Source organism: Pogona vitticeps, chromosome 10 (assembly GCF_051106095.1).
Source record: "Pogona vitticeps strain Pit_001003342236 chromosome 10, PviZW2.1, whole genome shotgun sequence".
Taxonomy (NCBI): Eukaryota; Metazoa; Chordata; class Lepidosauria; order Squamata; family Agamidae; genus Pogona; species Pogona vitticeps.
Genome location: NC_135792.1, coordinates 17,122,052 through 17,194,140, shown reverse-complemented (window position 1 = coordinate 17,194,140; position 72,089 = coordinate 17,122,052).

The following is a 72,089-nucleotide window of genomic DNA, read 5'->3' as shown; positions in this document are numbered from 1 at the left end:
ATCCAACAACTTATGAATCATTTCAGTAAGGCCTGGCAAGATTTTGGATTAACAATCAGCCTGAAGAAAACACAAGTCATGGGCCATGGCGTGGACTCACCACCCTCTATTACCATCTCTATTCAAGAATTTGTTTTCATGTACCTTGGCTCAACGATCTCTGACACTCTCTTCCTAGATGTCGAGTTGGATAAACGCATTGGCAAAGCAGCCACCATGTTCTCTAGACTTCCAAAGAGAATGTGGCTTAATAAGAAGCTGACGGCATGTACTAATATCCAGGTCTATAGAGCCTGTGTCCTGAGTACACTCCTGTATTGCAGTGAGACCTGGACCCTTTGTGCACGGCAGGAGAGGAAACTGAACATGTTCCATATGCGTTGTCTCCAATGCATTTTTGGTATCACCTGGCAGGACAACGTTCCAAATAGAGTAGTCCTAGAATGAGCTGGAATTTTTAGCATGTATATTACTGAAACAGCAACATCTATGTTGGCTCAGGCATGTCGTGAGAATGGTTGACAGTTGGATTCCAAAATATCTCCTGTATGGAAAATTAGTGCAGGGAGATCGCCCCAGAGGAAGACCACAGCTGCGATACAAGGAGATCTGCAAACGGGATCTGAAGGCCTTAGGAATGGACCTCAACAGATGGGAAACTGAACGTTCAGCCTGGAGGCAGGAGGTGCACATGACCTCTCCCATTTTGAAGAGACCCTTGTTCAGCAGGCCAAGGCAAAGAGGCAGTCCCAAAAGCAGCAAAATCAGGGAGCTGGACAGGGGACAGATTGGATTTGTCTTCAGTGTGGAAGGGATTGTTGTCACTCTCGAATTGGCCTCCTCAGCCATAGTAGATGCTGTTCCAAATCCTATATTCAGAGCATGTTACCATAGTCACTCAAGATTGAAGGATGCCTAATGTAATGCATTCTAATGTATCTTCAGATAGTAAGAAATTAAAAAAAATAATATACATATATATATATGTCTGCCCTCATGTTGGCTGCCTTTATTTTAAGTCTGGGTATCCCCCCTCAAGTGATATAGTGCACAGTTTTGAAATGGATTAAACTTTTTCCCAAGAGGACTGACACACCAACCTAAAAACTATGTACCTACCAAATGACTTTAACCAAATTCAAAAACCCAGTCCCTCACCCCATTTATTTCAGTAATGTAACCGTGCTCTAAAACAGTGGTTCTTAACCTTGGGTTACTCAGGTGTTTTTGGACTGCAACTCCCAGAAGCCTTCACCAGCAGCTGTGCTAGCTGGGGTTTCTGGGAGTTGCAGTTCAAAAACACCTGAGTAACCCAAGGTTAAGAACCACTGGTCTAAAATCTGAGGCATTCCAGAAAATATCTCATGAGATTTCTCGGGGGGGGGGGGAATCTCACTGTGAGAAGCAAAGGGATTTCTTTCTGAGAGTGAGGGGTGGTGAGGTTAAACATGTTTACTCTGCAGCCACAACTTCAATATTTGTAGCACCCATGGTTCAATGCAACTTATAAACCTGCAGCCTTGTTTTCCATTTAACAGACAGACGGCAAGTCATGGAATGAGATGGCTATGCTAAATGTAATGGATGCTGTCAAGTTTCTAAGAAGTTGTTTCTGGCTGCTTGGAGAACAATATGCTCGTCACATTGCTCCCCCATCTGCCTCATTTTCTCTCCTGTCCAATATCCTTCCTCTTTCCCCCCTTTTCCAAATGTCCGTCCTTTTACCGCTCATTCACTGTAGGCATTTTGTCTGCCGCAAAAATTGAGGCTGACAGGGAAGGTCGTTGTGACCAATTGTAAGTCTCAGCATACAAATGTGCCTTTTAGCGGTTGGCTCTGTGCAAACAGTGACCGTGTCATATTATTGATAAATCCTTGGAAAGGCACTAATGTATCTTCATTTCAGGAGAAGGTTGGAGAGGAAGAGAAGGGAGGGGGGGAAACCCAACCTCAAAACAAAACAAGCACCCATCAAGGTTGCTCCGCAAAAATAAGTGAGTGTGTGGAATGCTGAAGTGTTCAAGAGAGCAAAGACAGGGAAAGTCGCAGCTCTCCTAAAGATTAAAAGATAATAATGCTTCTATTAGAATCAGTTGGCTACACTGTATTGATCTCATCAGGGAGGGCACTGCAGGTCTAATATGAACAGGCCAGTTTTTTGGAATTAATCATGGGAGGGTGGGTATTATGGTTCGTAGGGTTTCTCATTCAGCTGGCATTGTTTGCAATATTTATGGCTTAGATCGGTGGCCGTTATTAAGTGCAAATGTGCCACAGAGCGCTGGGCCCGACTGAATTTCCAGCACAGAGCCATTCTTCAAAAGTAAATCTTATCTAAACTATGCACCAAAAGCCAATTACTTTTTGATTTACATTTTAATTTCTCATTCCTTTCTCCCATACCTACCTGCCCTCCATAACGGCATAGATGGTTTTCTCAATCTTTGTTTTGAATCAAGAGCATCAGGGTGGACTTATCCTTTCCCCTGACTTTTATATCAGAGCATGGGATGGATCAGGAATATATATGGTCAAATTCATAGCTTAGAAAAATTGGCTTGCTGAACTCCAGCTCCCAGAATCCCCTAGCCAGCAAAAAAGAAAAAGGAATGTTTCCAAGCTGTGGCCAAATCCAAGCTGCAATTTCTCTACAGGAAAAGCCAATGAAGTTAGGAAAACGATACAATCTCCTGGGCAGTTTATTGACCATCTGCTGAGCCACAAGATAAAATTGCATCATTAGGGATTCATTTTGGGAAGTAAAGTAGGCATTTTGCTGTATCATTATCATCCCCCTGGGTCAGTCACAGTTAATTGTCAAGGAATTGCTGCTCAGTTTCTGATTTTTGCTACTCTTTTTATTCACTCAGTTGATGCCAAGATCTATTAGCTTCCCCTCAAAGTCCCTCCAGCAGAATTTGTTGGCCGCACAAGCAATGCTTAAAGCTCAGCTTTTCTGTTCAGAATTACAGAATTGAAAATGGGAAGTTTTGGATGGATCCGATAGAAGGGAGAAAGCTACCGTTTGTTTAATCACACTGCAGTTCATTCTTCCCAGTAAGTGCCCAGTTTGGCTCTTACAATCTCAGGAATGTGAGATAAGGTCCTAGAATGGATGGTAACCAGCCCAAAATTAACCATGAAGCAAAATAAACACATGCCTAAGGTGTCAACAAGCGAAGGGGGGGGGCATAGAGGAGTTTTTCAGTACTGGACTTTTCACAGACCATGGTGTAAATGGCATACCCTCCTTAACAAATCTCATTCAGTCATCCAAATCCCTTGGCTGTCTCCCTCCGTACCTCCCTCTCTCAATGTAAAGGTACAGGTTCCCTTTGACAATTTTTGTCCAGTCGTGGTTGGCTCTAGGGGATGGTGCTCATCCCCGTTTCCAAGCCGTAGAGCCAGCATTTGTCCGAAGGCAATCTTCCGTGGTCACGTGGCCAGTGCAACTAGACACGGAATGCCATGACCTTCCCACCATGGTGGTACCTATTTATCTACTTGCATTTGCATGCTTTCCAACTGCTAGGTTGGCAGGACCTGGGACTAGCAACGGGAGCTCACTCCATTGTTTGGATTCGATCTTATAACTGCAGGTCTTCTGACCCTGCAGCACAGAGGATTCTGTGGTTTAACCCACAGCACCACCACATCCCTCTCTCAAGAGCCCCAAGGAAACCATATCCCTCACAAAACCAATTGATCATGAACCAGTAAAGACTAAAAAGAGTAAAGAGTCACCTAGCAAGAAAACCCATGTTTTGAGTGAAATGATCAAACCATTATCACCAGCACTTGTTAGTTTTTTTCTTTATTTTTTACTCCTCTTGGGTGGGAATAAGGTATAAAGAGGGCTGTGGCCTGTGTACTATATGTGCAAATGAAAGAAATAACAGCCACTGTTAAAAATGCCCCCAATGGGGTTTTAAGATCTTATTTGAGCTTTTCAGTTTACAGATTCTGAGCATTTTTTATTCAGTCAGTTATTCATTTATTTGTTTCAGTTCTGCTTGTGTTTATGTTGTTCATGTATTTTATATAATTTGGGGTATTTGGGGATACTGTATTTTATGAGTTTTATTAAGGTGCTTAGTGGTCATCATTTTAAAGATATGAGTCTTGGCCTTATTCATTTTTATTTGTTTAATTATTTGTTTGCTAAGGGACCCTTTTCCTTCTAGTCTGTGTTGCTGCAGCATGTGGGGGGTTTTCTCCACTAATCCCATGGAGATTAAATGGCGGGGGGAAGTGGAGGATGAAATTTATCTCCGGTCTTCTGATTTGACCCTCCTGCTGTTGAGTGCCAGGTTGGTCCAGAATTAGCTGCAGTGTATTTATGTGGAGGCTTAGGGGGCTGATGTGGCTTGTGCGACGGAGACCCGGGTGGGAGCAGAGGGAGGAATAGTATTCTCCAAGTTATGCCCACCTGGATATTCCATTCAGCATCAGCTATAAAAGTAGTTAGATGATGGCAAGAGAGGAGATGGAGGAGGGACCCATTGGCTGCTAATCTCAGTGCAGTAACTAAACTGACCAAGAAATATTCGAATGCTATTACATTAGTGAAAATGACCTTTAATGTTAGGATAATGGGTGAGGCAGTAGATCAACAGGCAGAGCTCTTTTAGTTGTCTGCACCCACCCCAATCCTGGTCAGCAAAGCCCTCAGTTTGGTAATCTCACCAGTGAACACTTTGCAGCCTTCTTTAGGCCGAAAACCGAGGCCGTCCGACAGGACCGAGATCCCTCTGGCAGTGCAGTTGATTGCACCATCTTCTCTGGTTTTCTTGGACCAGTTTCTGACAATAAGGAACTGGAGGATGTGGCCAGGGCTCTGGGGCCTTGCAAAGTCACCACCTCTATTCTCGATCCTTGCCCAGCTTGGCTTTTGAAAGCAGCCAGGTTGTGTGTGTTACAGTGAATTGGTCCGTAAGCATTTATAAATGCTTCACTGAGAGAGGGCTTTATTCCCCCCTACTCCCCCCCCTGCCCTGTGTGAAGGAAACCATCATATGGCTCATTCTAAAATATTCTAGCTTAGCAACTGACAATCTAAATAACTTCTGGCCCATCGCCATTATACCTTTTATGGGCAAGCTGATTGAGTGGGTGATGGCAGAGCAGCTCCAGAGGTTCCTGGGGTAGGAGAAGTGCCTGGATCCACCTCAGTCCAGGTGGATGCTGTGCCATGGCACAAAGATAGCACTGGTTGACCTGCAAGAGGACCTGCTCTGGGAGGCCTATGAGGTGGATTCAGACAGTTGTCCTTCTCCAGGAACCTCTGGAGCTGCTCTGCCACCACCCGCTCAATCAGTTTGCACATAAAGGGGATAATGGCGATGGGTAAGAAGTTATTTAGATTGTTATTTAGATTGGTTCTACTTGATCTCTCGGCAATCTTTCATACCATGATGTTCTCTTGGACAGACTGTTGGGAATAGGGGTCAGAGGGCTAACACTTAGCTGGTTCTGATCCTTTCTTGATGGCTGGGTCCAAAGAGCTCAGCTTCAGAATGAATTGTCAGCCCCTTGGACCCAGAATTGTAGGGGGCCACAGGACTCATGTATTTCCCCAATGCTCTTTAATATCTACAAGAGGCCTCTGGGAGAGGCCATCTGGAGATCTGGAGGGTGTTTTTGTCAACATGCTGATGATATGCATCTCTCTCCTTTACATCTTCAGCAGTAGACGCTGTCTGGGCCCTGGAGCACCACTTGGCCTTGAATTCAAGGACAGAATGGTTTTACCTTGTGATTAGAAGTGTGCAATTTTCTTCCAGCCCAATTGGTATCCAAATATTTGCCACTTCAAGTTGATTTGAAGGTGTCCTCAACTGATTTGTTCGTGGGTTTCTGCAGCTATTTACAGGCATTCGTAAGTTTCCAAATTAGCTGGAAAAAAACTCTGTGAGTGTGAAAGATAACCTGGGCTGGAGGCAATGGAAGAGTGATGGACCTTCAGGGCCTACACAAGGCTCCTACCAGGTCCCTTCTTTCCCTTACCACTTCTGGAGCGATGCTCAAGGAAAATGTTTGCTGGAATGGTGAACTATGTCCCCTTGTCCCTTGGCTATGCCCACTCACTGTCTGGGCCAGAGCTTTGTACATTTGGCACCCAGCCATTCTGGAACAAACAGAAGTGCCCATAGCAATTATTTTTAAATACTTTGGTAAAGGAAGGCCAGTAGCAGGCATTTAAAACATAAAGTAGAGAGCAGCAGTGGTGCAAACAAAGTCCCTAGCATTCCTTTGACCTATCCATTCAAAGAGTACACAAGAAGCCCACACAAGAATCACCTCCTGCCTCCAGACACATACACACTCAATGCTAATTGCAACAAAAACTCAGTTCAACAACCTAAAACTAAAAACAAAACAAGATGTGCTTCATGTGGAACAAAGCAGAAACATATCAATGAACATGTATTGCAATGACACAGTCTGGAAGTAGACTGATCAATCTGTTCCAAACACTCTGGGGTGAACTTCTGACTAAATAAGCACAGAAGAGTCTGGTGCATATTTGCAGGATGTGTTAGCTTTGTTCAGGTATTTTTGCTTATTGTGCAGGCCTGCCTTTTCTTCATATGATGTTGTATGCGGCACCCTGTTCTTCAACTACAAATTTGTTATCAATGAAACTCATACAGCAACTTGGTTCATCAATAAGAATGGACTTCTTGCACTTACCTGTGGGAAGAACATTTCTTCATTTTGCCATCCATCTGCCTTTGATTTACTATAACTATAGATTTTAAGATGATACTTTGGGGGGAAATACAGAATCTCATTGCTTCCATATGCACATAGGTACCAGCTGGGTAATGTTCTGATGGGAGCAATGGCCATTGAGTTGGAAGAGGTGGGAGCAATGGCCATTGATTTGGAAGAGGTGTGCCAGTGTCATTACTCTTTTAACCATTCAGGTCTCAAACAACATGTAAGTGATTTTGGAAATCTCCATAGAGCAGACAATCACAGAAGAAATGTGCATCTGTTCCAATTTGCATCTGTTCTCTAGGCAGCTGTGCACTTCTAGAATTAGACAAAGTGACAGACAGGGAAATGGACTTCTGTAAAAAAAAAAAAAACACCTAGATGTTGGAAGCATCTAATTGCAAATCTCTGGTTAAATGTAATTATATCCCATTTCCAAGAAGTAAAGTGTAACAATATTCCTTTATTATTATCACTTAAGAGAGAGTGTCATTCCTTTTGTAATGTAATTGTAACTTCTAGTTATATTACTAGCTATAGGAGCATGATGAGGAATGTACACACAGTTTAAAAGCTGTCCCATGCTTTGCATCATACCACTATGTTGTGCATGTTAAGGTGACAATGTGATGGGCCATAAAAAACTGGGGAGGGTGTTTCCTATAGGCCAGTGACTTGTAATGTTTCGGTAACAGCATCAGGCTCTCACATTACAAACATGGAAACGAAAGTGGGTGCTGACATTAGCATCATCCCTGCCACCTCTTCCCACCGATGTGTTGCCTAGAAGGCTTTCCAGAAGACCAGGTAACATTTTTGGAGCTAGAGGCAGAGTTGTAACTCACCATTTTTGTAGCTGGGCCAAGCATCACCATCTTCCACCCACTTCATTGTGAAAGATGGATGTAATGTAAGCCCCTATGAAAAAGGAGAAGAAGGATGTAGTGTCCTCTTAAAAAAAGAGAAAGTGAAGAGAGCCAGTAGGGGGTGTGCTTCCTGATACTCAACAATATACCCTCTAGATCAGTGGTCCCCAACCTTGGGCCTCCAGATGTTCTTGGACTACCACTCCCAGAAGCCTTCACCACCAACTCTGCTGGCCAGGATTTCTGGGAGTCGAAGTCCAAGAACATCTGGAGGCCCAAGGTTGGGGACCACTGCTCTAGATTTTATTGTCCTCTAAATTTTGGTGCCCCAGGGTAAACCCCTGGTTGCATCACCCTCATTGCTCACAAGGAAAAAATGTAGGACCCAATGAGATCTGCCTCCATCCTACAAGGCATTGTAAGGTCTCCACCATGCTACATTGAACATTCTCAGTACTAGGGGAGATGGGCCAATGTTTTGACTCAGGAAAGAGTCAGAACATAGAGTCTTTCCATGTTCCTAGCTTCCCATGTAACATATACATACTGTCCAATAGTGCCCTCCATATACATCTCGATGTTCAACGGTTTCCTCCTGCCACTGGGAATGTTGCTTATTTACAATTCTGGGCTGAGCAATATTGAATTGCTAAAAAAGTTACAAATAATGTAAGCTTTCACATTCACTAGAATTCCCCAGAATTCTTTCTCTTGAAAAGATCACATAAAACGTTGGATCCTAGCAGAAAGTCCAAAAAATAAGGCGGATGGCAATATTCATGGAGTAAAACTGCCAGGAAAGAAAAAAATGAGTTTTAGGTTATATGACAAAGGTATACATTGGTGGGTTCTCCCTTTGCAAACAAAGTTCTGACTTATCTACTGCAGATCTACAGAGAACACACATCTCTGTGCAAGACGAAAAACAGTGTCAAATGTTTACTGATTTATCAGCTGTAACCAAAAATACATTGGGCAATCATTAGAAGACCAGATGCCATAACTCATCTGCAATTCAGGGGGTGATATTGAAATGGTATCAATCAGTAAAATATGGAAATTCATTTAGATTAAAAAGTCAATTAAAATTAAACTGAGAATCATATCTTGTGGTCAGGAAAGCTTCTTCCCATGCCAATGGAATTTCTACATGGATTGTTTCCTTTAAAAAAAAAAAACTGATCTAACACTTGAAGTTTTGCCACAAGTAAAACTGTTAGCAAAAGTGTGTGTGGTTTTTGTGCATTTTAGAATACACTAGGGTTTGTACACAAGTGTACCTTATAAATGGTTTTTTAGTAAGTACCACTTAGACTGTACAATGCCACCTTCATATACTTACAGACCTTTAACTTTGCTTAGAAATGAGGCTGAGTGACTAAGAGTCTGGCAGAAATTCTCCTTCAGCCTGTCTGCCTCTCTCTTTTAAACTTTCCCACAATTATCTTTAAGGCTCTTTTTCTGATAAAAAAAGAAGACCATCATCTGCTACTTAGTGTCATCCACTTATAAGTGGATTAATCAGTTAGACATTTACAAGGAGTAAGAGCTGAAAGGTTGTGGGACCTTTGAAATGAAAGAGCTGCAACCATTTTTCATTCTTTCCAGAGTATAAGCATGAGATGCTTTTAGAGTTTCATGCACTGGAAGCAAAGAGGGAGATGCTGTTTTTCCCAGCTTCAAATGCCATTCGCCTTCTCTATCAGTGTTTTTTAACCCATACATAAATGCCTGCCAAGAGAAACACATACACATACACTTCACAGTTTTCAAACCCACTTTATTTGTTTGTTTGTTTGTTTGTTTGTTTATTTATTTATTTGTTCATTTGTTTGTTTATTTATTTAAATGGCATGCCAGAAACACCCATGCATATCACATATGACTAGAGATGGGGACGAATATAAAAACGGATCCGTTTTTCTGACGAATATAGGCAATTCGTCATACTGTATATCCATTGATTCGTATTTGTAAAATTTTAAATGAGGACGACTATGGCTTGATGAATGTTTTCTCGGTTTTATTCGTTGATCCGTTCATATTCATCTCTATTCGTTACCCCTTTTGGAAGTTTCTCTGAACTTGCTGCTGCAAATTCGAAGTTCTGTCGAATCAGGAGAGAGATCCTGGATTGGCATATCTGGCAGCCAATAGCACTGCTGAATGGTGTATTTATTTTTACAGATGCTTCATATAAGCTTTTCCCATCTGGCTGTTCCCCACTTCTGTCCATGCTTTCCAGAGTGAGAACAGTTGCTGCTTGCTGGCTTGCTGGTGCTCTTGCAGTTTTGCTTTTGCGGCAGCAAAGCAAAGAGTTATATTTTTCTTTTTCATCATCATTCATCAATCATCATCAACTTTACTGGGAATTTGGGGAGGGATTTCAGGTAGCTTAGGCTACTTCTTCAGAAAGACTTAATTTTATTTCAAATTCAAATCAATCAAACCTTTCTTCCCTGGAGGCGTGTGTTTGTGTGTGTTTGTGTGTGTGTGTGTGTGTGTGTGTGTGTGTGTGTGTGTGTGTATTGTCCAATGGGGGGGACACCTGTCATTGTGTGACTGTGGAATCTCTTTTCCATTATATTCAGTTTTCAAAAGTTCATTTTAGGGAGGCTTGTGTCTCTCAGGGAATTTGCTGGGTGGCTGGATCCATTATTCCTTTTTCTTATTTGTGTGTGTGTGTATGTGTGTGTGTGTGTGTGTCTGTCTGTCTCTCTGTCTCTGACTGAGACTTAGCTGGCAGGGCTTTTCTTTTTGGACTTTTTTGGCTTCTCTGCCACAGTGGGTCGGGGGGGGATTTTCCTAATTATATTATACTGACCCGGGGGGGGGGGCTTTGTTTAGGCAGGCAGGTCACATTTTAGTAAAAGAATTACATGACCATCATTCTAAATATGAAATTTATACACACTCTCTGACCCTCTATTAGTTTCCTTCCTCAATCACCATTGATTTGTTTGTTTAGTTGGTTTGTTAGGCAGGCAGGAGAAAATGAAGGGATTTCTTCAGGGGCAATCCAAGGGGAAGAAGGCTGTGAAGCTACACAGGCTAGGTAGCAGCACCATCATCACGACCACCACGTGCACAACCACGTCTATGATAACCAGTGCCACTGTCCCTCCTCCGGTGGCCTTGCAGGCACGCACAGAAACAAATCTTCCAGAGGTGCCAAAAGAACTGCTGCTCCTCTTCCTAGAGGAATCTGAGGAGTTATTGGTTTCCGAAGATCCCCAGTCCGATTTGGAACCGATAACAGCAGGGCAGGCTTCACAATTCCCCCCCCCCCACCATTGTCCCCACAGTCATCTTTTCCCTCCTCCCAGAGCAGCAGGGTTCTTCCCAGGCCAGCAGTTGGGGGCAGGCAGTGGGTCCTCGTTTGGGCAAATATGGTAGAGGGGCCATGTGGGATCATTTCACGGCACTCAGCGATGACCCATGGCTGGCATGTTGAAATACTGTACCTGCCTTGGGGCGGTCTGGAGGAGGTCAGACCCCGAGCATCTGTCCTCCACCGCCCTCTGCCAACATCTGGAGAGGGACCACCCAAGGCTCCTGTCCAGGGAAGGCACTTTGTCCGCTCCGCCTGGGAGAGGGAAAAGAGCAGCTCCAGGGGAGGCAGAGGGGAGGCAGAAGGAGGCGCCTCCTTTCAAAAGGGCAGCCACAAGGGTTTCTGGGGCCGGGAGCATGCGGCAGGCCATGTTCCACGAAGTGCACCTATTGGATCCGCCATGACACTCAGCGGCAGGTGGCCACTTGTCTCATCGCCAAGACGATTCCACTGTCCATTATGGAATACAAACCTTCCACTGGTTTCTGCATTTTTTTTTTATTTATTTATTTTTTGCCCCCTGGTACTGTTACCGGCCAAACCTGGGTTGTAAGATTCTCTGACAAGGAATCAGGCATAGACACAACAGATGAACCAAAGGCCCAATTTTATTTGAATAGCAGCAAAGAAAAGGTCAGCTGGGACTTCTCTTTTTAAATTTATTTTTATTTTAACTATAACATAAACATAAAATACATAAACCAAAATACAAATTAACTGTGTTCCCCACCATCATAGATGGGACCTATTGCAATAATCTTCTTCTTCCTCCATCTATATTCTTCTTCTTCCTTTATTGTCCTCTTCTCCAGAACGGCATTGATTCTTGATTTGGAACTTTCCCTTTTCCTCTTGTTAGCACATATTCCAAAAATCTGCCCCATATTTCATGAAGATTATTCTTTTTCAACTCTCCTTTCTTAACCTTTAAATTACAAGTTAGCTTATCATTTATAGCAATGTTCCATTATACCGTTCTTCCATTCGTCCATTCAAAATTCAGATTTTGATTTCCATTGCCTAGCTATTATTAGTCCAGATGCTGTTAATAAATTGGTAATCAATTCTTTAGTCATCTTATGGGATGGCATGCATATGTATGGTATGGAAGACTCAAAAACACTCTCATTTTGAAGAGCATATTATTAGAAAGGCTTTAGGGATGGTATGGCAGAAATTTCAAGCACAAATTTACGAGAAAACTCCAATGTGGGTAGTATCAATAGAAGCATTTTCATTAAAAACCCTGAACCAGAAAGGAAGGTTAACTACATATGAAAATCTGTTAACAAAAGAGTTGGAGATAAGGGATAAACAAGAGCTCGAAAAAATGGGTATAGCGGTGGACTGGTGGTCAATGGCAAAATTAGAATCAAGATATAAAAAAGACAGGGCTGTGGGTTTTTTTAAGGGCAAAGTCCAGGTAGACAGACTGGTTGTATACGGATGAAGCAATAATTAAGAAAATGTATACCTTTCTACTAGAATATGAATTAGAGGATGAGAGGGTGAAAGAAAAAATGATAAAATGGGCAAAAATTTTTGGGTACAATGTAGACCTTGATAACTGGACTAAGATGTGGAAAGAAAGCTATAAGATATTGAAACCAGCAAATCTAAGAGAAAACATACTCAAAATGTTTTACCGATGGCACTATACACCTGTAAGATTAGCAAAAATGTCAGAGGGTAACAGTAACATATGTTGGAAATGCAGAAAAAATGTAGGAACTTACTATCATATGTGGTGGACATGTGAAAAGGTCAAAATCTATTGGACACAGGTATGGGATCTAGCAAAAGAAATTATACAGCAGAAGTTAGAGCTAAAACCTGAAATGGCATTATTGAATGTCATTTCAGGAGTAAATGATAACAAATTGAAGCATTGTCTTATGTATATACTCACAGCAGCTAGATTACTCTGGGCCCAGAAATGGAAAACGGAAGAGGTTCCGACGATGGAAGAGCTGCTAAAGAAGCTATGGGACATGGGAGAGCTGGACACTCTATCAGAAGCACTACTGGAACAGCCAAGAGACTATGTAAAGCAAAGCTGGGGACTAATATATTCTTGGGCCCAGAAGAAGACAGGAGTTTAGGGTGAAATCTATGATATATGTATGAATTAATTAATACGTATATACTGTAAACGGATATAGGGAGAATAGAGGGGCTAACGAGGCTGGAATCTTTGACTCCAAAGGGGGGTGGGGGTACTTCAAATAGAGGGGTTAGTTAGGTTTTTCTTTCCTATATATGTAGCATGGTTATTTTTTTTCTTTTCTTTTTTTGTCTCTCTGCTTTTGTCTTTTGTCTTTTTTCTATTTTCTTTTTTCCGCTCTCTCTTAGTGTATTATGGCTGGCTGTATGTTAGAGATTATTAATCAATAAAAATGTAATTAAAAAAAAATTCTTTAGTCATCTTATCATATTCCACATTCTCAAATAACAAAGCAATCTCAGGATTAAATTCTATATATTTTTCACATCTGTCATTTAGTACTTTAAAGATTAGTTTCCAAAATCTTTGTACTTTTGCACATTCCCACCACATATGAAAATATGTACCAATTTCCATTTTTTTAGAGTTTTTGTAATCAAAAGGGAATTATTTGCTTTAATTGTAATTGTAACAAACCTTGGAAATGTATTATTGCTATGCTTATGCATCAATCTGTCTTTGTTCTATAAATCTGTATTTTTTTTAATAAAAAGATCAATTATAAAATCTTTTGGTCTCTTGAACATCAAAGCCTGTTGCAGCCCTTCCCAGAGGGGGAGGCAAAGCCACAGAACACTACGGAGTCCTGCTTTATTGACCTTAGTAGATTTTAGGACTACAAAGCTCATGTGTAACTTCTTGCTGAACTTAATTAAGTGTAAGCAAGTATCTTTTTAGGGCAGACTTGTGAGAAGGGGTTTGTTGTACGCCCTGGCTGAAGTCATTAGGACTCTACCCAGCTATTTAGGGGTACTCAGGCTCCCAATTGCTCTCTGTCCACTGACCAAGTTCTCCTTTACAGGAAGCTGGGTCGTAGCACAACTGCCATATGCCCAGTGCTTTATCAATCAGCTGCATCGAGTTACACAACCTTATACAAACGCCAGCCATTATCTAAGAAGTAAGGAACTGTTTCTCTTCTTAACAGCTGCTATAAATGTATTTGGGATTCAGCTGTCCCAGAAGAGTTAATTCAACAAGTGAGGAGAGGAAAAAATCAAGTGGTCTTAAATGACTTTGACACAATCTGGATGCTATGTGTCACATTTATTCCACAAGAGAATGGTGAAGTTTTTGAGCACACATGGTGCTGCTTGGAAGGGTATGCTGTGTTGATATTTGTCCATATTTGTGGGCCCTTTCCGGGGTATGTTTCTCAGTTTTGTAATGTGTTTGCATCCATTGTAAGGTAAAGAAGGAGAATCTTCCCCTTGTATCACATTTCTTTGGGTGGATACTATCATAGGGAGATGGAGTTTTTGACACTCTTTGCTTTTTAAAAAAAATGCTGATTGCTTGACTGTTCTCGTTTATGTGGTGTGATCTAAGATGCATGAAGTTTAATTATTTAAAAATTACAAAAGGAAATACTTCTTTGAAAAGAAAAAGCTTTAACAAATTCTGAAAACAGACATTTTGCACATGATGTGGAAAACAGGACAAAAATGTCTGTCTTAATTTGGCATTGGATAAGCAACAAGTTTATCTCAAAGAAAATCTTGGGAACAGCCAAATTTTTTAAAAAAATCTTTCGTGCTATATATTCATGGTCCTAGAAAGAATACAAGTAGTTAACCCACATCTGTGATGAAGTAAAGAGGAATAATAATAATAATAATAATTTAGTGTCATTGTAAGTATATACACATACAACGAAATTCACAGACACCCAGAGACCAGACACATGCACACACATAAAATTTCCCAAACACTCCCCACCCACTAGAAGTCCCCCACTAAAAATACAAACATCTACACCACAGGCCAAGTAACACAGTCCAACTAATTATTCACTGCTGGTGGTCTTTAAGCTCATTATTAATTGTAATTATAGCTCTGGGATAAAAACTATTGAGAAAACATGTGGTCCGAGTCTTAATTGTTCTATATCTTCTGCCAGATGGCAACAGTTCAAAAAAGTTATAAGCAGGATGGGAAGAGTCTCTCAGGATGCTGTGTGATTTCCTTAGACAGCGAGATGTGAAGATGTCATCCAGGGTTGGTAGCTGGAGCCCGATGATATTCTGGGCAATTTTAATTGTTCTCTGTAGAGCTTTTTTGTCTGCTACAGAGCTACTCCCAAACCATGCCAGAATGCCATAGGTTAGGACACTCTCAATGGTGCTACGATAGTATGACAGAAGTAAATGCTGAGATAAATTTAACTTGCCGAGCATTCTCAGGAAATACAGCCTCTTCTGTGCCTTCTTCATTAGCATGTTGGCATTTATAGTCCATGAGAGGTCCTCTGAGATGTAAGTACCCAGAAATTTAAAACTACCAACTCTCTCCACTTCCTCACCGTTTATGTACAGTAGTAAATGTACATTTCTCTTCCTCCTAAAATCAATTATGAGTTCTTTAGTTTTTTTGATGTTAAGTGTGAGATGATTTTCTTTACACCAAATTATCAAACTTTGTACTTCCTTTCTATAAGCAGACTCATTGTTCTTATTTATGAGCCCCACCACTGTCGTATCATCCGCAAATTTAATAATTGCATTGGTGTTATACAGTGGGGTGCAATCATGTGTGTACAGGGAATAGAGGAAGGGACTTAGCACACAGCCCTGGGGAGCTCCTGTACTTAGTACCAGGGTAGAAGAATGGTGAGATCCCATCCTTACTGACTGTGGCCTATCTGTCAGAAAATCCTTTATCCACATGCAGATCTCCTGAGGTAATCCCAGGTTGATCATTTTAAAAAAGAGGTAGCCCTTTCCCAGTTATGCCCTCCAGGATATTTGATTCAGCATCATAGCAAGTCAGAGGGGCAGGAAGGGGACATTGCTGTACAGTGGACCCTCTACTTATGGAATTAATCCATATTGAAATGGTGGCTGCAGGTCGAAAAGTCTGTAGGTCGAGTCTCCATTGACCTACAATGCATTGAAAACCGATTAATGCCGTAACCGGCCATTTTTGTTCCATTTTGGTTTTTTTTCTGCTCTGTAGGTTGATTCTCTGGCTGCAAGTCGAACCTAAATTTTGCAGCCAGAGAAGTCTGTAACTCGAAAGGTCTGTAAGTCGAGCCATCTGTAAGTCAAGGGTCCACTGTAGTCCATAGAAACCCCATTAACATGAGCAAGATCTCTGTCCTGTCCTGTCTGGCCTGGGTCTGGAGTGTCTTGACCTCATGCTGGACCACTGGGGTAAAATGGAAGTGATGTTGATGCACCTCCCTCTCCATGACCTAAAACATTCCCTACGAAGACTGATGAAATACATTTTTGATATTGTGTTGAGGTGCTCCAGACATCTGCCTCTGGGAGACTTTGCCATACGTGCAAAGACCTTGTTGATTGGATCAAGTTATTGCATTTTATTATATTGAACACTGAGGAATTTTATTATGTGATTTTATTATATGTTGTGAACCATTCAGAGAGTGTTCAAACTAGTGGGGTGGTATAGCAGTGGAATGAATGAATGAATGAATGAATGAATGAATGAATGAATGAATGAATGAATGAATGAATGAATGAATAAGCAAGCAAGTAAGCAAGCAAGCCTTTCATAGTTCTGAGGGGTTTCCCTAAGTACACAGGCTAAAGCTATAATCCAGTCATTGGTAAAACTACCAGGAGGAATAGGTGTATTCAGATATTTCTGTTTGTTCATTTGATTTGATGAAAATAAGGGTGTGCAAAGGAACAAGCTGGTCTTTAGCTAAAAACCCATTTCCTATTCTGATCACATCAACCAAATATATTAATGGGATATCTATTGAACCTCCAGTGCACTTCTCCTCCCATTGCTACCCAGTTGGCCACAGTCTGCTTTAAATGGGTATCAGTATATAGAGTGAGGCTAGGGCTGCTGCCTTAACATGTCATAAGGAAAGAGCTATGAATCTGAGCAGACTGGTTTCCCGTTGATGTGGGAAGGTGACAAATGGCAAGGCATAGAATCGGCTAATGAGTAATTGAGATAATTGAAGGAGTTTGGAAACAGGCCAGGAAAATTTATTGCTACTATACTGAAGGCAAAGCTAAAGACAGTTTGGGGGGGGGGGAGAGGAGAACATGATGCTGTTGCAGCAAGATTTTTCTGTTTACATGTAATACTTCAGTCGTGATGATTGAAAAATGCCACCTCCAAAAAGCCATCGACCTTAGATTTATGTGCCTTGAAATGGCCATAATAAAAAAAGGTACCAGCGGAATCTGTGATTCTAAGGCTAGGCCTGTGTTTGTCAGCCCTAGAGTTGATTACACTCATTTTCTGTTCTAGCCAGAGGCACATTTTTATGGGATCCTCCTCAGTAGATTTTCTCTGACACAATCTGCTCCTGCTTATTGAAGTTGCTGAGCACAGTTACAGCAATGGAATTAAGGAAACTGAATTATGATTGTAAAATTTGCTTATCATTTATGGTATCTGTTTCCCTCAACGTCTCTACTAGTGTCAAACAAAGAAACCCGAAGTCAGATATTTAGACTTTGGGGTCATTTTCAAGCAGGGGTCATAGCTAGCGGAACATCCCCTAAATAACCATCGCTACCCCATTTTTCTCCCTCAGTCTTCACTTACACTATACTAAGAACCTTTAGAACATCTACTAATGCTTGTTCCCTCATAATACACTTTGCTGTCCCTTTCATTCATTTATTAGTGGAATTTATCTCCTGCAACCTCAAGGCAATGCACATGACTCTTGGCTTCCCCACATTACCTTCACAATAACCTTGTACATTATGCCTGTTTGAGAATGAGTGACTAGTTCAAGGTCACTCAGCCAGTCTCATGGCGCACTGTGGAGTTGGACGTACAGCTTCAAACTCCCAATCCAACGCTCTTCATTTTTATATCACGTCAGACTTTTGCTCCCCCCTCACACATTGTTATTGTTGTGACTGTCCCACTCAATAGTACAAACAAACGGAGGCAAAAAGTTTATATTCATTTCAAGGTCTTCCTTCTTTTGCCTTCTTCCAAAATTATTTATTGTAAAGGGGTGAAGTATATCCAACTACAGAGCATTGGTGTGAGGGAGACTAAAAGGCAGATGGTCTTCTTGACCTACCTCCTTTTCCCTCTTCCAGTCTCTGTGGATCAACACAATGGTATCAAGGAGGCCTTCAGTAACTTCCAGGTAAGCTTGGAGAAGACATCTGAGGGGAGGGATCGAAAAGCAGTCCTCTCTTATTTTCTACCCTCAGAAAGAGAGAGACCTGGGCTCTCCTAGAACCATTCAGTGCCTCACAGGAACCACAGGATTTTAACCTTAGTTGTTTGACCATCATATTAGGCATAGAAGAATCTGTCAGTTTCAGTTCATTGAGGGTCAGATTAGATGAGACACCAGCTTCACATTGAGCGCCTGGCAGTATGTTTTACCTCCAGGTACATAGTTTCTTAAAAGCCCCATGCCTGAGCTACCAGACCTCCAAATGAAGGTGATGTTTACTTCCCAATCATGAAACAAAGGCAAGCGAACATGCCATCTCTGGAAGTGAAGAAATCTTGAGTGAGGATGAACAAAGACAGCTCCTCATTAGAGCTGAGCATCCGTTTTGTTAAAAATGTTCAAATTGACGCAAAATGAAGTTTGCATGTTATTGAAGCAGATGCTGGGCTATTTAAGAAACCCTCAGTCACACTGGAAACAGCACTCAGGAACCTGTTGGTTAGGGTATATACCTCCTTGTCGTTTAGTCGTGTCCGACTCTTTGTGACCCCATGGACCAGAGCATGTCAGGCCCTCCTATCTTCCACTGCCTCCCGGAGTTGGGTCAAATTCATGTTGGTAGCTTTGATGACATTGTCCAACCATCTCATTCTCTGTCGTCCCTTTCTCCTCTTGCCTTCACACTTTCCCAACATCAGGGTCTTTTCCAGGGAGTCTTCTCTTCTCATGAGATGGCCAAAGTATTGGAGCCTCAGCTTCAGGATCTAGGATATATGCCTACCAATCGCTTTATCTTGCTGCAGTGTTTTTGAGATTAAAAACACTGACATTTGAACAAAAATACTTTGAGCCAGTTGCTGTAGCAAAAGAAGGAAGTGCCAAAGCAAAGAGAAATTGGCAATTGGAGCCCCAATGAAATTCAAAATCTGTCCTGGAAATAATACCTGTTGGGACCTGGGAAGGGATCAAACTGACCTCACTGGACTTCATTTATTCCCCTTTTGCCCAACTGAGAAATGTGTAGATATCCAGACATAAAAGGAGAGCATGCTATGTTGTTTCTCAGACTGCCTGTAGAATTTTCTTGATTTGCTATTAAGTAGTTACACTGAGTCTTTCAAAAGCCGTAGGACCCCTGTATGCGCAGGAGATTGGTTCCAAGTGCAGATGCTGAAAAACACAGATTATAGTGAACACTATTTTAACAGCAAACCCTATACATAGCATGATCTCTGGCTTCCTCTAGTGGCCATGATTTTTCTTATTAATAGTTTTAATATTTTTAGACCATGGATAAATGAATCAGCGGATACTGATCCTGTGGATATATGGGCCCTATTGTACTTAGTATTGGGTATGTATGTGAATAAGAATACGAATCTCCCAACTTCTTATTCTGCCAAAATAAGGGGGGCGGGAATCCATTTTTTTTCCTCCCTGAGATTTCACTCTTTCCAAAACAATGATATCTCTCTAAAATCTCATGAGGCATCTTCTCTCTCTCTCTCTCTCTCTCTCTCTCTCTCTCTCTCTCTCTATCTATCTATCTATCTATCTATCTATCTATCTATCTATCTATCTATCTATCTATCTATCTATCTATCTATCTATCTATCTATCTATCTCTCACACACACACACACAGAGAGAGAGAGAGAGACAGACAGACAGACAGACAGACAGACAGACAGACGGATGGATGGACAAAGAGAGAAGTGCCATTTAGGAGTTACAGTCAGCTGTCCAGTTTCCCAAACTGTTTTTTTCCTGTGTGTCTCTCCCCATTTTAATCTTTGTTCCAAGGGAGCAAAAGTGGGAAAGAATGGCAAGGAAAGGGGAAAAGCAGAGAAAGATGAAGAATAAAGAATAAAATGCCTCCTCTTTGCTCCTGAGTCATTTCCAGCTCCCAGAAAAATTCAAGATCGGCAGGGGAATGAGGCAGCAGACAACCACCCTTGATGCCACTACCCCTGCCTAACTTCGTCCTTCCTTCCAGAAGCAAAAGCGAAGCCTTGCTTGCAGTGGGTCTGGCAGACAAAGAGCCTTCTTCTGCCCACCTCTCCTCCTTCCCCAGCAGAGGGGAGACGGCACACATACACACACATGAAGAACTAGCATAGCAATATAGAAATGGGGACCAGTTTTCCACGACAGAGAAGTGGACGTTGGGCAAGTCAATTCATAAAAGCATGAGTTTTAACTGAGTTAAAACAAATGGCTACTGGCAGGGGAATTAAAACAACAATCTTCCAAAGAGGAAAACACAAGTCCAAGGGGAGGGGGGGGGTCAGTTTTCTTGTCTGTCGTGTAGACATCTTTAAAAGAAAAAAAGAATTAAACTTGTGACACCTGGTTCAAATCCTGTTTCTATTGGCAATGGCAATGGGACCAAGCTGTAAGTCCAATTATATGCAATCCCAGAGGCAGGCTGAAGAACTCCATTCACTTCCTGAACATTAACTTTCTATCTCCAATTATCATTATGACATCATGTTACATGCTAAATACAAATAATTGTTCTCAGGCTTAGTGTATCACTTCGCTTCCTATACTATCAGGGCATTTGGTATAAGGAAACCATAATGTCAGCAGTTCATAAATAGATTGCATAGCAAATGATGTATTGCTGCCAGGACATCAGCGTGTCTTCTAGCTTAGCTGACCTTAGTACAGACGGTTAACCTATAGGATTTGATAGGATTGACCTAATATTGATACAATTCATCATGCATGGCCTTATTCCAAAGGATTGTCCTTTGGCAGGACTGTTCCATATAAAAGAGGTCATGCATCCACACAAGTTTCTACCCAGTCTCCTTACACACTCCACCCCCAAAGAGAAACCCTCACTTTTTGTGTATGCCAAAAATCACTACTAGATCACCAGCAGCAGGAATCTTGGCTATTACAAGATTCGATTAATTTAAATGAAATATTCCTGTTTCTAGATGATGACATCCTCTGGTTTGCATGGCATAGCTAAGGTGAAAAGATTTTGGTCAGGGAACGGAGCACACAGTGTACTGTTATGCTGGGGGAGGAGGGGAGATACAGAGTGGTCATTGCTGGCAATGCAGATAACAGCAGGGGGAAAGTATGGATGTGAATTTGAGGAGGACAACAGAAAATGAGAACCTAGCATAAGAAGAGGAGGAGAAGAAGGAAGGAAGGAAGGAAGGAAGGAAGGAAGGAAGGAAGGAAGGAAGGAAGGAAGGAAGGAAGGAAGGAAGGAAGGAAGGAAGGAAGGAAGGAAGGAAGGAAGGAAGGAAGGAGCAGCTGTGCCAAAATACTTAGTTGCCTGGCTTATGCTATGGGAGACTGGGTGGGTCATGCTTGTGTGGCAGGATCAAACACAGAGTTCGTCTTCTGATGTGTAATCAGTGTGGCTGAAAGAGAATGACTCGGAATGAGAGTTGAGTTTGGCCAGGCTGGGCAGCAGGCAGCCCGCTTGCCAGGAGCCAGCAGAACCCAAGGAGAGAGGAGGGAAAGAGACAACTGTGAGTGATGTCAGCCAATCAAACTCCCTCTCCCCTCACCCAGCATCCTCTCTTACCCACCAAAGGTACTTCGTTCAAGCAGATGGGACCTTTTTCTTCCCTGTTTGTGTGACGAACTCTGAGGTCTGGGAAGAACATGTTGGTGTGGGTGGCAAACAGGGGCAACACTAGAGCAATGTACAGGTGCACTAAAGGTTTGGAAAGGTGAACCATCACAGTGCCAAGTGAGCAAGCCAACAGATTGACGATGATGACACCGACATAGGCCTGACGATGATTTTTATTTCTCATCTCTACTGTTGCTTGATGAATAATGATGTGATGATGTGCTATAAGCCAGCGCCTGATTATGATTTATGTCTCTTTCACATCTACTGCATCTGTTTTGGGAGGAAGGATGGATCTTGCATTGCCTTGCTGTGCATTTTTGGAATCATTTCTAAGGGTTCAGAAGAGCTTAATGTGGATTATTGCCAGAAACACAAATGGGGGAAAAATGCAATGGAGAAACTCAGACAAGCCAGTCCCTTTCGTGTTTAAACACAAGCACTGGCACACAAAAGACACAAACTGAAAGAGGCACCATCGACCAAAAGAATCTGAAATGAAACAAGGAAAGTTTTCACCATGTACATTGCCAGTGAAGACCACTGAAGCTATCTCAGGAAGAACTAGGCATATTCCTAAGACTTCTTTTTTTAACCCAACCATTTTCCACTATTGCTTCTCATTAAAAAAAAAAACACCCAAGTTTCTGTGACAAACATTGCCAGTGCCACAATTCCAGAAGTTTTCATCTTTATCGGAGTAAGTCCTCTGAAAAGCCAATTTGTCTTAATTATCCACTCAAGGCCAAGACACACACCCCCTCGCAGAATAATCTGCATTCCAATGGAGTAAGTCACATCAATATATTGCTGCTGGGATAATTCGTTTTCTTTCAGCCATTGTGAGGATTGCAACAGAGTTTTAGAGGGAGCCTGACAGGCTTGGAAGATGAGGTCATCATCCCTGCCTAGAATTCCAACCTTGTAAGTCCCGGCTCTACAATAACCGTGTTATTGGCCTACCAAAACAGGGCCCTGTTTGCTTCACACATCTGAATAAATAAGCAATTTTCCCACTACATCTCTCCCACTGTCCTGTGGAGTGCTCAATTTGCTGTGATGAGTGCATGAACCCTAGCTGTATGTGCACTGTCAATATTTTTGGTGGAACTTCTCCAGTCATCTGCTAGATTACAAACTTGCTATTTGCCTTGTGTTCTGTTTCTCCCACCCAAGGAGTAATTAGGTCGGAAAAGCAAAATGCAGCCACATTTATTTCCCTGACTTATTTCTTGATAAATCTGAGAAACTGAATGTTTTTCAGGAAGGCTGTGTACTGGTCGGGGAGAAATCTTGCCAACTGCGCTGAATGGCACCCTTTCAACAGCAACGTCTGCCAGAAACTAACAGCAGACAAACATCTAATTTCCGAGTATATTATAGGGTTACATCTCTGACCAATTTTACTCTTATTATAGGTTTAGATTGAATCTGCTGTCCCATTCTGAGCCGATGATGAAAACTAAACTCTCCATATGCTTAATTGCTATCATAATGGGAACATCAAAGTCTGTGTTGAGTTTGGTATGACAATTGCTGTTTGTGGAATTGTTCCCTTATTCCCTTTAATTTGGGGGGGGGGAGGTTAAACCTCTGGGTGTGCTTTTTTCCCCTCTCCTGATCTTTGCACATTCATTGAATTTGGCACAGTAAGACAAACAGAGGTATTGTTTCATGAACTGTGCCTTCAAAATGCAGCTAGATGGAAAAGCAAGTTTTAAATGATATTATAATGAAGTGGATCACCAATATATGAATGGATGAACCTGTCTCTTTTGCTTTCTATCATGATTCCCTTGTTGAAGCACAAGTATGTTCTGTCATATTTCTGTATCCGTTTGGAAATGTTCCTTGTAAAAATATTGTGCGTGGAATGTATTGTTATGCAATTTGTCCTAACACACATTTTTTGCAAGCATTTTCCCTAATGTATGCCATTCTGTACACTATTTCCCCTAAGTATACAATCATAATTTATAGCTCAACTTCCCAAATGTAAGCAATTTTTATAAAATGGAAAACTGCATCCACAGAAGTAGAAAAACAAAAATATGATTTTGCGCCAGCAGGAAATAACAAGTTGAAACACAGTAACCAGCTTTACAGAGCTTCCCTCCTCTCTTTTTGCTACAAGGTCATAACAAAGTCACATTTCAAATGTGATTTTTGGGACCAATTAAGCAAAGGTGTGTAAAAAAATGCAAATAATGATTTAATGCACATTGTCTTTATTCAATGACAACAGCTGCAGCTTTGTTGCATAGACTTCTAAGGATTGAAAAGCACTAGATAGGTTATTTGTATCTTTTAAAGAAACAACCAGTCATTCTGTGCTGACACTAATTTTGCACAGGAATTGTTTATGCAAAATACAGAGAGCCCAACAAGAAAAAATAGTGTTCCTTGTGTTATTCCCAAATTAAAGATTTCTTATTGAGATAATTTGTCAAGTCAGTCTAAGCTTGTAAAAGAACTGGCAGAAAAAGGATTAATCAATTCCAGTTCCCCTGTTAAACTGTATATCTGTTGTTTTGAGTCAGAAAGAAGGACAAGAAACTGCCTGCTAAGTAAGAAGTCTGTTCACATCTGGTTGTTATCTATGAGAACCATAGTCAAGCCATCTATTTCCATCTTTTCTTGGGCATGGTACAGTAATAGCAAGAAACCTGTTTCAACTGGACTAGGGGGTGGGGAAGAGTGGATAAGAAAAGTCGCTTTGCAGAAACGTTGCTCCTTTCTTGAAGGTTCAGGGTAACTTGGGATTTGATTGGTAGAAAAATATCAAAAGATCAAGAAGGGTGAATAATGGGTATAAATATAGCTCAGACAATGATGCAGCTAACTTAATCTTTCTTCGGAGAATGTTAGAATCATCAATTATTCTGCTGCACTCTGCATATGTTCTAGAACTATGCTTCAGCTTTATAGTATTGTTGGCATTAATGTAGGTTAGCTAATGTTCTAGTTTTCTGTGAGAATTATTCTAGAGTTGCCTAGCCTCCTAAGTCTTTAAATTTTTGGTTATGGATTTTCTTTGTATGATTTTGATTCTCTTGGAAGCTTTGGATTTGCTTTTGAACCTTTATATCTTTTTGCAACATATTTAATAAAATAGTTTTTCAACTGTTTGGTCACTCTGAGAAGAAAGGGGTTCTTGGTACTAAAGAAACTGCCTTGGCTTGGGATCTTGAGTGTTTGTGTGTATTTCGGCATTCTTACCTTATAAGGTTGGTTTTGGTCTTAAGCAAACAACTTTATGTTTTTTTGTAAATCCCTGGAGCACTGAAGGGGTAGATAAGCTCACAGTGTTGGGACAGAACTATATAGGATGATTTTCCCCATTATCAGAATTCCTTACCTTCCTGGAAATTATCTGCATCAGGGTGACATGGCTGATTGGCTAGTGCAGACCTCTCTATCATGGCCAGAATCTTGACAAAGTTGATAAGAACTTAGTAAATATTTTTCTACCTCAACTCTTGAATTATTAAAAAAAACAGAATTCCAGACAATATGTTGTCCACACTAAGAGAAGTGATTCTGGGTCATCTCCAAAGTCTTGTACATCCTACTCTAGATGGGATTTAAAAAAACCTGTAGTATTAACAATTGTTCCCCAGTTGTCATCACAGCAGTATACTCTTATCTCATTTCCCCAGAGGTTAGAGTGGTTCGAAATGACTAGATAGGTGGGGTATAAACACAATAAATAAATAAAAATAAATAAATAAATTTACATTCTGCTGCATGTATATACCAAATCATAGTATCTTACAAAGTATACATTCATTACTCTTCTTTCAACTAGGTCATGGATTCTTCCTAATCCTCGAGTCTCAAGAAGACTCAAGGAATGCGAGGTTTTGAATTCATGCTCCTTCTGCCTTGCCTCAATAGATGACCTTTCTCTTAGATCAGCCATGTCAGAAGATTTGGCCCAGGCCCCTGCCTAGGTCGCAACAGGTTGCCAGATAATTAGGCTCTATACAAATGCTGAATACCTTTTTGTCATTGTTACAGTCATCTCTGATGTCACCTGTCCTTCAAGGGTTTGGAGGGAAAGTTATCATCCAATGGTGGTCGGAAGACGGGACATCAGGGGGGAGGAGCTGTGTTGTATATATGTCAAAGAGAGAGGAGGAGTTGGGTTCTGTGTGAACACGTGTGGAGAGTCTGTATAAGCTTGAGCCTTTCTTTACCTGATTACATGATATGTGTGTTTTACCAATCCATGTGTACCAATCAATAAACATTTAGTTCTTTTATTTTTAAATCCATTCCAGTCTGTGTGACTCAATTCAGGGAATGGTTGGTGGCAGACTACCGGAAGTGTAGAGGTGTGGTGACGTAGCAACCTTACTTTGTGAGGTGGAAGGAGGCTGTTACATATAAAAGTGGTGCCAGCTTGTGGGATTACGAAGAGATCCAGTGAGGCCTTGGCTGAATCGTGCCCAGAGCAAGGGTTTTAGTCAGGGAAATCTGAGGCGAAGCGTGGGTAACCTTCTAGGATCTGGCTCACGGGGAGCAGGTCTAGTAGAGGGGCACTGAAACTTCAGATTGGGACTAGACAGGGAAGCTCTGAGGTAACCTTTTGGCGGGAAAAGTGCCCAGAAGGCAGAGGCTGTAGTGGGGCTGGTCTGTCCTGAGTTTAGTGAAGCTCTGAAGGGACAAGGCTGAAGCCAAAAAGACAGCTACGCTGAGGGAACTTCCCAGTTGTGAACAGCAGAGCCTGAGGAAAGGCAGAGCTGTGTGAAATTAAGATTGGTACCACAGACAGAGCAAAGTGATTTCACTCTGTTTACTGAGAGGCCTAGCGAAAGGAGCAGAAGCCTGCCTGGTTACTGTTTCTAGCTGGGGGGTGCTAGAAGGACAGCAACAGTGTACAGTACAGACTCTAAGTAAAGAAAAAAAAAGTGGTGTGCGTTTATTCTGAGGCTTGGAAATTGGGAAAAAGCCTTGTGTGGTTAGAATATGCCACTAACACGCAGTCAGACGTCAGAGATGGGGGAACTGAGGGACCCACTGGTGGATGAGGGGGCTGAAGAAGAATTTACCTCAGAGCGGGAGGAAGAAATTAATGGGGAACAGTTATCAGAACTGAGGAAAATTCAATTAGCTCAGGAACATGAATATAGGATGAGACAATTAGAAAAAGAGGAAAGAATAGAAAGGGAAAGGATTGCCCTAGAGAAGGAGGAAAGAGAGAAACAAAGACAATTTGAATTGGAGAAAGAACGGATGGCATTTGAACTGAGGAAGTTGGAAGTAATGAATGAAAATAATAACAATAATGTTAATCCAAGTGATGAGGGCAGATTGTCAAAAGCTGACCTGAAGAAATTCCCAGTTTACAGGAAGGGAGATTGCCCTGAAGTTTTCTTTTCTCTTCTGGAAAGAACGTTTATAGATTTCTCAGTGAGGGAGTCAGAAAAGATGACCATTGTGAGGTCTTTAATTAGTGGAAGCCTGGCTGAAGTCTATGCCGAGATGCCAGTAGAGATGTTAAAAGATTTTTCAGAGTTTAAGAAACTGGTGTTTGCCCGGCATGGTATCAACGCTGAACAGTTGCGTCAAAAGTTCAGATCACTTACCAAACGGCCAGACCAAACTTTCACACAGTTAGGATCCGATCTGGTAAGGTTTTTGGAAAAATGGCTGTCTCAAGAGGGGATAGAGACATTCCAGCAATTGAAGGATGTTATAGCGTTGGAACAATTCTATTCTATCCTACATGGGGAATTAAAATTCCAGGTTAAAGAAAAGAAGCCGAAAACTCTCAAGGAGGCCACGGAAATCGCTGATTTTATATCTCAGATCAGAAAACCACTATATTCTGAGGGAAAAACTGTGAGGAAGACAGGGGAGACTTATAATAGGTTCTCTCAGGGACAAGTAAAGAGTCAGCAGGGTGGAGGTAGCCATGTTGAAGGGAAGCCCTCGGACCATAAACAACAGAGACCTCAGATTTTGGAGGGAAAACCAAAGATAGATGAGAAATACTCAGGGAACAACAGAAAATGTTACTTTTGCCAAGAAAAAGGCCACTTGATCTCCAACTGTGAGAAACTAAAACACAGAAAGGAAAGTTTGCCTCAAAATTTGAGCGGGAACAAGCCAAAAGCTGTTTATTGTGTACAGCAGGAGCAAAGTTCTTCTCCACTGGGAGAGACTGTTGCCATAGCGACCCCAGCACGACTTGATACAGCAGCTGAGGGGGATGCAGAGTGTATTCCTCTGGCTGAAATAAAGTACTGTCTTTTAGTTAGGACGAATTCCCAACTTTTTGAGACTGCTGGAGTTAAAATAGGGATATTTGATCATGATTATTTGGCCCTAAGGGACACCTGTTCCCAGGTGACTCTTTGTCACCCTGATATTATTCCTAAGGAGCATATTATCCCACATGAGAGCCTAAAAGTTAAAGGGATAGAAGGACAAGTAATTTCTCTGCCAGTGGCTGAGGTATTCGTGCGTTATCAAGGCTGGAGGGGCAATTGGCAGATTGGAATTTCATCGGAGTTGCCAGCAGCCGTGCTTGTGGGAATTGACTTGGCTGAACATGTCAAGAGGGTGTTAATGCTTACACGTTCACAAGACCCAACAGGGACAGTTCAGGAAGTTACTCAGGAACAGGAGGTGAAAGTAGATGAGGGTAGACACGAAGATGAAGCAGTTAGAATGGTATTACCCAAAGACAGCACATTCTCACAAGAGCAAAAGGAAGATGGCACGCTTAAAAATTGCTTTGGTAAGGTGACAGAAACCCAGTTAACACCAGAAACGCCAGAGAGATTTCACATCAAACAGGGAATATTATACAGGGAGACACTAATGAATATCTCAAAAGGGGGAGATGGGATTAGAAGTCAGATAGTAGTGCCGGTTAAATTTCGCCAGATGATATTAGAAAGGGGACACTCTGACATATTTGCTGCACACTTGGGAGTAAATAAAACTAAGCACAGGATCACACAAAATTTTTATTGGCCTGAGATGGGGAAGCAGATTAAGGAGTTCTGCAGACAATGCGATGTTTGTCAAAGGCAGGGGAATAACCGCGACAGAACCAAAGCTAAGTTATGCCCATTACCCGTGATATCAATGCCATTTAAATGCATAGGGGTGGACATTGTGGGGTCATTGCCTAAGGCCACAAAGAGAGGGAACAGATTTATCCTTACCATTATGGACCATGCCACGAGGTACCCAGAAGCCATTCCCCTAAGTAACATAGAAACTAACACAGTGGCTGATGCCTTGGTAGGGTACATGTCTAGGATGGGATTCGCTTCAGAAATAATAACAGATTTGGGAACATCTTTTACTTCTAAGCTCATGAAACGATTATGGCAAATTTGTGGAATCAAACACAAAGAAACCACCGCGTATCATCCTGAGAGTAATGGGTTAATGGAAAAGTTTAATGGGACCCTAATGAGAATGATCAGGGCTTACCTGGCAGAAAACCCGAACAACTGGGATCAGAAATTGCAGTCATTGTTGTTCGTGTATAGATCAGTGCCACAAGCCAGCACAGGGTTCAGTCCTTTTGAACTTTTGTTTGGGAGGAAAGTGAAGGGACCACTGGAGCTGATTAAACAGAATTGGGAACAGATCATAGAGGATGATCCCCAAGATGTAGTTACCTACATAGACACGCTAATGAATGATCTGAAGAGAAATTTAGAGTTAGCGTTAGAAAATTTGCAAGCACAAAAAGCTAGACAGAAAGCCTGGTACGATAAAAAGGCACGAGAAAGGCACTTTGGCCCGGGAGATGAGGTGTTGTGGTTAAAACCCTGCAAAGGGAACAAGTTACAGTTAAATTGGGCAGGACCATACAGGGTCATTTCAAAAATGAATGACCTGAATTACATTATCGAGAATGAGGAACACCAAGTCAGGAGAGTAGTGCATGTTAACGCCGTGAAACCTTACTTCAGGGGGGAACAGAGAGTCTTATTTGCCATGAAAGCAGCTGATAGTGAGGAAGCTGACTTGCCTTTCTGGGAGGGTAGAGGTGAAGTGAAATACAACCCAGAGGAGATGAAGATCAGTCCGGCACTCACCCAAGATCAGCAACAAGAACTGAAATTGCTGATCAACAAATATTATAAGGTCTTTTCAAATAAGCCAGAGATAGCTAAGGGAGTGATGCATAGGATCCATACAGGGAATGCACCCCCGCAGGCAGTATCCCCATACAGAGTTACAGGACCCTATAAGGACAAGGTGTGTAAGGAGTTGGATGAGATGCTCAGGGAGAATATCATAGTTCCATCTTCTAGCCCTTGGTCCTCTCCTATAGTACTTGTGGATAAACCAGATGGGAGTGTCAGGTTTTGCGTTGACTACAGGAAGTTAAACCTAGTGACCACACCTGATGCCTACCCCATGCCCAGATTAGACAACCTGATTGAGACCATAGGGGGTTGTCGGTACATATCATCATTAGATCTGGTAAAGGGATTTTGGCAGGTGAGGATTGATCCAAGAGATCAAGAGAAGACCGCTTTTTGCAATCCTTTCGGTTTGTTTGAATTTCGTGTCCTCAGTTTCGGCCTCAGGAATTCACCAGCTACATTCCAAAGGCTGATGGACCGTACTTTAGAAGGTCTCAGTGACTTCACAGTAGCCTACATCGATGATATAGGGGGTCTTCAGTAACACCTGGGAAGATCACCTGAACCACCTAGAAGTAGTGCTGCAGAGGTTAAGTGCAGTAGGGCTAACAGTGAAAGCAAGCAAGTGTCAGTTGGGTAGCCCAGAGATCAAATATTTGGGTCATATGGTAGGGGGAGGAGTGATCAAACCCCTAGAAGCCAAGATAGAGGCAATAAGTGATTGGCCTAGACCCAATACCAAGAAGAAAGTCAGATCATTTCTTGGTCTGGTAGGCTACTATAGAAAATTTATCCCTAGGTTCAGCGAGATGGCAGCGCCGCTAACCGAGCTGACGAGGAAGAAGACCGATGACCACGTCCCGTGGACCAGTGACTGTGAGGAGGCGTTCCAGAAGTTGAAGGAGGCGCTAATCCACCATCCAGTGCTGCGTGCTCCAGACTTCGACCGGGAGTTCATCGTGTACACAGATGCGTCCAACACCGGGGTAGGAGCTGTCCTGTGCCAAGCTGATGACAATGGAGACCAGCATCCAGTGTCCTACCTTAGTAAAAAGCTCCAGAAAGGAGAGAGACACTTAGCTACCGTGGAGAAGGAGTGTCTTGCCATCGTTTTTGCAGTCCAGAAGTTATCGCCTTACATCTGGGGGAGACATTTTGTTCTTTGCACGGACCACTCCCCACTACAGTGGTTAAAGACAATGAAAACCCACAATAGCAAACTGATGAGGTGGGCTATGATGTTACAGGACTTCGACTTCGAGGTTAAGGTTGTCAAAGGGATGATGAACTGTGTGGCTGATGCCTTATCCCGAAGACCAGAAGAATGAAGACGACCAGATGGACTATGGACTATGCAATTTGGTGGAAAAGGTTAAATGTTTATGCATACATGTTGATTAAAATGGTGTTATGTATATGAATAAAGATGAACAATGGAGATGTAAGTATAATTGTTTTGATGCATGAAATAATTTAAGTATATGTTGCATAGTGTTGGTAAGTTTGTGAATAATGCAATGTTATAAAGTTATAATGTGTTGACTTTGCTCCTAGTTGTTTTTGGGAGAAAAGCAATCTAGCTTTCCCCCGCAAAAACAACTTATAAAGGGGGGAGGTGTTACAGTCAGCTCTGATGTCACCTGTCCTTCAAGGGTTTGGAGGGAAAGTTATCATCCAATGGTGGTCGGAAGGCGGGACATCAGGGGGGAGGAGCTGTGTTGTATATATAGAAAGTGAGAGTTTGATGTCGAAGAGAGAGGAGGAGTTGGGTTCTGTGTGAACACGTGTGGAGAGTCTGTATAAGCTTGAGCCTTTCTTTACCTGATTACATGATATGTGTGTTTTACCAATCCATGTGTACCAATCAATAAACATTTAGTTCTTTTATTTTTAAATCCATTCCAGTCTGTGTGACTCAATTCAGGGAATGGTTGGTGGCAGACTACCGGAAGTGTAGAGGTGTGGTGACGTAGCAACCTTACTTTGTGAGGTGGAAGGAGGCTGTTACAGTCATCAACCAAACTACTTGTAATTTGGTTCACCTACACTTACACCATTAGTTAGTGGCACTGGCTACCAATTAAAAATATCATCCTCTCTTCATTCTTTTAAGTGGCATGGAGGTGTCACCGAACTGCTATACAAACTTATCTCTCGCTCTTCCTTTTGCTGCCTTCCTTTTATATGTCACCAACGTGAGTGGATGAAACTTCCAGCCCAGTAGCTTTAAAGGGTTACACTTCGTCTGCCCCTTCTATCAAGTATCAGAGAGTGATGGGTATAATTATCTTTATTGAGACATACCTATAAATTAGAAGTGGACACCAATGGACTTCATGTAGCCCTCAGAATTCTTTCATATCATCCCTCACAGCTGCAACCTCACCTGTTCTTTCCTGAACTTTGCAGCACTGGTTGTTACTCTGAGGAGAATGGCAAGCACATGCATGAATTTTGAGGTCATGAAGTGGGAGGTGAAGGCATATCTCCACCCTAACACAAAGACCTGAACCCTGTGGTTGGGCAACTGAGTTTGCACCTGTACTTGATGGCTATCTCCTAGACTCTCTTGCATTCTCCTCATGGTGCTATCTACTGGGTGTCATGAGTTCAGCCGAAGAAGATCTGGAATCTGAGGGGTTAATTACAGCTGAGGAAAATGCTGGGCAATCAGAATCGCAGGCAGCTGAATCATCACCAGATTCTCCTCCCCCAGTAGCCAGAGTGAGGGTCAAACTTCGGCAAAGACTCATGACACAAAGTTCAGAGGATCATTTCCCACAGGAACATCAGGTCAACCAGTCCTGAGTTTTAACAGGATGGGAGGCTTCTAGGAGTTTGATGACTGTTTTGCTATATAATCTGCACCTAGAAGGCCTGGAAGCTTGTTGAAGCAACAAGTCAACACTCTGGCTCGCATCCACACTCCTTCTTATCTTGGACCTTGTTCTCTGGACCCTTGGCTTTGGACTCTGACTTCTGACTACCGTTTGTGTTTCGGCTTTGGCACTTTGGTATCTGCTTTGCATCTTCTGGATTTCTGATATTGGACTGGCTTATTGGACTTTTGCCTTTTGAAACCCCCTGGGAATGGGACGGTTTGTTTCGTTTAGTCATTTAGTCGTGTCCGACTCTTCGTGACCCCATGGAGCAGAGCACGCCAGGCCCTCTTGTCTTCCACTGCCTCCTGGAGTTGTGTCAAATTCATGTTGGTTGCTTCACAGACACTGTCCAGCCATCTCATCCTCTGTTGTCCCCTTCTCCTCCTGCCTTCACACTTTCCTAACATGAGCGTGTTTTCCAGGGAGTCTTCTCTTCTCATGAGATGGCCAAAGATGGGAATGAGACACTGAGAGCCAAAAGCATTAAACAAGGTAATAAGTCTATCTATGATATAGGCAAAAGTGGTAAGGGCCACAGCTTTTAAAGAGATACATTAATACTAGTCATTATTTTTTAAAGAAAGGTGAGGTGTGCTAGTCATGGCTCATTGTTTGCTATTTTAAGAATTGCACATTTCTTCTCTCTTGTGTCCCCATCTTAAAAGGTATTTATTAATTTTAACGAAATGGACATTCTAAATGGCCAACTCACCTCCAAATGACCCCACTCCAAGCAATTTTCATACCTATGATTATAGTACTTCATAAAAGTAACACTGCCATGCCCTTGTGCCTACAAAAGGTAACATGTTGCAGATAACATTGAGTAAGTGTGAAATTCTAGATAAGAAGCAAAATAGAAATAAAAAGGGGGGGAGGACAAAAACATGGTGGCACCTTAAAGAGTAACTTTTATATTTTTTAATGTGAGCTTTTGTGGACAAGTCTACTGTATCAGACATGAGTGAGAAATATTACTTAGAGATGATTCTAAGGCTCATATTTAAAGAAAAAAATCCATGAATGGCAATATGATTAAATTTATACATAACATACTTATTCTCTGAAATATTGATACCATGTGAAATCCTGATATGGAATACATATTTGCATAGATTGTAAACTGAAGCTAATATAGTGTAGGAGATCAATCAATGTATTTATATAAAGACACTAAGCACATATGAAGTATAATATGATTAAGTAGTCAATGTTAGATGTGTTATTTTGTGGTTCTGCTTTGTTTTGTCTTTTTTATGGTGTAGTTTATTGTTGAAATATGGATTTTTCATGATGGTAGCATGAATATTTTGAGAAATAATTGGTAGCCAAGGATGTGAGAGAAATAATTATTAGAATTAGTACAACCTTAGGACGGATTATATTTGAAATTCTTATAGAGTAATAAGGTTGATGCAGTCAGACCTTTAAGAATGGACAATACTGTATGGAATGCCTACCCCCTGCCTATATATGTGGGGTTTTGTTTTGTCTTTGTTTTTTGATTTTATTTGTATTGTTTTTGCTTTTTGTGTGTGTGTTTTTATATGTAATTTTTTTTTATTTAAAAAAAAAAAGAAATATTACTTAGCTAGGTCCCTGCACCAGTCTCAGAAGAAATACGGAATGTAGCAGATAACAATACAAATTCATCATTCAGAATTACTAACATGGTAAACAGCATGGATGATGACAAAAATCATCTCTTTTTTTCTAGTCATGGCCTTATCTAGCTCTTTCAGGAAATAGAACAATACTTTATGGGGCTCAGACCTCACTTTTAAAGTAAAGATTTCGTCCAACTATTGTAAACTGTAAACTGCTTAGTTTATTTGAATATGTTGCAAGATATTTAAGGTTGCCACAGTGACTACACCATTCATCACATAAAAGTCTTTCCTCAAATTTTCCATCCAGAGCTACCATTAAATGGAGCCCTCATAAATCTATGCCTATTATTATTGTTATAACTATCTTCAAAATGTGCAAATAAATTATGAGGCTGACTGAGGATGTTTTTTTTAAAATGGGATCTGTTTTAGAAGCAGAGGTTATGCCTTTGTTCACCTGCCCAACCATGTCCAATGGGTTGGGTTTATTCAACTTTAGGCAGATCCATGCCCTACACATGAGAGATGAATTTTGGAGAGCATAAATCAGCCTAGAGAAGAAAGCACGGAGCCGTTCCATGACGAGATCCTCATTTCAGCATATGCAGACAGAAGAAGAAACCCAGACCGCCTAAAATGAATTTTCAACCAATAATTAAGAGTCATTTTATATGCCTCAAACTGAACAGATATCATAACCAGTTGCCTTTGGCAGACCAGCAACAGATGAGTAAGGATATGAAATAACAATCTCAAGAATCTATTCTGGATTGATGCCGAAAGTCCAGAATTGGGTCACTCTGGTCAGTGACCCAAACTGGTGCCCCATATAAAACATGGGGTTTTTGTAGAGCCCCAGTGTTGGATCAAACAGTCATCCACTTCGACCACAGTAAAAAAAGGCAATAAATCAGAGACTCTATTTTTCCCCCTTTAGGTACCATTAGCTGTTACAACCAAATGCCAGTATTTGGGGGGGGGATTTAAAACCAATGCCCCCTCATCTGAATACCTCAAATCAATCTACTTCATCTCCCCCCGCCAATCCAATTAGAGATAACGTGATTGTTTGGAACGACTCTTATTTACTTCATTCAGTTCCTAAGAAGCTGTAATAAAGTAATTAGAGAAGCACAAGTAGGGATTTGATAAACAAACAAAGCAATCCCCTCTCTCTGCTGTTCGTCAGCCCAAATACAAACAGTTAGGAGCTTTACTCTTGTCTGTTTCAAAAAGCCCACTTGATTTTAAATAACACAACACAGACATATAAGATTTTAATTGGTTGGGCTGAATCATCAATTAATTAGGTAGCGTAAATTCAGTACTCAAAATGCATTCGGTTTGGTCAGGAAAGAACATAATTTTAAACTGTCAAATAGACAGAAGTATTTATTAAAGAATTAAATCAACATAACTCTAATATAATATAAATAGATATTTGTACAATTTTTTACTCTAAGCAGTTTCCCTCCCCTTCATTGCATTTCTCTAGAAAAATACTTAAACACATTCTCTAAATAAAAAAAAAAAATTATTATCTCACGTCCTTGAATACAGCTGGTAAAGCACAGAAGTTTTTTAGTTGTAGGGATATTTCAGCAACGACTATAAAATCAATCATGTAAATGTTTCTTCAGTCCATCATAAATCTCCATCTTGTCTTCTTCTTCCCAGCAGCAAAAACGAACTCTCTCCTTGCTGTTTTTTAAACTGTCTTTTTATCTAGGGAAACTCCCACTCCCTTCGGCCAGCTATATTTTTTTTTCCAGTTACCAGATAAGCAATGTGCAGAAAAAACTAGGTGAAAGTTCTTGCTGCCTAACTTAATTCCTCACACGCCCCCCGAAATTACACAGAAATTCAGATTAGTCTACTTATCTAATTTATAGTAATTTGATACAAGGAATTAAGAAAATATAAAACATGTTATATATCAAAACTCTACTACAAAAGTATATATGAAATAATGGAACACTACATTCTATGAAATTACATCAGATATCTAAGTCAACGCTCAGTGTTGCATGAGTTTTCTTCATACATTCTAGAAAGACTATCTGCTACTATATTCAATTTTCCTGGAATATGTTGGATATTAAAATCAAAATCTTGTAATGCCAAACTCCATCTTAACAATTTTTGGTTATGAGATTTCATACTTTGTAACCACACTAAAGCTCGGTGATCGGTTTGAAGCGTGAATTTGCGCCCCCATAAATACGGTCTCAAAAGATTCAATGCCCAAAAAACTGAAAGTGCCTCTTTTTCAGGAATAGCATAGTGTTTCTCGCGTTCCAGAAGTTTTCTAGAGAAATAGGATATCGGATAAAGGTTTCCATCTTCTCCTTGTTGTAATAAAACAGCTCCTAGACCTAATTCAGATGCATCAGTTTGTAATACGAAAGGTTTGTTGAAATCAGGAGATTTCAAAATAGGCGCATCAACAATTTTAGCTTTTAAGGCATCAAAAGCCTTTTGACATTCAGGAGTCCATTTTACTTTGACAGGTTCTCTTTTTCTAGTTAGCTCTGTCAAAGGTGCTGCCAAATTACTAAAATCCGGAATAAACTTTCTGTAGTAGCCAATTAGACCTAGAAACGAGCGTACTTGTTTCTTAGTTTTAGGAATAGGCCAATTATTGATAGCTTGAACTTTTGCTTGTATAGTTTGAATTTCTCCTTGCCCAATCAAATGTCCTAAATACATGACTTTTCCCTGCATCCATTGACATTTACTGGCTTTTACTGTCAGTCCTGCTTGTTGAAGTCTGGACAAAACAGTTTCAATGTGTGCCAAATGAGATTCAAAATCATTACTAAAAATCGCAACATCGTCAAGATAAGCATTAGCATAAGGTAAACCTTGCAAAAGTTTATCAATCATCCTTTGAAATGAAGCACCTGCATTTTTCAAACCAAATGGCATTCTGCGGAACCGGAAAGTTCCCACATGTGTGATGAAAGCGGTCTTATCTCGTGATTCTTCTGCCATATCTAATTGCCAATAAGCATTCTTTAGGTCAAGGATACTTATAAATTTAGCCTTAGCAAGGTGTTCAATCAAATCATCCATTCTAGGCAAAGGGTAAGGATCCGATTTGGTAACACTGTTCAACTTCCTATAATCAACACAAAATCTCACTTCTTCTTGAATTTCACCTGTAGCAGTCTTTTTAGGGACTAGTACCACAGGTGAAGTCCAAGTAGGGCTGATTGCCTCTTCAATAACTCCTAGAGATAACATCTTTTGAATCTCTTGCTCAATTTGTTTAGCATGATTACCAATTGCTCTGTATGGGCTCGACCGTATAGGTTGAGCATCACTATCTGTAGTGATTTCATGACTGACTAAATTTGTGTAACCTGGTTTGTCTGAGAACACATCTTGATGTCGTTCTAGGACCTGGTACAACTGATCCTTCTGATCTTGATTACCTGTTAAGATAATATTATCAGACCAATCACCCGCATCTTGCAATTCTGACAACATATCAATTGGTTCATTGGAAGAATGGAAATACTCAGCATGATATTGAAAAACCATTGCAGATCTATCTTTGTAATGTTTCAGTCTATTGACATGGTAAAGAACAGGTTTCTTTTTAGAATCCAGCATTTTAACAAGATAATTAACATCTCCAAATCTTTGAACAATTTCTCCTGGACCTTCCCAGACCACTTCTAACTTAGAAGGTCTGAGCGGGTTCAGTACTAACACCAAATCACCCACTGCAAATTCTCTGTGTCGGGATTTCTTGTCATGATAGTATTTCTGTTCAGCTTGAGCGTTCATCAAGTTGTCTCTAGCTAACTCTTGAACAGCTAAAAGTTTCTCTTGAAGTTGTCGGACGAATTCTGCAACTGGTGCTGAACTAGATTTGACCGCACCTTCCCATTCGGATTTCAGGATATCCAAAGGTCCTTGAAGATTTCTTCCAAATACCAACTTGCTCGGGGAAAATCCACCTAGTGAAGAATGAGCGGAACTTCTATAGGCAAATAAAGCAAAAGGCAAGAGTTCGTCCCAAATGTTCCCATACTCTTGGGTCATCGTCTTGATCATACGAAGTAAAGTCTGTTGACCTCTTTCCACCATTCCGTGTGATTGAGGATGATGAGAAGTACTGAAGCTAAGGGTGATACCACTTATTTCGCAGATTTTCTTCATGAGTTCACTAGTGAAAGCTCCTGCTTGATCGCAAATGATTTTGGATGGAACACCAATACGTGAGCATAAGTCCACGATGATTCTAGCTATGGTGGTAGCTGACAAGTTGCTGATTGCATAAGCTTCAATCCATCTGCTTGCAGAACAAATGAAAGTGATGATGTACTTCTTCTTGGTCTTAGTAGGGATGAATGGTCCTAACACATCCATTTGTAGATACTTGAACACTTGGTCGGGTATCTCCATAACTTGCACTTCAGCCTTGGTTTGGTCTGTTTGGTGTCCTACTCTTTGGCAAACATCACAGGAACCAACATATTCCTTTACGGCTTTGGAAAGACCAGGCCAGTAAAAATGTTGAGAAATTCTCTTGAGTGTCTTTCTCATACCTTGGTGTCCACTGGAAGGATGATCGTGTGCCATTTCAAGAATTCTCAGTCTATAATCTGAGGGCACTACTAACTGTCGCACGGGTTGAGCTGCCATAAAATCCTTGGGATAGTACTCACGGTATAACAGTCCATTTTCTCCCCATAGAAAGTATGCTGACTGTTGGACAGGCTGTTGAGCGTATTCGTTTGCACGGGTTCTTAAAGATGCTAAAGAGGGATCATTAAATTGCTTTTGTCTAAAGACCTCCGATCCTTTAGGAACGATTTCTTCTATTTCGGCCTCAATTGTAGTTGAGTCATCAGATTCGGTCTCAAAGAGCTGTTGCGGTGTAGACTCTTCTCCTTGAATATCATCAGGAGTAGGCTCTTCCTCTGGAATATCATCTGGAAATACTTGATCTTGTTCATATTCTGAATCTTGTTCCTCATCTGGCTCATAACTTTGATCTGGCTCCTCCTCTTCTGGTTCTAAGTCTAGTTCTTCTATTGGTTCAACTTCTCGCATCTTCTTGCTCTGGGATCGGGTAACTACTTGAATTACAGGTGGACCTTGGCTTTGTATTTCGTCCAACACAGCGAGATCATTTCCTAGAAGAAAGTCAGGTTTCCCCTCATGGGTCAAAATATGTTTTACTCCAGTCCAGGACTTGTATGTAATTTTCAGATACGCGACAGGAATATGTTTTAGCTCATCTCCTTCGCTTGCATAGGTTCTTATGGGGCATCTCAAGTTATACAAGACCAAAGCTGGATCAAGAAACTGACGGCTTATTGAAGAAAGTTCAGCTCCAGAATCTCTGAAAGCACATAAGGCTACATCTCCGGATGGTGTATGCAAAAAAAACAGTCTCGGTGAACTTCCTTATAGTCCAGTTCCTTTGGTAATCTGGTATTATGGTGTCAGGATCCAAAATAGAGTATTTTTGTCCATCAGCAGTTTCTCCGATGTAGTCTGAGGTTACAGAATCCATTCGTAAGTTCAAAACACGAGGTACACCATAATTAATTTTGGCTTGAGCCCCATTAGCTTGAGTTGAGGTTCTAGTTGCTCTTCCACCCTCTTGACTATGTGAATGTCGAATGCTTGACTGGAAGGGTACTGATGATGTAGTACTGTGAATATGGTCTTGAACAGTTCCTATTGACTCTATACTCGTATAAGCCATCTTAGGAGCACTAGGTCTGCCTTTGGGTTGTACTGGAGCAGATGTTCTTCTCCCAGGCTCTTTCTCCTGTTTAACCGGAATGTTTAACTTCGGACAGTCTCTTCTCAAATGAGAACCACCACACTCGAAACATTTGAGAGGTGGTCTTGTCTGTCCCGGAGCTATACTCTTACGTGTATCTTCTGTCCTTCGTCTGGGATCTTGCTCAAAAGACTCTCTAGTTTGAAATGAACTCTGTTTCCTGGGGAAGACTGGTGCAGTCTTCGGCCTAACCGTCGGGTCAGGTCGTTTGAAGGAAAGTAACTCATCGGTTCTTAAGGCCAATTCTTGCAGATCCTTGAACCTCTTCTGCATCAAGACACTTCTGATCTCTGCAGGTACTAAAGAAAGAAAATGTTCTTGGTACATCAGTGTTCTCATGTCTTGGAAAGTACTGGCGCCTACTGAGTCTAGCCATTGATCCCCAAGTTTTTCTAACCTATCAGCCATTGCAGAGTAGCACTCATTAGGTTGTTTTTTCAGTTTCCTGAAATTTTGTCTCAAAATTTCTGGAGTATATCCAAATTTTCGTTTGATATATTCACGAAAAATCTCCCACTCGACGTCCTCATTAGGTACAGTTGCCACAATCTCAGCAAGAAGTCCACTACATTGTGTACGAATCAAAGGTATGTACCATTTCTGAGGGATCTTCAAATCTTGGCAAACTTTCTCATACAAAGATAGGAATGATAAAACGTCCATACCCTCGTGATAAAAAGGTAGGTTATTTCTGTTCACACTGGCAATCGATTTGTCATATTCCTCTTTTCGCTTCCTTTCCTTTTCCATTTGCTGGAGTTTTGCTTCTCTGTACTGTTTGGACAACCTTAACTCCAATTCTCTGATTCTCTTCTCTTGATTTTGGTTAGCAATAAAACTAGCAAACATCTTGGATAGTTTGTCAATTGGGTCTAATTCTTCATCCAGTTGGGATGCTGCTGCTGCTGCTGCTGCTTCTTCATCATCTAACCTTACTTCTTCTCCTCTTTGGTCTTCAATAGCTTGATCTTCTTGAACTCCAGCCATCATCTCACTTAGTTGCAACCGTCTGCTTACTGGAGATAGATGAGCTGCACTTTCTGTATCAGCTTCGTAAGAATCTGAAATGTCATGCTGCAATAATGTCTGAAGACCACCAGGTGTCACTTCGACATCTCCTCGGAGCAATGTACCCCGTAGACCACGAGATGTCGCCCTTCTCCTTCTCTCTGATGCCAAAAAAGATGCAAAACTGTCCATGTGCTTTAAAAATGAAATTAGCACATAGGGGAAAAAAAAAATCACTGCAGAAATGCTTGTGAAGTTCAAGGAATTCACTCAGAGAAAAATGTACATTTAATAAGCCAATTTAACTTTAAAAACGTTCTTTCCTACCAAACTCCTGCATGGCTAATGTTTTTATCAAAGAAAACCCATTAGCTTTTCACTTACTCACACAGCTCTGCTTTAAGCAGACACTGCTTTTAATGCCATAAATCAAATATATAGTAGGCTAACGTCTTACTTTTACGATCGTTGCCTAGCTATAAATCTTCAAACTGTTGCCAGCAAAAATAAACAAAGCACGTGTTTCATCCCACCGCTGCCACCATATAACGACTCTTATTTACTTCATTCAGTTCCTAAGAAGCTGTAATAAAGTAATTAGAGAAGCACAAGTAGGGATTTGATAAACAAACAAAGCAATCCCCTCTCTCTGCTGTTCGTCAGCCCAAATACAAACAGTTAGGAGCTTTACTCTTGTCTGTTTCAAAAAGCCCACTTGATTTTAAATAACACAACACAGACATATAAGATTTTAATTGGTTGGGCTGAATCATCAATTAATTAGGTAGCGTAAATTCAGTACTCAAAATGCATTCGGTTTGGTCAGGAAAGAACATAATTTTAAACTGTCAAATAGACAGAAGTATTTATTAAAGAATTAAATCAACATAACTCTAATATAATATAAATAGATATTTGTACAATTTTTTACTCTAAGCAGTTTCCCTCCCCTTCATTGCATTTCTCTAGAAAAATACTTAAACACATTCTCTAAATAAAAAAAAAAATTATTATCTCACGTCCTTGAATACAGCTGGTAAAGCACAGAAGTTTTTTAGTTGTAGGGATATTTCAGCAACGACTATAAAATCAATCATGTAAATGTTTCTTCAGTCCATCATAAATCTCCATCTTGTCTTCTTCTTCCCAGCAGCAAAAACGAACTCTCTCCTTGCTGTTTTTTAAACTGTCTTTTTATCTAGGGAAACTCCCACTCCCTTCGGCCAGCTATATTATTTTTTTTTCCAGTTACCAGATAAGCAATGTGCAGAAAAAACTAGGTGAAAGTTCTTGCTGCCTAACTTAATTCCTCACACATATTACTTCTTCTCTCTCTCTCTCTCTCTCTCTCTCTCTCTCTCTCTCTCTCTCTCTCTCTCTCTGTGTGTGTGTGTGTGTGTGTGTGTGTGTGTGTGTGTGTGTGTGTGAGAGAGAGAGAGAGAGAGAGAGAGAGAGAGAGAGAGAGAAGGTGAGGGGAAGAAGAGGGAAGATGGTTAAGGTAGAAGAAAATGAGAGTGGACTGGATATAACTTAACATCATCACCACCCACAGCGATGGACCTTGAGATCCCTTTCAACATGTGGAAGGTGTTGAGGGTCTCAGTAAAGAGGGAAATTTAATTGCATGGGATTAGATATTTTTAATTTCTGAAAAATCTGTGCTGCTGATGACCATCAGCCTTTCATGATGCAACTGCTGGCAACAGCATTTTAGCCCCAGTAGATCTCATTCTTTCTCCAGATTTTTAGGATCTGGAGAACAAAGTACAAAGAAATGATATAGAATGATAACCACTTTTAGAGATAAAGGAACAGATTAGGATCCACTCACCACCCATGCTTGCCCAACGTTCCCAAACATATGATCACCAGATTTACCTCCTTCTCCACTGCAGTCTACCAGTACATGCAGTGGTGGGGCTCACTGCTTAAGGGCAGCTATAAAACATCCTTGTGCCCATTTGCTCATCAGTAATAGGTTTTATATCAGTGACATTTATATATGCCAAGACGGAACATGCTCATTATGAGTATTTATTAAACAAAAAGGCTACTAGTGGTATGATAATTAATCAGTCAGTGTTGATTGAAATCCTTGATGAAATGAAGCATGAGCTGTTTGAAAAATAATTGAACAGAATCACATAATCCATGAATCATCTCTAGAATGCACATTTATTAAAGCAGAATTCATTGCTTAGGTATTTTATCAAGCAGGTTTTGGTACCCTTGGGAGATTTCACTAGTGGATAAGAAAATGCCAGATGTTCATAGAGTGAAGCTGAAAAGAACAGACATCAATTAAATATAGCATACAGCTGTGTAATATTCCAGAGACTTCCAATGTGTGAACATATACTGCAGAGTAAACTCAAACAACCGTCTATGGCAGGTAAAGAAATCTGAAATATACAGACAATAATGTTCCAAACAACAGCACTATTGAGGCTCCTGTTGAAGGAATGTAGGTACCCTTTGAAGTCCCAATACAAAAGAAATCATACACATGAGAGAATGCATATAGAAAGTCTGCATCAAACTAAGTTTCCATTAGATTAGGAACTGGGGTATCATTTTCTGTTCACCAGGGACTCAAGTCATGGGACTTAAGGGACATTAGTTACTCAACTCAAGTTATTATTCAATGACTTGGGCTTGACGTGCAACTCAGAACCTACATGGTAAAGGTAAAGGTTCCCCTTGACAATTTTTTTTGTCCAGTTGTGTTTGACTCTAGTTGTGCTCATCCCCGTTTCCAAGCCACAGAGTCAGCGTTTTGTCCGAAGACAATCTTCCGTGGTCACATGGCCAGTGCGACTTAGACACGGAACGCTGTTACCTTACCACCGAGGTGGTCCCTATTTATCTACTGGCATTTGCATGCTTTCGAACCACTAGGTTGGCGGGAGCTGGGACAAGCAACGGGCGCTCACTCCGTCACGTGGATTCGATCTTATGACTGCTTGGTCTTCTGACCCTGCAGCACAGGCTTCTGCGGTTTAGCCCGCAGCGCTACCACGTCCCTAGTAGAACCTAAACACTCCTCTCTTTTTTCTGGGGGGGACTTGTTTTTAATAGGGACTCAGACTTGGGTCTTGAGATTCTGGACTTGGTACCAAAGAGTCAGAATTGGGACTCAGACAAGGTTCCCTATAACCCATGCAAGTGCATGCATGAGTCCACCTTCCTCCGTACAGCTTTCTTCCCCCTCCCCACAGCTATCACGTTCAACCCCTTTGGTTCCAGTTGCAACAGAACCCAATGCGCTCAGGGGGTGGAGTTGTATGCACACACAGGGATGAAGACACAAGGGAGAGAGAGATGGAGCCTCGCACAGCGGGCTGAACATTAGACAGTACATTGGACTCAAACCCAAAGACTTACCAACATTCCTGCTGTTAACTGTGGGATGTTAAATGTGTATAAGGATTTCTCTACACTCTTCCCAGTAACTGGGCATTGTATTGCATCTTATCATGAAACACAGATTTTAAAAAGTCAGACCCTCTTCAGTAAATGCAGTGTTTTCTCCTGAGGATAATGCTCATCCTCTGTATAAGGGACAACAATACCTATTTTCACTTCTGAACACAACACAGCAATCCTTTGGATGTGGCTTTTGAATACCGTAAAGCAAGGATTTCACAGCCGGTTGATTTTCTACTTATATATCCCACAGTGCGTTGTTGTTGGCTCCTCACTTCTAAATTGAAAGAAAGTTTAGTTATGTGCAGTCTGAAGGTGTTGTGTTCTTTAACAAGCAGAAACTGAGTTCCTGTGTGGCAGTTTAAGCCAATCATTGGAAAGAGAGTATAATTTTTTTACCCATGTATCATGGTGCATAGATTTGTATCATGGTGTACAGAACTGAAACTTCTGCTTAAAAACACTAATTAATGTGCTAAATATGGCATCTGCCACTCAAACAGCAAAGAGAGGTACACCACATGGAAAAGGAGGAACAATTTTTCCCATTTCTGCTTCTTCAATGATAGCCCGCTGTGTGAATAGTTGTGGTTTTTCATAGGTTCTGTGAGAGTTTGTTCACCCCAATGGATGGGATTTTCAGATTTTTCTGGACCACAAATACAACAATTCACCATTCTGGAAGTTCTACCTAGCTTACAGACACCTTTCAGCCACCTCAATGTGATGCATATGGAAGAAAGGCCTAAATTAGGAAGCTCTGAAGCTTAGCTAGGCCAAGCTCTGCCCTGATTCAAGTCCATTCCACTGCTGGTAGCAACATTTACGATGCAATTTCTGAAGGCACCTTTAGCTCCATGGAAAATTTGAGCCAAATCTACCATTGCAAGATATCTTGTCACTTCATAAATGGCTGGATCTACCCATGGCTGATGACTACTGTGGTTCCTCAGGATTACTGGATATGGTCCCTTTCTTTAAAAGTGATTTTCTGCAGCAATATGGTCCATATTAATCCCACAGTTTTGTGAACTCTTATCTTGATACCATTTCTAGAATAGATGTTCCAGGTGTTCTAAAAGTTGCCATTATATATCATCCTCTTCCGTTGATTCATCATCTATTCCTTATATTTTTTCACCTTTTCTTATATGTAAATGAGACAGAGCATTACCATGAAGAGGGGTTTGATGGTCTATTAGTGAAACATAATGGACCATAAGAGGAAATTTATGGCACGTTTTTTAGTCACAGGGTTTTTAATAAGACAATATCCTCCTATGTTATCACTTCATTTGTCTTCCAGGTAAGACAAATAGTTAGAAAGGTTATGCTAGAGGATCAGGTCTATGCCAAATTAATTATGGCCAATGGCAGGAATGCAGAATAAGAGGAAGTGATGACTGAAAGAAAGGGGGGGACAGGTGAGATATCTTTGGGTCATGGAAAAAATGGTGTGCAATTAAACAGAGCTTAATTGCTAGTGCAGGGGTGAAAGTTTTGAGTTTGTGCAGCCTCTGCTCACACAGCAAAGTCCAGGGCCACAAATCTGTGGTGGCATGTTGTACCTATGCGTAATTTAAAACATTCCTTCTTCATTGCTCCACGTTCCAGAGATGAGTCAAGACAATGAAAGTATGTTCAAGGAAATGATGTAGTGGTACCTTTGGAAATGCAAGACTTCATCCAGACAGTATGAACGTGTGTATCCGGACACACACACACACACACACACACACACACACACACACACACACACACACACACACACACACACACACACACACACACACACACACACACACACACACACACACACACACACACACACACACACACACACACACCGTATTACATAGCATAGTATCCAATTTGTTACATTTAGCATGACTGCAATCCTTCTCTAGATACTTCGGAGCAAGTCGCATTGAAGTCAGTGATACTTGTATCTTGGCCACATAAGTTCAACTTGAAAAATGTGTTCAGCTGTAACCAAATGGTAGCTGAAAAGCAAACTTCAGCTTTGTAGAAATGCAATGTTGCAAAGAAATGTAACCATTTAAACTACCAGCATCATCATCATAGGCATCCTTCAGTCTCGAGAGACTATGGTAACATGCTCTGTATGGAGGACTTGGAACAGCGTTGTCTAGTGTTTTGACGCTGTATGCAAAGCTGGAGTGTCCTCTCCAGGGTACGAAGCCTGGGTAAAATAATATGGAGGATAGGCTGTTACCCAACCAGCAAATATCCCCTCTCCACATCACTGAAATAGTCCAATGGAAAGGCAAGAGCCAACACAACTGGTTTCAGCAACATCACAGGAGTTGACAGAATAACACAAACTGCCTCTGGGACTCCGGCTCTGGGTTTTGCCTTTTCCATCAGTGGATATAGCCACAAGGCAGTAGAGGTTTGAAATCGGAGTTTTCCTTCTCCTGGATGGGCTGCCTTCCAAGGCTAAATGAGTCCCACCTACCCGACCTGTTCCCTCATGCTCAATTCAACAAACAGAAATTGCATGAATATAAAGGGGTGTCTGGAAAGATTGCTTTGTGAGCAAAGTAGACCATATCCAAACATTGTTGTTGTTGTTTAGTCATTGATTAGTCAGCTGCTTTGTCTGTGGAAAGCACGGGCCCGTGGAAATATTCATCTGAGAAAACGGATGTAAGCATTCTCTCCTCATTCTCTGACTTCCTCTATGCTAATCTCTCACAAACAATAGTGTAACTTGAAAGCATTGTTATCGCCTCAGTTATTTACCAAGTCAAATATAGTCCACCAGTTAATTTGGCATGTTAGCAGATAATGTAATTGTTTCAGTTCAGAAACAGTCCTGGAGCTGAACTTTTTTCTGTGTTCCCACTCCACTACAAAATGAGTACAAAGAAAATTCACCGGTGTCTCAATTTTAGTTGACAAACTATTGTGGATTTTTTAACCCATGAGTGAGTCTCACCTCCATCACAAAACTGAAATATTGAACACATTTTGTTTATGTTTTCTGCAATTTGCCCACAAAAAATCTCTAAGCAGAACTTTGTGAAGAGAAACATATACTCACACCAAGTGTAAAAGGACAAGCTGAATTTTGTTTCATTTCATCCATAAAAGCATGTATCCAACATTTGGACATTTCTTTGTATTTGAAATGGAAAAAACTTGATAGTGAAAAAAATCAGCGTGGGAAAAACCAAAACTGACAGATTCTCTTGACGAGGAGCAGGATTTGAATGTTTAATTCAAAAGCCCGGGTTTGAACCCCTGTGTGTTCAAGTGTGTTAGAGCTGTGCTTTGATGGCTGCTACTTATTTTCTGAGAGGCTGCTCACCTTTAACCCGTATATGACAGACAGATAAGAAACACATATTTCAGCTGTGGGAATAGCTGTTACCAGATGAAGAAGAAATTCAGTCCAGTTCATTTTGTAAGTATATACTAAAATGGAAAAATCATGTATTTGGGATGGAAAAAAAACATAAGTCTTACAACAAGTGAAAGGAGGAGAATGCGAAAATGACGCTATTACCAGTCTCTAGCTTAAGCTGACACCTAGTGTGGAATACCAAATTTAGAAAAAAAGCTTTTTCCCTTCCTCACAAAATAACTACACCAAATTTTAATATTTCTGCTTCGGTTACACCTCATCTGGTATATTGTGTCTAGTTCTGGGTACCAGAATAGCTGAAAGAGGAGTCAGACAAGCTACATGTCCAGAGAAGGGTCTCCAAATTGCAAAAGGATGCTAAGTTCTGTGAAGACCAGCTTATGGGTATGATTAGACTGGGAAACAGAAGATGGAAAGTTGAAGCAAGAGACATCTTTAAATAATTCAAGGGCACTAACATGAAAGATGGACTAGGCTCATTTTGTGTGGCCTGGGAGAGGAGTACCTGAAACAACAGATTACAAGGAAATGTTGACTAAACATTAGGAAGAACTTCCTGACAGTTAGGCTGTGGAATTTCCTGCCTTAGAAGTTGGGCCATCTTTCATTGGAGGAAATGTTCTCACTAAAGTGTGCTCATGGGTGTGCAGAGCTCCATCAGCACCATACAGTGGCAGATGGGGTGGCTGTTTGTTTCCTTCCGTGTTTCAGATTAACCCCCACACACAGCATGCAGAGATGGGCAAGCCTCCCCCTCAGTGGGAATGAAATTAGAGAGAAAGTTGATTGGTGGTTTTTAAAACAAGGTTGTATAGGCATCTGTAAAGAATCGCTCTGGATCTTATTCTTCATCAGGGAGTTGGACTCCTGTTGGCTCTCGAGCAGCCAGACATCATTGGCATAGTCAGCTGAGAAGTGGTAACATTATAAAAGCAGGCAGATGGTGATCCAGAGAAAGATATAGTGGTGCCTCCACTTACAACCATAATCCATTCCAGAAGATGGACGTAACTCGAAATGGTCATAAGTCGAAGCACCATTTCCCATAGGAATGCATTGAAATGCAATTAATCTGTTCCAACCGAAGGGGGGGAAATCACCCTCCCCCCCAAAAAAAAATCACTGCAAGACTCATTGGAAACACAATCAATCTCTTCCAGCCAAAGGGGGGGAAGCAATCAAGTGTGCAAGACCCATTGGAAATGCACAGAAAACAAACAGAGCAGATGGGAAATGCACAGAGAACAAAGGGGCAGGTCGGAAATGCAAAGAAACAAAGGAAAAAGCAAGGGAAGCATGCAGGACCCATCGGAAATGGAGAAAAAACCCTAAAAAGCAACCAAACCCCAAGACCCATCAGACACGGGAGGGAAGAAAGCCAACAAACAAAGCCCCCAAGACTCATCAGAAATGGGGACCCCCAAAAAAGCAACCAAACCCCCGTTGGAAATGGGGGAAACCAACAAACAAATAACCCCCCCAAGACCCATCACAGCACAGAAACATAACCGCCCAGCTCAAAACCATTCTGCAAAATCACACAGAACAGTTTTTTAAAAAGCAGAAAACAGCACCTTACCTTACAAGGCAGCCCAAAGCCTCTCTGCAAACACACACACACACACACACACACACACACACTCAGAAGCAGAAGGAGGCAGTCCCAAGCCTCCTCTGATAACGCACACTCTCTAACGGCTGGGGTGAAAGAGCTACAAAGAAGCAGCCTCATTGCAACCTAAAGTTAGCAATTTGAATTCCCCACCTTTTCCCCCTGCCTTTTTCTGTTCAGAAGTGGAAGCTCCAGTCGCAAGTAGAAGCAAAATTTTGTGGCCGGAGCTGCTCATAACTTGAAATGGTCATAAGTAGGGATGTTCGTAAGTCGAGATATGACTGTATTTCTGTCTCTCCATCTCCTTGTCCTTCTGTCTCCCTGAATTACCACAGAGCATGAGGCAGTGGGGGATAATGGTGGCAGCAGGGAACATGGACAGTGCTTCTCTTTCCCACTTTAGGCAGTGAGATAAGTTGCAGAAGGTTGTCACAATACTTTGTTCTTTAACAAAAAGGCAACATTACAGTGGTGCCTCGCTTAACAATGATAATCCATTCCAGGAAAATCGCTGTTAAGCGAAAACATCGCAAAACGAAATTAAAAACCCCATTGAAACGCATTGAAACCCATTCAATGCATTCCAGTGGGGTAAAAACTCACTGTCCAGTGAAGATCCTCCATACGGCGGCCATTTTCGCTGTCTGTATAGCGAGGAATCCATCCCTAAACACAGCGGGGAGCCATTTTAAGCACCCAGTGGCCATTTTGAAAACCCGACGATCAGCTGTTTTTGATTGTCGTAAAGTGAAAATCGGTTCCTGAAGCAGGGAACCGATCATCGCTAAGCAAAATTCCCCCATTTAGACCATCGTTTTGCAATTGAAATTGCGATCGTAAAAAGATCGTCATAAAGTGGATTCGTCATAATGCGGGGCAATCGTTAAGCGAGGCACCACTGTACTAGCTTAAATCCTATTGTTTATGTCTTGAATACATGAATTATGCCAACATTTAAACATTACTGAATGTTTTGAAAGCCTCTAATATATGTGAGGGATGTTTAAGGATTTCTAATGATCTACATTTTTAACTGAACGTACCCAAGTCCTGTTCCCAAGTCTAATACAGATGAAGTTATGCCTTAGTTTTCGTATATACGATTCATTTTATATTTATATCTATGACTGTTGTGATAAAGTTCTCACTAAATAAAGGACTGATGTGCATATAAAATGTATGTTTTAATATAAACCTATATATTGAGAGGAAAATTATACAGAAAAGCCTATTTTGGGGGGAAAGTATTAATCATAGAATAATTGAATTGGAAGGGGCCTATAAGGCCATCGAGTCCAATCCCTTGCTCAATGCAGGAATCATCAAAGCAGATCTGGTAGAGGATTGCCCAATTTTCTCTTGGAATGGTTCCACTGTTGGAATATTCACTACCTCGAAAGTTAATTGGTTCCGTGTCTCAATGCTCTAACATTTAAGAAGTTTTCCTCCGATATTCAACCAAAGTTTCCCTGTAACTTGAGCCCATTATTACATGTTCTGTATTCTGGGATGAGCAAGAACAGATCCTGTCCCACCTCTGCATGACAATTTTCAAGTACTTGGAGAGTGCTATCATCTCTCTTTTCAGTTTTCTTTTCTCTAGGCTTAACATGCCTGATTTTTCCAGTCTTTCCTCATAGGGCTTGGCTTCCAGTCCCCTGATTATCCTTGTTGCCCTGACACTTGTGCTATCCTGCTCACACTTGGTTAGCTTGCTAATCAGAATTTCATGGGCCATTTTGCCAAAAGCTTTGCTAACATCAAGATACGTTATGTCCGCAATGTACCCACTGTCTACCAGGGAAGTTACCCAATCAAAAAATTAGATAAGATTAATGTAGCAGGATTTGTTCTTGATAATTCCATATTGGCTTCCTGTTATTACTGCATTGTTTTGATGTCAGGCTGAATGGTCTGTACTTCCCAGGTTCCACTTTTTTGCCCTTTTTGAAGATGGGGACAGTGTTTGCCCTACTCCAGCACTCTACCCATCTCCCATGATTTCAAGAAAGAAATGTACAGTGATTCTGAGAAGTCTTCAGTAGCAATGGGCATAACATGCTTCATGCCACATTATCACAATTCATTGGTGTGGCTCCACAGGTGTTGCACATGTCTCCGCCCCCCCTTGCTGGCTTCTCCACTCATTAGCTGGCATGTGCTGCTCCTCTCCTGCTCTTCCTGCAACCGTCCAGTCACAGCACGAGCACAGACTTCCCTTCTCCACCTCCTCCAGCAGCTGCCCACTCACAGACAGTGCTGCAAGAATCCCTGTCCTTCCTCCTGATCTGAGTGGGCAGCTGCTGAAGGAGGCAGAGACGTCTGTGCTCCTGCTGTGACTGGAGCAGAATAGCAGGAGATGAACAGTGCATGCCAGCTGGTGAGTGGGGCAGACAGCCAGGAGGGTGGGTGAAGGGAATCCCTGGCAGCAGTGGTGCCATACCGATGACTTACGATGATGTGGCACAAAGTGAGTTGTGCCCATCTCTATTTTTCAGTCAGTTTCTTGAATACTCTTGCATGAAGTTTATTGGGTCCTTGAGATCTGAACTCATTGAACTCATTTGTTTATCAATCCCAAGCTGAAATCCTGTCCCCTCTGTCAACACTGGAAATTTTGAGTTTATGAGGTCTTTTAAAAATGATTGAAGGAGGCAGAGAAAAAGTTGCTGTAAAAAAATGAAAGTACATTTTAAAAGTACATTTCAAAACTATTGGCTGCTTTTCAGCTAAGCCTGAGAAGAAGGTCAATGATATGATAACATTGCTTTGAAGAATTTCATTCATGTCTGCCAGTTTAGCGTGGAAGCAAATGAAAATAAACAAAGGATGTAATGATATAATGAGATGAGTTGTTCAGATGTTGCAGATATGAAAATGGCATTAGCAAGTCTTATAGTACACCCTACTGGTGATCATAATAGTATAATTCAGGAATGACTTAGAATATTGGACCCTTATTGGTCTAAAAGCTTAGAATTACAGGTTGTTGGGGGGGGGTGTCTGGAGGCTTGCAAAACTAATAATCAAAACAAAATGAAAACAGTAATAATGGCGATTAGCCAAATATGAGTTTGCAGACCACTAAAGTCACAAAGACAGTGGATACATTAGAATTTTCCATTCAAATTTTTTTGCTGGACTTCCAAAACCTTAGAGTGTGCAAACTCTGCAGATAAGAATGTTTAGAGAAAGGGGGGGAATTTAAAACAATTTAAAGAGTTAAGTATTTGGAGAAAGGATGCACACAACTCATTATAACAAGATGGCTCAACACTACATTACACATGCTGGATTCAACAACAATCATGCAGCAGAGCAACTGGACACAGAGGCAAACAGCTGGACACAAACATCATGAATTTCCCTCCATAGATGTTAACTGATATGGCTCAGTAAGCATTTTCAACAGTATTATTTTTCTGTGTGTCTAATAATATGCTTAAAGGCTAAGAAAAGCATTTCAATTTTTAAACAATGTTATTTTTAAGAACTTTTTATAATTTAAGAACTGTACTTTGTGTCTTTTGTTTTTAAATGTGCCTTATTAGGCTATAAGCCCTTGCATTTTTACTACATAATTGAAATACTCTCATTATTCTTTTTTAGTCTTAAGAGATATGCTCCTGTATTGGAATCCAAGCATGACTTAAGATATGCCTACAACTTCAGTTTTCATATATATTCAAAGTATTTGTGTCTTCAGCATTCCTCACAGCTATAGGACTGACTTAAAATATTTTGAATTGCTACTTTCTGAAGTATTTTGTGCATATGGAACAAAGAAGCAATGTAGATAAATAAAGCTTATACAATTAGACAAGCTGATGTTGCCTGGAATTATTGTAAAAATGAAAAGATCTATACTTTGATACTCTGATTAATGTTAATTTGATTGTCAAAAATTGTTTGCTTTCATTCCAGAGTGAACCCTTTATTGATATAAATGCCAGCTATGCTGAACAAAGGATTTTGATTTCTTCCAAGGAGATCTATAAATTTCTGTGGAACTCCAGATGAGAGGTGTCAGGTATCAGCCTGATACCTTTATTTGTTCTTCACATTTGCCTGGAGGATCATAGTCTGTCCTTTGGGAAAAGATTGAAGTAAAACAGGAATTGAGCACTTCTGCCTTTTCTTTGCCATCTGTTATCATTACTCCATCCCCATTGAGTAGCTGAGACACTGCTTCTTTTCTCTGTCTTTTGCTGTGTACATACCTGTAGAATGCTTTTTGTTGCTTTTAGCATCTCTTGCTAACCTCAGCTCACTCTTAGTTTTGCCTTCCTAATGTTAGCCTTGCAATTCTTTGCTACTTGTCTGTACTTTTCCTTTGTAGCCTGGCTTTCCTTCCACTTCCTGAATTTGTCCTTTTCCCCCCTTCTTTTTCTTTTTCTTTTTGGTCTGCAGGTTCTCTGAGGTTTTCGTGAAGCCACATTGGTCTTTTGTGCTGTCTCCCGCCTTTTTTTTCTTGTTGGAATTGTTTGTAGTTGTGACTTTAGAATTTACCTTTTTAGAAACTTCCACCCATCTTCGACTCTTTTTCATGTTAGGATCACCTGCTGTGGGACTTTATCTATCATTGTTCTGAGTTCATTAAAACGGGCTTTCCTGAAATCCAGCAGCTATACTCTGCTTTTGTTTCCTTTGAAATCAAGAACTCAAATAGAACATAGTCACTTTCCCCCCAGAGTTCTTTTTGCTGCCATTTCTTCCATCACGTCATCTCTGTTGGTTAGAATCAAGTCAAGGGTAGCTGCTCCTCTGGTTTCCTCCTCCCCTTTTTGTAGGAGAAATTTATCAGGCACACCAGCCATATTTGCCTCCAAGCTAACAGGACAACTGAAATATTCCATTACTACTAGACATGGGGATGAATAAAAAAAATGGATCACGATATTCATCAGAAATCGCGGATTTGTTAAATAGTCATCCCTTCATCCCTCCAGAGACCCAGATGAATACGAAGGGATGAATATTTCCCCATTTTTATTCATCCCCCATAGTCTTCTCCATTTCCCCAGAATGGGAAAGCCATAGGAAAAGAGCCTTCCCATTTTGGTTACTGTCCTGCTGATCAGCTGATCGGTGGGCCAATAGGCAGCCACCCACCCCCACAGCCACTCATCCCCATAGCCAATCCCCCGCCCCCTTCCTCTCCCTACCTTAACCACTGACGCCCACCCCCTGCCACCTCCTTGCCACTGCCCCCACCACTCTTCCCTCCCTTTACCTCTCTCTTTTAAATCTATTCTGTTTTATTCTTGGTTTCTTGGTCTTCCATACAAATTTCGAAATCAGTCTGTCCAAGTCCTTGAAGTATTTATAATTTAATGAAATTTGTAAATTTTGAAACAGATACTGTATAGCAAATAGCTAAATCATCAGCATGGGGTCAGTTTTAGTAAAAAAAAAAACACCCATGAATTGAATAAATTCATGCTTTGTCGGTTCATCAGCTTTGAAGAATCACGAAGCAGTACGACTCACCAAAATGGTGAGTCATCCCCATCTCTAATTACTACCACATCATTTCTTTTGCAGTTCTTGCAATTTGTTTTTCAAAGATTTTGTCCACATTTTTTCCTTGATTGGGAGGTTGATAGTAAACTACAACTACCATGTTCCTTTTTGTTTTTTAACCCAGTTATACTAATCTAGATGCTCTCAATAGAAAGACTAATCTCCCCCTCCTGGACTTCTTTGCAAGTACACATGTTTTTTTTTACATATACTGCTACTCCACCACACTTTCTATTACTTTTGTTCTCTTTGAACAATTTATATCCTTCAGTTGCTATATTCCAGTCATGAAAGTAAGTCCCATCAGGTCATCCTTAGAAATATAGCAGTTAGTCTTTAACGCACCATAACTAGTTTGTCTTCTTTATTTATTTATTCATTTTGGCTGGATATACCAAATTAGCCTTCTGAATTAAGATTTCCAGTTCTTCCTGATTTTTCCCACACTTCTGGCAGACCTAAGAGGAATCAAGTTAATCCTTAAAACTCTCAACACATCCCACAAACATCAGATGAGTAGGGGTAAGTGAGTGGGTCCCTATTATGGGTTTGAAACTGAAATATCTGAGGAAGATCCATGGACCCTCCAGGTATGTTGTCTCCCTGGAGCATGGATTGGGGATGTGGCAGAGGGATTGGTTCAGTGATTCTGCTTGACTGAGCTTCAATCACTCTCATGTCATCCTGCAGAGTCTCCTTTATATCTTCATCTGCATGCCAGGCTCCTCTTCAAGAATTTGAAAGTGGTTTTCCAATTCCACAGGTGAAAAGTGTCTTCTCCTTTTACTCCTAACTTTGACTCTTCTCCATGATTCTTCTTCTACTACCGTATTTGCCGGCGTATAAGGCGACTAGGCGTATAAGACGGCCCCCCAACATTCCCACTCAGAATGTAGAGTTTGCTATATACTTGCTGTATAAGACTACCCCCTCTTCCGCATGCGTGATTCTGCTTTGGCTGCATCATGGGGAGAGTTCCTTTTGCCCCTTTTGGTTCCTTTTCGGAGAGAGCTAGGGTTTGCTGGAAGAAGGAACAGCAGAGAGGCGGCAGCCATTTTGGAGAGGCGGCAGCCATTTTGAGAGGCAGCAGCCATGTGGTCGCATCTCAAAATGGCTGCCTCCTCTGTGTTGTTCCTGACAGTCAGCTGTTCGGTGCTAGAGTCAGGCTGTCCCCAGGCTAGGAGTGGGGCTCTACTTGGTCTTACTACCAGGTAAGTGACTTCGCTGGGAGAGAGGGAGGGTTTGCTGGACATGCATCCGGCGTACAAGATGATCCCCCCAGTTGGAGGCATGTTTTTCAGGGCCAAAAAGTCATCTTGTACGCCAGCAAATATGGTAGGTTTATTTATTTATTTATTTATTTGATTTATACCCCGCCTATCTGGACTACCAGACCACTCTGGTTTGTTCTCTCCTCTGCTTTCTCTTGCTGTTCTTCCACCTCTTGTGCCTCCCTTGACTGCTGCTCTAGACTTCTGTCTTCTCTTATAGCCTTGGGTATGGCCACTCATTGCTCCTGTTCTTCCTCTTTTTCTTCCAACAGACCTACCAGTTTGTGCTTGCTGCATGTGTATGCTGTGTTGTTTTCAGGCATAAAGACAAGCTTTGCAGGTCACTAGCAGTTAATCTTTCCTTGAGTACAGGTGTCTCCTCTATCTATAACCACTGATACCTTTTATAACTTTCTTCTGTTCATCTCTTGTCCGCTTTCAAGGATGCTGGAAAAATCCACTAATATGTAACTCTATTCAGAAACCAATTTTTTTTTAGGTTCCTCCACTTTTCCTTTCCCTGCCAAACTCCCCCATCTAACTCATGTTTGCTCTTTCAGGTTGCTTGCTCCCTGGGAATTTGTCTCAGCTTTATTCCTTTGCTGTGCTCTATCAGGAGTCTGTTAGGCTCTCCCAGTAGTCACAGTGCTACTTATTGCTTAATTTGAAAACCATGTGATTGTTTTTCCTCTCCAGCTCAGATAAATTACAGATAGGTGCATAACTGGTATGCAATGAATCAATACAAGACTGGTGTGTGGAAGAGCTAGGAAAAGGATGTTTGCCTTTTGAATAGAACTCCAGGATCCCCTAACTGACCATGTTGACTTAGCTGTTCCAAAAACAAGCTTTTCCATGTTCTGAAATGGACTAGAAATGAGCACGCCGGTCTCTCTTTCTTATGTGAAGGCAGACACATATACAGAAGGGTTGGGGAGGGGGGAGAGAGAATATCGCTGCTTATTATTACTACTGCTTATTATTTTCGCGTCTTACTGTGAGCACAAGCCTCAGAAGATGCTGAACTATATTGAATAGGGAATGTGCCATTTATATTTAAAGTATCTTTAAGCAGCTGAGAATCAAGCAGGGTAATGATCACATTTTGCTCAACTGAAGATAAACGTTTGCTGCTTTAGAACTTCAGGAGGGGATGACATTTTGTCAGGATTACACGCCAGATTTTTATGATGCTGATTCTCATCCAACTGCAGCTACATAATGCTCCTAAGTGATGAATGGAGGAAGTGGATTGGAAACTCCAAAAGGGAAAGAAAAGAAACCTAGTTATTTGTATCCAAACAACAACAAAAACACTGCACTCCCCAAAATGTATGGATTACCTACTACAGTGGTTCTTAACCTTTGTTACTCAGATGTATTTGAACTGCGACTCCCAGAAACCCCAGCCAGCACAGTTGGTGGTGAAGGCTTCTGGGAGTTGCAGTCCGAAACTCCTGAGTAACCCAAGGTTAAGAACCAGTGACCTACTATATAGCAAAAACATACCTGGAAAGTAATTTAAAAAATAATAACATCAGTTCCTCCATATGGTACCATCTCATCATCACCAAGCTGGGCATACAGGGCAGTGTTCAATTTTTGGTGGCATCATTATTTGGAGTAGGAACTGCTAACCTGGGGACTAGAAGTAACTTCTTCTTCTTCTTCTTCTTCTTCTTCTTCTTCTTCTTCTTCTTCTTCTTCTTCTTCTTCTTCTTCTTCTTCTTCCTCTTCTTCTTCCTCTTCCTCTTCCTCTTCCTCTTCTTCTTCTTCTTCTTCTTCTTCTTCTTCTTCTTCTTCTTCTTCTTCTTCTTCTTCTTCTTCTTATTCTTATTCTTATTCTTATTATTTATTTATTTATTTATTTATTTATTTATTTATTTATTTATTTATTTATTTATTTATTTATTTATTTATACCCCGCCTATCTAGTCATTTCGACCACTCTAGGCTGCTTGAGTGGTTACTCCACTCCCAGGTGTCTTAATCGGGAATTGACTCTGCCTGTCTCTGTGTTTGTGGTCCCTGTGCTTTTAAATATTAATTTAGGCTAGTTAGAATGTATTATTTTTCTCCTGTGATGGTTTTCCCCAAATTGTTTCCATTATTTGGCCTGGGGTTTTTTGTTTGTGTGTGTATGTGTGTGTGTGTGCTTTCTTTTGCATTTATATATATTTGAATCTGACTTTTTCCTGGGTCAGAGGGACACAAATAAAGGGTTTCAGCTCCTCTTCCAGTCCCCACCCCCATTCTTCTTTCTCTGTCCCCAAATTGTCTGGCGAACAGTCGTCTCCCCCTTCCTCCGCCTCCTCCTTCATCTCCCATCCTGGACCAGTCAATTTTCACCCTTGCATCCTCTCCCAGATGTGTCCCATTTTCTTCCCCTTCCTCCTTAACAACTGGTGCCAGTTTTTCCCTGTCTGCACCCACCTGAGACCCAGGTACAGAACTCTCCATCTCTGGGGGGGGGGGGACATGAGGTGAGAATAGACAGCTCACTAAGGGCACCAGGATGACCTCCTCAAAGATGTTCAGTCTTCTAGAGTTACATTGAATTTAAAACCAAATCTGATACAAGGCATTTCTCATGTTCTTCAGAGTACTCACCAGTCCACTAGTTACAGTAGTTCATTAATGGACAAACCATAACTGTAACTGAATATCAGCAGACTGCAGGGCTAGCAATAAATCTCCCTTAAATCTGCCTTCAATCTATTGCACCTCCATTCCAAACATAAAATACTGGCTTAGTACAATTTTTTTTAAAAAATTAATTTTATTTAATTTACATTATTGTCTCTGCACATATTGGATTTGCTCTCTCCTGAAACTGTCAAGCACTTCTTTTTGTGTCATTGTTTATTCTGCTGTGCAAAGGTAATATATATATAGTTGTGCATTGTCAGACGTTCAGCATCAGTTCTAAATAAACATGAGGTCACCGTGCTCAACATTCCCAAAGCTGTTGCAGAAAATTGCAGCCTTCATCCGATTCTGAATCCCAAAGCTTGTATAAAAACTCCCGCCATATAATTAAAAGTGGGCCAGCTTAGAAGTGGAGACATTTCTATTTCCTCACTGCCAACTCTGCCTCTGCAGGTGGTAGATAGTCGGAGACAACCCACTCACTTTTCCCATCTCATCTCTTGCTTATTTGGAAGGCTCAGCAAAAAATGGAACTGTCAGGGTCAGCCTGTGTAGTCTTTTCTTGTACCTGCTATACTCCCAAAGTACTTAGCCCCTTTTAAAAAAAAAAACTAGTTAGTCAGTCTTAAGGGAAATTCAGGCTCTTTTTGATGTGCTGAGGCATAGAAGCTAAGTGCGGAAAAGATGGCAGCTGAGCCTGTAACTAGAGTGGCCCATCGGATACACTTCATCCTCTGAAATTTCGCGGTCACAGCCTAAGACTACATGGCAGGAGGAGGTGAGGGAAGGAGGGAAAGAGAGGAAATGGAACAGATGGCTCTGGGTAGACAAAGGCGAGGAAGGGTGAAAGACAGTGACCAGATGCTCCAGAGAGAGGGGTTTTGGGTTGCATTTTCAGCTGAAGAAAGAGTGGCAAGGGAACAGAACCAGATGTCCCAGGAGGTGAGGGAAGCGGAAAGAATTGATGGCATGGGGGTGATCCAGAGGGGGTTGAGGGAAGGTCACCACCAGAGAACAGAGAAAGAGACAATCCTGCACCACCTGAAACTGTTGTGTATATAAATAAAGCAGAGAAGAAATGAACTGCTGAGAATAAAAGGCAGTGTCATCGAAGCAGCCTACATGAATTAATTTGACCAAACTCCGGGAGGCAGTGGAAGACAGGAGGGCCTGGCGTGCTCTGGTCCATGGGGTCACGAAGAGTCGGACTTAATGACTAAACAACAAAGTCTTGTTTTACACGTAGTCATTGCAGATTCTTTTTTTTTTCTTGGCAAAGTAGTTTCTGCTCTCAAGAAGGACAGCATTTCCCTGAAACTTCAGCTGGCATCTTGAGACCTAGCAATCCTTGCTATGGCCTAGGATGAAGTACGAGGCAAACAATACCTCAGAAGCATTGAGAATGCCTATATCAGCTATAAACAGTGCTCTGCTGAAAACTACTGCAATGGGATTTTGGTGGGGGAGGGAACCCCTTCAAAAAGAATTTCAAAGCAGGAGAAATTTTGGAGAAATCTCAGATATATTCTCGAAGGCTTTCACAGCCAGGATCTGATGGTTGTTGTGGGTTTTTCGGGCTCTTTGGCCGTGTTCTGAAGGTTGTTCTTCCTGATGTTTCGCCAGTCTCTGTGGCCGGCATCTTCAGAGGAAGATTGCACTGAAGATGCCGGCCATAGAGACTGGCAAAACGGCAGGAAGAACAACCTTCAGAGCACGGCCAAAGAGCCCGAAAAACCCACAACAACCATCAAATCTCAGATAGTTTCTCCTGGATGAGGTTTAGGATTATTGTGCTTTGCTTCACTTCTGAAGAGTGTGTACTCCAGTTTCCTTGCCCTGTCATCTCTGTGGCAACAGTCAGCCCTGTCTCATTTGTCTCAGTCCCCACATTTTAATGAAATAAAGTAATAAAATATCATAAAGTCATTTCTGCAAAGGGCTCTTTAAATTTAATTTTTAATTTTTTTTATTAGTACTATTATTTGGATCAAAGAGTAAGGCAGTCAAGGAAGCTTCAATATGTCATACAAAAGGTGTGGAGGACAACAAACCAAAACAAAGGCAATAACTTTACCCACCTTTCAATATGGCAACAAGCTCAAAAAATACAATCTAAATAGATTTAGAATGGTCCTGAAAATGAAATAGATAGATGAAAGCTTCCCCCACCACCACCCCATGGGGAAATAAACCAAATGGAGAAAATGGATGACTCCACTTTGGCTTCAGATGTTTCCTGGAAACAACCCACTACCCTCCATGACACTTTGTTACAGGGAAGGAGCTCTGTTGCAGGGACGCTGGCAAGTCTTTCGGTCCAAGTTCTAAGTCATAATCTGTGGCGCCAAGTCCCAAGCCCCAAGTCCAAGTCCCTATTTTTTAAAAAGGCTTTTTTTTCCCAGAAAAAGAAGAGAGAGGGTGGGTGAATCATTTTTTTAAAAAAAAAAATGTTGAGTCTGAGATGCTGGCACAACTTAAGTCCCAGTTGACAGTGAGTCCCATGACATGATTTCAAGTTATCTCAAGTACTGTGTCTCCCCATAGAAGCTTTCCCACCTTTGAATATTTTTGAAGGACCCCTTTGTCTTGGTCTCATCATCCTCACTGGCATGGTGAATGAGGACCTCCCAGCCTGAGGGGGAGACAGAGCTGGGTGTTTTCCTTCTGTCCTTCCTCTGAGAGACCTAATAACCCTTCTTTTTTAGACAAGCTGACTTGATTGGGGTAAATTCTCTTTCTCTCTCTCTCTTTATATATATGTATAAATACACACACACACACACACACACACACACACACACACACACACACAGAGTGGTGCCTCGCTTAGCGATGTTAATTGGTTCCAAAAAAACATTGCTATGGGAAAACATCGCTAAGCGAAACACCATTTCCCATAGGAATGCATTGAAAACCGGATAATCCATTCCAGTGGGAACGGATTACCATCCTTAAGCAAAAATCGCCATAGGAAACATCGCTAAGCGAAACGCGGTTCCCCCATTGAAATGCATTGAATAGGTTTCAATGCATTTCAATGGTTTTGACAGGTCCGTTTTTGCTATTTTTAAAGTGTCTTAAAATGTTCAAAAACTGTTTAAAATGCTTGGAATCGTTAGTGCACCTTGTAAAACCTTTGCTAACTTAATTTGGCTGTGTTCTGAGTCTTCGTTAATTTTTGGTGAATTCCCCCCCCCATTGGAATGCATTGAACTGACGGCTGTCAAACCTATATATAAAATAGAGAGAGAGAGAGAGAGAGAGAATTTACCCCTGAACATTTACTATTTTTATATAAACAAAATATATAAATAAAATAAAAAACACTATTTTTATATAAATAAAAATAGAAAAATTGAATATATATAACACTTTTAAAATGTGTCTTTAAATTGCTTGAATTGTATTTAATAGTTTTAATATCTTTCATTCAGTTGTCTTGATATGTTTACTTTGTTTTCATGTTGTAATGTATTGTAATGGTTGTGCTTCAACTTTAAATGCTTTGGAAGCTGCTTTGGGTTCCTGTGTTGACGAAAAGACAGGCTGTAAAAGGAATAAATACATGGATCCCTATATATACATTTACAACAGTCATTCTTGTCATGCTCACTAGTTCCGCTACCTGATTCCTCTTCAGAAGATTGAACCACTTACAACACTGCATAGGTGAGTGATTTTTATACAAAACATACCAATAGCACGGAATTAAGATATTGCTGCTGGTGGGTGGGTTATGGACTTTCAGGAACAGGAAACATTGCATGAGTTATTTCTGCCTTTGGGAACAGTCTAACCTTCATGCTTGTGTTTGTGTGTTGCACGCATGTGCTTTGCTTTGCTTCTCAAAGCAATTGGCCATTAGTTTTGCACACACATATTTGGTACGTGTTGCGGAGACCTCGGGGGGGGGAGGGGGAAGAGAGAATTGCTCTCCTCCCACCCTCCAGGTTGGAAGCGAGGAATCTCTTAAGGAGAGGAAAATTCCTCACTGAGGTTTCTCAGTGTCTCAAGAGAGCCTAAATCAATGAAAGTGAGTACTCTTCACTTACCTGCTACAAACTGAGTGAATGGTTTTGCTTGCCACAATAAAAGTAGCTCAGTCTGTGTGCTCAGACCCATTTTAGATATAACTCCATGGCTTGCCGAAGAAAGGGGCTCTGTCAATGCACAGTGGAAAGATCTCCAGTGGTGTTCATCCTACTCATGGGAATTAAGCTGGGTTTCTCTCTTTGTCTTGCCCAGTTTCCCTCTTCTCCTCCTCCCCTCTGCTAGTGAACACTAGCAACCAAGGACAAAGATTAGAGGAAAGAAAGAACAGAAGGATAAATCTATGCAGTGGGTTCCCTTTCCCACAAGGAGGACAGATGGGTGCTGTCTTATTTTCAGTTTCAAATTATTGGTCTGCTCTGGGTGACAGCAGAGACCCAAGATTTCAGAAATAGATGGCTCTGCAGAATTCAAGGAGGCTATGGATGTTATTATTGTTAAATCTATGGAAGATATACATGAAAATGTACTATTTGCTGTAACTGGAACATCTATACAAAACAAAAAGGGAAAAGCCTTTTTCTCTCCATTATGAATCTTACAAATGCATTATCTTTGTGAATAGTATGTTTGGTTTTCTGCTTCCCACAGAAATACTTTCATCTTCATCTTACTGTTGACATTTAAAGTGACCTTTGCAGAAATTACTTAAATATATATATTTATATATATATTTGTACATCCTTGCTGATAGCATGATCTAAGAACCACTGTCATTTTTATATATGCATTTCGATTACAAATATGACTCTGGGGGTGTTTTCTGAATCAAGGGTGGCTCGTGTCACACTGAGACACAGTCGTGCTGCAACTGCTCTCCCACTGTGAAATCTCACATGAATACATGCTGTGTTGGAACAGCATGACTACTAATGCGAAAGGAAGGAAGGGAAAGAAAGAAAGAAAGAAAGAAAGAAAGAAAGAAAGAAAGAAAGAAAGAAAGAAAGAAAGAAAGAAAGAAAGAAAGAAAGAAAGAAAGAAAGAAAGAAAGAAAGAAAGAAAGAAAGAAAGAAAAGTGGTGGAGATTTCCATAACATATCCATGTGTTATCTTATACATAGGCTGGCTGGATAGTTCATTGGTTTAGGCACCTGGTTGAGGAGTCAAAGGTTGGCAATTGAATTCCCCCTGTCCCTCCAGGGAGAAGAGCCAGCTGTGTGGCCTTGGGCAAGTCCCTGGGTGCCCCCAGAAGAAGGGAATTGTAAACCACTTCTGTGTATTAGCTACTTGGAAAGAGTTGCCATAAATCAGAACTGACTTGATGGCATGTAATTAACTTATACATATAGAAGCATGTAAAGAAATAACTGAGATGTAGGTTGGTATTGTGGACAGAGGATGGGCTAGGACTCAGGTTAAAAAGGTAAAGGTTCCCCTTGACAATTTGTCCAGTCGTGTTCAACTCTAGGGGGTGGTGCTCATCCCTGTTTCCAAGCTGTAGAGCCAACATTTGTCCATAGATAGTTTTTGTGGTCACGTGGCCAGCGCGACTAGACATGGAATGCCGTTACCTTCCCACCATGGTAGTACATGTTTATCAACTCGCATTTTTACATGCTTTCGAACTGCTAGGTTGGCAGGAGCTGGGACAAGTGACGGGAGCTCCCTCCGCTGCGTGGATTCGAACCACTGATATTTCAACCTTGTGATTTAACCTGAAGCACCACCACATCCCTTAGGACTCAGGTTATCTGGGTTTAAATTCTTTCCAAGTGTGGAAACTTACCAGGAGCAGGAATGGTAAAACCACTCTTCAAATCTCTCACAGACCTCAAAAACCCTATTATGGTTACTGTGTTCATTTATTTTTAATTATTTGTCATGTTTAATGCTGCTTTTCCCCATGTGAGGGGACAATGACAGTTAGAATTGCAGTAGCACTCACTTCCAACATCAGATCCTTTCTGGAGGACATGAAGAGGAGGGAGCAAACGCACTCAAGTCACACTGGCAAGCTGTCCAGAACCAGTTGGTTGGATGCAATGCACACAGAACGCTGGACTAGATAGGCCTCTAGGCTGATCCATCACGGCTCTTCTTATGGTTGAGAGGAGTGTGACCAGCTTGACCATTGGTCTTCAGAGCTGTTGTCCAGGTGCTATCTGTCCATCAGCCCTTTCAAATCTCCTTCTCTGGCATCTGTTTAGTTTCTGCATTTCTGAACTCTTTCCTCGTGAGCCTGATTTTAGGATTTCTCCACATCCGAAGCTCACAGACACTAACTCAGTTCAGTTCTGGTTTTTAGAAAGAATTCCTGGGCTCAGAAGTCTGGAATTTTAAGTGAATGTCTTGTGCAGTAGATAGTTGATGTTTTAGTTCTAGGTTTATTTTGGGGTGTGTGTGTGTGTGTGTGCGTACGTGTTAATTTCACCTAAGCATATACCTCTGGGACATCGTCCCATGGGTCATAGAACTCCAGCCTACACTGAAAAATCTAGTGATTAATCTAGAAGAGCTAGATCAGTCTAGAAAAATAAAGACTGGCCTAGTCAAGATTACATTGGGTTTAATCCATTATTTGTCCCAACTAGAACAGGCCCTTTAAATCAATGATATCTGCATGTAAGGAAATCCTGATCTCTCAATGGGTCTACTCTAGTGAAGACAAGCCATAGAATTTAATCAGATTACATGCAGTAAACCAGAGTACACTACATGGCTGAAATGGGTGTTTCTTTGGAAATGTACACTGGGATTAGGGTTGGAGTATACTTTTGTATGTATATGCACTCTACATTCCATCCTGGTGAACATTCATAGTCACATTTTGTTCTTAATGTCTCCTTATTTGAAAATAAAAGTAATTGTGAGATTATTTTCATCTGCCTTAATCACTGTGGTGAATAATTGTTGGGGAAATGTGTAATTAATTGATGCAGCAATTTTTCGTAAGACACAATTGACAAAATGCTTTCTATACATTTTTTTGTCTGAAGACATGGAAAGAAGTAATTAATCCTCATTAGTTCATTATGCTTCCAAATGCTTTCAAATAAGCCTTTGCTTAATATTTATTCTTCAAGGAAATGTGTTTTCTAATAGTGCTGATTTCAGATACTGTAAATCATCATCATTATTGTCATCACCATCACCATCATCATCAAAAGCCCTGACTTCCATCTTTGTATTTGGTAGGGAGCGGCTTCCTTCTATCCAGAACGTAATAAATATTTTGCCATTTTCTGTTGGGCCACAGAAAATTTAACCCTGTTGATTAGAATAGTAAAGTAAGTTGCAGTTATAGTAAGCCCATTTGAATCAATGGAATTAACAGAGTGGTCAATTCTCCAAAGCCCAATTGTTTCAATGAACCTACTCTAGTGCAGTTTACTGCACTAAGCAACAGGATCTGGGCAATAATCTTTCCACACATTTGTCCTTGCTGGTGATCCTCTCCCCTAGTTCTTCAGGCCAGCTTGTTGAAAGCTTCCTCATTTTTTAATGTTATTGTCTAAGATGATGGCAATTTTTGGTTGTGCCTTCTCCTCCATCTTCTTCCCGTCAGCACATTCTTCACTTTCCATACACTGGGAAAAGTACTTTTACAGTATAGATCAGTAAATTTGCTGGAAATAGCAGCTTTCTTCAGAAATTCAGCCTCAAAAATGTAGACGTGGCGGTGTACTGGTGACAGGGAGATAAGGGAAGGACAAAGGCTGAAAAGGTTCTTTTCCATGTGTAACAGAGTCTGGGTATAGGGAAAGTTACAGATATTGCAATGCCCAGCAGCCCTACCCTGCACAGTTAATCAGTAGGAAGGCTTGAGAGTGGTTGCTCGTCAACGTAAGAAGGATGACTCTTTTTCTGGGGGGAAATGAATCCATTTCATACAAAACCTTAATAGGCCATCTTTTGACTGCAGCAAGACAGACCATAGTGAAAGGGTGGAAAAACATGCAGGGAATATCAATTGCAGCAGGAGTATGGCAGGTAGCACTGCAAGAAAGCTCCAGCTACCAACCCTGGATGACATCTTCACATCCCGCTGTCTGAGGAAGTCACACAGCGTCCTGAGAGACTCTTCCCATCCTGCTTATAACTTTTTTGAACTGTTGCTGTCTGGCAGAAGATATAGAACAATTAAGACTCGGACCACATGTTTTCTGAATAGTTTTTATCCCAGAGCTATAATTGCACTTAATAATGAGCTTAAAGACCACCAGTAGTGAATAATTAGTTGGACTGTGTTACTTGGCCTGCGGTGTAGATGTTTGTATTTTTAGTGGGGACTTTTAGTGGGTGGGGAGTGTTGGGGGATTTTTTTAGTGGGTGGGGAGTGTTTGGGGAATTTTATGTGTGTGCATGTGTCTGGTCTCTGGGTGTCTGTGAATTTCATTGTATGGGTATACTGTGTATATACTTACAATGACAATCAATCAATCAATCAATCAATCAATCAAGCAAGCAAGCAAGCAAGCAAGCAAGCAAGCAAGCAAGCAAGCAAGCAAGCAAGCAATAAATAAATAAATAAATAAATAAATAAATAAATAAATAAATAAATAAATAAATAAATAAATAAATAACCACCAAATTGAATATAGTTAAAGGCATAAAACACTTTGACTCGTTTGCAACTGACTGGCATCCTTTTATTGTTTATATGAATATAATGGATAATAAAGGACTCCCTGATGTATACAGAAATTATTGGTCATTGTAATATACTTGGAAAATATTTATAATTTTCCCCTAAAAGATTTACAAGAATTTTGATATGGCTTTGCCATTGGAATGAGAGGGATTTGTTGTTTAGTCGTTAAGTCATGTCCGACTCTTCATGACCCCATAGACCAGAGCACAGCAGGCCCTCCATAAAATATAAGAACGTATATGTGAATGCATATGATTAATTTTTTAATTTTTTTAAAAAAATGAAGGACTCCTCTTTGCTCAGTTGATGGTTCCTTTTCTACTTCTTATTCCTTTCCTACTGGAAGTTGAACATCGCCTAGAGGTGACTTCTAATCTGTGACGGGGGGACACCTTGCAATAAATACACATTTTAGACGTGTTGATCTTTAATCTCAGATTAATTAATCTCCAATTAATCCAGCAATCAATACATTCTGAAACTCAGTAAATTCTCACTAACTGGAACAAAATTCTCAGGATCCTTCCTACTTTCTGACTTAATAAAAGAGTATCACTCCACACAATGTTGAACTGTTTTGCTCTTACACCCGTTAACTGTATGCATGCAAGGAAATCATAATTACAACAGCCTTTCAAGGTGAAAGATTACAGTGGCAAAGTCAAGGGGGGGGAACCCTGCTGCAGCTGTTCCGCTCCTCCTCCTCCTCCTCCTCTTCCTCCTTCTGAGTTCATTTAATGTTGTAATCCTGCACAGGTGATCTGATAACTACAGGGTTAGGTATTAGATGGGTGAACTGAACTGTTGAATATCAAGTTAAACATGTTGCTAAATCCATATTCACAAATAAGGCACTTTTTTTTAAAAAATAGCAAGTTGTGTCAATAATAATGGCTTTTAAATTCTTGGGTCAATTCTAGTTCATGGCAACATTTTCCAAGGTTTTCTAGGCATACAATACTCAGAAGCAGCTTACCATTCCCTTCTGCGGTGTGTGTGTGTGTGTGTGTGTGTGTGTGTGTGTGTGTGTGTGTGTGTGTGTATGTGTCTGTGTGTGTGTGTGTGTGTGTGTGCGCGCCTGGAACTGTGAAGCTTGCCCAAGGCTGCACAGGCTGCCTCTACTTGCAGGAGGCATAATGTGGGATCCAGCTTCCAAAATCTGCCTCCACAGCCCGATATCTAACACACTGAGTTATCCAGCTAGCTGATTAATTTAGAGACCCTCCTAATTAGGAGGAAGATTTCTATGACATGTCATATTTTTTCTGCAACCTACATTTGAGTGTATAGGCGGTTTTGAACATGTTTATGTGTAATCTGGTGAGAAAGAAACGGCATTGGTCGCCCTGTGTGATGACTTATTGAGGGAGGCCGACAGGGGCAAAGTGTCTCTGTTGGTCCTCCTCGATATCTCAGCGGCCTTTGATACCATTGACCATGGTATCCTCCTGAGGAGGCTCGCCGAGTTGGGGATAGGTGGCCGGGCTTTTGCTTGGCTCCGTTCCTTCTTGGAGGACCGTCCCCAGAGAGTACAGCTTGGGGAGAATGTTTCGGCCCCGTGGTGCCTTAATTGTGGGGTCCCACAGGGGTCGATCATCTCCCCAATGCTGTTTAATATCTACATGAGGCCGCTGGGAGGGGTCATCAGGAGGTGTGGAGCGCAGTGCCATCAATATGCAGATGACACACAGCTCTACATCTCCTTTTTTCCAACTGCAGGAGATGCCGTTCTGTCCCTTCGGCGTTGCCTGGAGGCTGTACAGGAATGGATGCAGGAGAACGGGCTGAGGCTGAACCCGGACAAAACGGAGGTACTGAGGGTGGGTGCCCCCACACCTGGGGACAAGGGAAACTCCCTCATTTTTGGGGGGGTGACCCTGCCCGCCAAGGATGAGGTCCGTAGCTTGGGTGTCCATCTTGACCCGGCGTTCACCATGGAGACCCAGGTGGCGTCCGTGGTCCGTTCCGCTTTTTTCCATCTCAGGCGGATAGCCCAGCTGCGGCCCTACCTTGATGTGGGGTCTCTCACCACTCTGGTGCATGCGCTTGTAGTCTCGAGATTAGACCACTGTAATGCGCTCTACGTGGGGCTACCTTTGAGATTGCTGCGGAAACTACAGGTGGTGCAGAATGCGGCGGCCAGACTACTCAGTGGGCTGAGAAGATACCAACATATCTCCCCCACTCTGGCCGCATTGCATTGGCTGCCCATCCGATTCCGCATTGATTTCAAAGTGTCAACGCTTACTTACAAAGCCCTAAACGGTTTAGGACCTCGATACTTGGCGGAACGCCTTCTCCCACCTAGATCTACCCGTGTCACTCGCGCGAGCCAGGAGATAAGGCTGAGGAGCCTAACGCCGAGAGAGGCCCGAAAGGAAAAGACCAAAAACCGGGCCTTCTCGGCGGTGGCTCCTCGCCTTTGGAACAACTTGCCCCCTGAGATTCGCGCGGCTCCCTCGCTGGGCATTTTTAAGAAACAACTAAAAACATTGATGTATAGGCGGGCCTTCCCAACAGAAAACCCTTGACGATCTTTTTTCTTATTCTGTTCTTTATTCTTTTTTATTATTTACGTTTCTGCTGTAAAGTCTTAAAATTACATTGTTGTTTTACTGTAAGCCGCCTAGAGTGGTCTAATATGATCAGATAGGCGGGATAGAAATAAAATAAATAAATAAATAAATAAATAAATAAAGGCATGGTTACTCATAAACATGTTTGAACTTGCTTATGAGTTCAAATGTAGGTTGCAGAGAAAATGTGAAATGCCATAGAAATTCTCCCCTACTCATGATTAATGGCATCAGAATGCATGTGGAGAGAGGAAGTTTTCAGAGCTTTCTTCCTTATACCTTTTCCAGATCTAGTATATGCTTCTGGTGGTGTTTAGGGTGAAGATTCCACACTGGCTCCAAAAGGAGATTCCACAAAACACAAGCATTAGTTGTACTTCGGGGGCACATTTTCCTCTAGTACCTCCAACATTAAGTTTCCCTCGTCCATAGTCATGCTGATCAGATTAATTATTAGTTAACCTAACCTGTAATTTCAGGGGGAAAAAACAACCAGCATTAAACATGTTGTTCGCCTGTGATTAGATTAACCTTATGGATTAATCCCTGTTAAGCACCTACATTTCCTTACCATATTTTTTTCTAAGTTTTATTCATGCTGCCCATTTGTTCAACTGAGATGTGAAATTTGATCTCATCTTTCAAGTTATTTTCTCCCAGAAACTTCCCAGAATACAAAAATATGCTTTGTGATGGACCCCTGAAGATATCAGAGGATTCAAGGGAACTTGTTCTGATGTTGAATGACAAGCACTTTTAGTGCTAAGGACAGTGAGAGAATGAAAATAGGGATAAAGAGAAAGGAAGAAAATCTTTCCCCCCAATAACTTACAAAGAGTAGCCTTTTGCTGGGGGGGGGGGGAGAGCTCTTGAAGTCAAGGAGAATTAGAAATGAGTGGCACTTGGCAGGATCTGGTCCCCATTGTATATAAAGTTGAAGAAAACTTTGAAAAAGGTGGAGACTTCCTTCTGCATGGGGATAAGCTTATGGAAATATTTTAATGGTCAAGTATCAGACACCCATTCTCTTGCATATCCAAAATAATCTGAATTCTCTGGCGCAACATGAAGTACTTTTCAAAATCTGGAAGGACAGGTTCCATCTTAAAGATATTCTTTTGAATTATCACATTTTAACCACTGCTTTGTTGTAAAATGCTTTCATCCACACTCTCGTGTCATCAAATTGTATCTATTAAGAGTAATGCCATACTTGGGTTCTGCATTATGCATGTCAGCGGGTGGTGGCTTCAACATTTCTATACACTATGGGGGTTCAGGTGCCAGGGGGCCTGTGTATTCATCTGTTTTATTTATCAAATTCATTGTTACTTAATACCTACAGTGTGTGAGTTATTTTAAAAAAAACATGGAAGTGTTCATATGTCAGATGTACAAGCATGAAAACAATAAAATGATAATACTAGATCGTGTTAACCAGTGTTGCAGGCACAATCAATGCGGCAGAATTAAAAATTATTCGTCTGCAGGGTCTGATTCTTTGTTCTGCCATAGCCGTATTGTGAAGCCTGCTTTATCTCAACAAGAAACGGAAAAAAAATATATCACTATATTAGTGGCAGATGAATCCATTCATTTAAGTTTCTCTCCACTTCTTGGCACAGTTATTAACTGCAGCCAAGATTCTGCTCCTGATCTGAGTTCTATCTTGGGTTCAGGTAGCTGGCTCCAG